The following is a 72,089-nucleotide window of genomic DNA, read 5'->3' as shown; positions in this document are numbered from 1 at the left end:
AAAACAGAAAGAACCTTACCTTTGGTATGGTAAGTGTCTAAATATTTTGGGAATGAAACACTTGCAACATGTTGCTTGTACAGGATAGTATGCCACAAGCAAACACATATATTATACTGTCCCTTGCAGGTGAGTAACCTAACTACCTCGGTAAATGTGAAAAAAGAATCAAGAAATGAAACAACTGCTGAAAAAGTAGAAAATATGGAGGTAAGTTTTGGAGAACCATAGCAAAAGAGATATTTTTTAGAACCCCCTTGAGTTGTCCTCCTGACTTTGAGGGTAAGAGGAGTAAGGTAACCAACTCAAGTGAAATGACAGAACAACTGAGGTTCATAGCCCATATATATTTTTCTCCATTCACATTTTGTAAAAACAAAAATTCCGTGTGAGCTGAAAAGTTGAAAAGAAGGTATTGGTTCAGCCTTGAAAAAATAATAAAAAATTTAAAAAATTAAGGATAAACTATATAGCAGTAAATTTACAGTTTCACATACACCTTTTGTTTCTATATAAATTTCAGTACTGCATTAAAAACAAAATGGAAGCAAGTAAAATGATATTTTAGCTTTTACAGTGGTTGATATTAAATCTGTAATTGCTCCAAAGCTGATGAAACACAATATGTAGCTTTGTTTATTTACCCATGTTGAGTTCTGTTTAACTAAAAAATGTACAAGACTCTTGAAAACATGTTCTTGTGTCTTTTGTATCTGGAGAACAAAGCATTTTTGTTTCAAACATTTCAGAACTTTAATTATATGGTCACCAATTGACTGAAGTGAGTTTGGCTGTTATTTAATGCTGAAAATCAATAAGTTATTCTTTTTAAAAATACTTTAAAATATAATAAAATATTGTTCCATGGGGCATTAGAACATCACTTCAACTTTCCTCTTCGTTCAAAACCTTAGATATAATATCTTGATGGAAAGAAAAACATGCTTTTAAAGGACATACATTCACAAGGCAAAATATATTCAAAAAAACTTTCTCAAAAAAATCAATTGTTCCTAAGGATAATTCTCATGCTGCAAAACTATTCAGGTTATTTTATGTTGTAGCTAATGACTAATTAAAGTCATTAATTCACCAGGGTTTAGTCACATTTCAAGAATATGAGGAATTATAGAGTACCATTACAGCAGAGATTTACACCAGAACTTTAGCTTTAAGATTTGAGGAGAGAATGCTAATTTTACCAATAAAACAGGCTTTACTGTGTATTTATGTCAATCATAAATTGATTAATTCAATATACAGTCATGTAAGAGAAGTACAGCAGAAAATCAATTTAGTTTATTCAACTTATCAATAGAACTATGACTTGGTATAACAATACCTGAAATTAGTTACTGTTGATAGGAATTAAAATAAAATTCCTGCTGGATTTTGACATTGCTAATTCCCTTTTCACGTTGATAGTTTTGAAACCATCAAAATTATAGTATGTGCAGTTACAATATTAGGAAAAAAGGTACATAAATATACTTGCTAGAAATATATAAATGATACAGTGGATTTTGTATTAAGTGCAATCAAAGTAGAACAAACAGGGCTACTTTAGAGTTTTTTTTTAATTGGTAATCTACAGAAAATAGAAAATGGAGAATCTCAGGTATCCAAACTAAGAGAAAAGCTGCAGTTGATTAATGCTCTGTCAAGCAAATCAGATAATGAACGATCTGAAGCACTTAAAGGTAAACATCTCATATACGTGTCATTTTGCATATTTTATTAGAATATCAAGCTAATTTTATTTTATCATGCTTTAATTACTAACTTACTTCAACAAATTGTTATCTGTTTCCAAATGCATACCTGAAGGTATAGAGATTTATTTACTGGCTAGCATTTGAATTCAAGCTTCTGAACTAAATATTTTAATTGTCATATTTCATAGAATTGAACATCATTTTCAGAATTTATATATTTGTCAGTTTCCACTTGGGGGGGCCACCCTTGGAGAACATTTGGAAACTAGTTGTAGTAGAATGCAACTAACTGGTGCTGCCTAGTATAATCATATTTCACATTTCCGCATGATCTGTATTGTTGGCCACTTGGTTTACAGGTGCTTATTACCACCTTTAACATCCTATATGGTTTGGAGTTGGATTTTTAAAAGAGTATCTACTGCAGATGTCAGTATCTAGGTCACCTAAGGTAGACCTGCTGAGAGTCCCCATTTATCATGAGCTACAATGGGATTTGCAGTGGATGTAGAAAATCTACACATCCCTGTTAAAATGCCAAGTTTTTTGAGATGTAAAAAAAAATCGGACCAAGATTAATCACTTCAGATTTTTTTTCCAGCTTTAATTTAACATATAAACTGAAAACAAACTGAAATTGATGATTTGATTAAAAAACAAGCAATAGTTCTTGTTTCTAAATCTCTAGAAGGCAGTCAGTTTATATGCTTATTATTTACTTTAGTATGAGTGAAACTAGAATACATTTGAAATCTGCTAATATTGCTTGTGACTGCTTTATACCATTTTAATGTCCCCTCCCTCCACCTTGATGCATGATATTTGCTGTTATCAAATAAGAAAAATAAATGACTACTGTAAAATTGCTTTGACAGTAGAAAATCCACAGAGCATGACATCAGAGCCTACAAAACTTCCAATAATTTCTTCAAGATCACTTGGCAATAATGTTGAGCAAAGTCGACACCCAAGAAGCTTGTCTTTACCTGGCATATCCAACATAGAAGGTAAAGTTGAAGTTTTTAGACATGGAACAAGAACCCATGTTTTGTGTGCCAAAGATTCTAGAAATTAATAAATTTGGATCTATAGATGTCAAAGAGTTGTCTTTACAAATTTAAATTGGGAGACTACATTTAGAAATGGCAAAATGAATGAATATATTAGGATTTATTTATGATGGTAAATGTTTGATTGTGTATACCTCTTTGAGATGGGATAAATAGCTGCTAGTTTCAGGTGGGATGATCAGAATTGGGATTACAGAGAGATACTTAATCCCCTCATCAGTTCATCTCTTTCTTTGTTAGCCATAATAGCTTTGAAAAATATTCATTTAGATCATGGGTGTCAAACTGAATGCCCACAGACTGGATCCGGCCCATGGCGTGCTTAGATCTGGCCTGCAGGGCTGTCCTGGAAACAGCAAAGAATTGGCCCGTGGTACCTCTGCGGACCTCCCCAGCTCCGTTTTCACTGGCGGAGCTCTTGAACCACCACAGGCACCCCCAACACAAGTGATGTTAAACTGGCTATGCCCACCCTGGTCATGTCCACCCCGGCCCCCTAAGGTCAAACATAACCCTGATGCGGCCCTCAATGAAATCGAGTTTGACACCCATGGTTTAGAATAGACCATGTTAGCAAAAAGGGTGACTCTCTGTTTTTGCAGGATCCCCATGTCCTAATTATCCCTTGATTTTCTTAAATATTTTGTATTGGGGTCTTGCCATAGGTTATCCAATTGAAAATATTAAAGTAACAAAAGAAATATACTGAATCTAGCTAAAATGTATAAAAACAATATAAAATGGGTTGTTATACTACAGTCTACTCTGAATACTTGAATCACATAATCAGCTATATTGAGACAGTTGACATACATTAATATTTAGCCATTATCTCTTTCCAAATGTTTAGTGTTGTTTCTGCTAGTTTAATGCATACGTATCATTATTGTTTTGGGATCAGCTCAGACATAATAATTTTCCGTAGTTTAGTAAATTGAAAACAAGGTTGCAATCTGGTTTCATACCATTTCTTTCTCCATTACAAAGCAATATTGAGTTTTTGTGGTTTTTAATCAACCATAATAGTAATTTTAGACATCCTAGACATAATGAAAATAGCCTTTGTTTAATAAATGTATACCAAATTGCATTTTCTGAATTGCAGATGAATGAACAACTCTAATTAAATAATCCATGATAGAAATATCAGTGCTGACAGTAAGGAGACTGAGTTTGAGGGACATGATGCTATTATTGGCACAATCAAGTTATTTCTTAAGCTAACACCATTGCAACTGACTTGTACATAGAAGTTTGGGGTGATTGAATTCAGGAGAGAGCAATGAATGGTTTTTTATAAACAAATTTTTCCCTTGCAGATCTTCAGAATTTATTCAGGACTTCTAGCCAAGGCATTAATGACAAGTTATCATATGAAGACCTGGAAAATCTGGTTGGATATATAGTGCATGATCCACAGAGTTTTCAGGAATTTGATGAAGATGGAGATGGAAGATATTCTATAACAGAACTGAAAGTAGCATTGGGTCTATAGTATCTTTTCTTATAAACACAGTATTGAAGGACTACAGTAGCTATTGTTTTGTTTTTGTTTTTAAAAAACCAACTGAATAAGTAAAAGCTACTTATAGCACTTTTCCCAGTGATCTACTAGTCTTTGAAGTTAATTTAGTCTATCAGTTGACACCTTTAAAATTTCTGTTATTTGGAAAACAGTGAAAAGCTTTTATATTTTTATCTGCTGTAACATTAGATATGTTGACCCCTGAAAGATTTTCCAACTTTTGAGGCCCTGATCCAGGGGTAAATAGCCATGCCTAAATTTGTTTATGCAAACAAGGCCTATTAATAGCAAATACATTATTGCATTGGTTTGGATTCCCACAGAACTAGGGACATTTTATTTGTCCTGGATCACAGCCCCAGGATTGCATTGCATTGCATTGAATAATTGTAATGAAAATGATAATTGCACCTTATGACTACACGAAGAATTTTATCTCAGAGTTCTTATTTCCCTTATAAGGGAAGCTCGTCTTCAAGTTAAAATATGTGTATATATTGACAAACTTGATTTTATATTTCAAATTTGCCTTAAATTAGCTGCACTTTAGAATAAAATATAAAAATCTGATTTGCAGGATGGGATTCTTCCATTTGTAAATATTTAAACTAGAATAACTTATACATATTTGGGTCTAATTTTCATCAAAAGTAATTAGTGTTCCAGTTTGTATTAAGTAAAAGTCGATAATAGAAAACATTGCTTCTTGCTAGGAATTACACTTGTATGACACTCCTTTCCTATATTGGTTTGTGAATCACTGGTAAGTTTTGTGCTATTCAAGTACTAACTTTTATGCCAGACTCTAAAGGAGACTTCAATTCTTGAAATTGAGATAAAAAGACATTCAGAGAAACAGGTTGTAAGAATAAAAATTTCTTCTGATTTTAACTAAATCACAGATTCATTGCTATTTTCAGTTATAATAATTTTATGAAGAAGGATTCCTGCTGGAAACACTGCAATATTTACTTCAGTTTTTCCCATTGTATTGGTGATACCTAATTCAGTTAACCTTTCCCAATTTAACAGAGGATTAAAAGTGGTGTTAATGGTTAGTAGTTAATATTAACAATAATTAGGATACTCTCAGAGAAAAGTAAGATGATAAGCACCAAATTATATTTTGTACTAAGTACAACTTTGCATTTTCACTCTGTGGTTTGCTGATTTATTTTAACATTAATTCCAATGTGAGGTTCAAATGGATTGAGATTGTGGCATGGACGTGCTACTTTTTTCCAGATAATTAAATCTCCTTTTTCTTAAATTGAAGTTTGAGAAAGATTTCCACTAGGAGTACAGCATCTTCGTATATACTATCAAGATTAGTAAGCTTTTGCCTTATTAAAAAAAAAACAGATGTGTTTGTGAATGTGAAGTCACTTTTGATGATGTAGTGTGAGCTATAAACTTGGAAATTCAAAACATTTTAAGCTGCTGTGTTTTGTTTTGGTTATTGAAAACATCAGGTGTTGTCAGGAAAACAAACAGTAGGATTTCGTTTAATAAATAACCTCAGATAAACATTATTCCCTGTACAAACCAAATGCAGCAAGATTTTCTAATGTGCCACTATTACTGTAAATCTATTTTTAAAGGATATGTTGAGTAGAATGCTGTCATAATTGTTGGCTTTCTTTACAGCTTTTAGTTTAGCAAATTTTAAGTTCTCAGGAATCTTCATTGCCCATAATGGCAGTGGTTTCTATCAAAGTACTGAGCACTGGTATACTAGAATATGATGTAAACAGATGCCTTCCAAAAATTTAATGAACAGGTTTTGGAAAACCAGATTCCCTTATCTAGACAATTATCCAGAATGCAAATTGTTTCCTTAAATTTATATGTTAGCTATACCCATTAAAGCTCAAAATTCATATTGTGTTCATAACTGAACACCAGTATTCTTTTGGATAAAATTAATTTTATATGCTTTGTGTATAAAAACGATTGACCAAATAAAGCAATAACAATTAAATATAACAGTATTTGTATGTGTGTATGTCATATGATTGTATTGCAAAATATTGAAGGTATTTTTTTAAAGGTGGCTTGTTATAATCCATATGCAAAGAATGACTTTTAATCTCAGTATTAAGTTGATTATCATGAGCACTTTTAGGGATTGCTTTCAGGAACATTTTTGTTGTAACAGAAATCTCACTCCAAAATTTCTGATCCAATTTAGAAGCTGAAGTCATAGTCTTCAATAACTCAATACTGTACCGTAAGAGAAATACGTATTTGAAAACTATCCTACATTAAAGGAATGTTTTCATTAGAAAAAAATACCTAAGGTTAATTCATACTTTATGTTATAGAGCAGGAAGGAAGGTAGTATCACTTGGAATGATTGCTGAGGGTCCTTAGCATACCAGCATTTCCCCATTCCTCGTGTGTATGTCATCACTGAGAAAGAAGGCATTCATACTGAGCAAATTTAAGTGATGAAATGTCTAAACTCTGAAGTGCAAAAGCTTATAAATTTTCCCTATTTGCAAGCTTTTCATAAAGCTAACTCTTCATGTAAAATCTTTAAGTAATTCTATCTTGCTGTTTTTGAATGTAATTAGAGCCTTCAATATACATCGTTTGTCTTATGTGTTTCTCCTAATTTGCAATATTTGTGCATTTGAAAGCAAAATAAATATGGCAATCTGAGTATTATAAGTTGGCTCAAATAGCTCACTCTTTGAAATTATTTTACAGTTAATTAACAATATGCAATAGCTGTTCAGCAGAATTGATTTGAAATTGAATATGCAGCATTCACAGAGCTGAGCCTGCCTGTTTAGGGAATGTTATGTAAGAAAGAGTAATGGGAATTAGCTAAACCACTGGTCAAAAACTTAATATTTTCCCCATTTTAGCTTTATCATCCTTAAGATATAATACTCTTCTGAATTGAACTGATGCCACAAGTCATATCATGTCTATCAGCCATGCTGAGCAGGATAGCTGGAAGCTGTAACATATTTTAAAAAAACACAAGATTTTGAAATGTTCGTATGGATATTAAGCTACATGTTTTTTTTCCAGTGTTCATGGGTGCCCATGAAATGGACTCATCTTTTTAGCATGGTAATAACAGAAGGCTTCAAATGAATGTTGAATTTATTGCAATGCTTCCAATGAATATATTATTTTTTAAAAAATTACTGTATTTTTTGGACTATAAGATGCACTCCCCCCCCCCTAAAAAAAAGTGGGTGGAAATGTCTGTACGCCTTTTAGAGCAAATACGGGCCTGTTTTTGGTCTCCCAAACCTTCCGCGCGTCCTATTTTTTGCCCTCCCTGGCATCCAGAAGCACTCTGCAGGCCAAAAAAAGAACCACTTTTGGACTATAAAGTGCTTCTGGTCTCTGGGGAGGGCAAAAACGGGACTCACAAAGGCAAAAAACTAATTTTTTTCTTGTCTTCCTCCTCTAAACCTAGGTGCGTCTTATGATCTGGTGCGTCTTATAGTCTGAAAAATACAGTAGGTTATTCAGGTATTTTACAATAATAGAATCCTCTGATAAAATTAGGGACATTCAGAATAGAAAGAATAGGGACAGGGTAAAGTAACAGTGGAATGTATTGTATCTTTTGTGATTGCACAAAAAATTCTAGTGGTATTTAAAAAGTAAAAATTACTTATCTTTTTGTTCAGATAATCATATGAAAAGAATGAATAAAATTAAGATTTATAGAAAAGGGTAGTTTATTTGTATGGAGAAGCATAACATTGCAAAGGAAATAATTCTTAAGGGTTTTGAAAGATTGAAACCTGTTTTCCTTGTATGGGAGTGTTGGGTATAGTTTAAAAGTGGTACTGCTTTTTATGCTATTAAAAAAAGAGTCTTGATTTTATATCTCCAGAATGAAAATTATGTCCTTTAGAATATGAATTAACTAATCTGATCTTTAAAATGTTAAAAACAATGCTCTGCTGTGAATCATAGTGTTTGTTCTTTAGGATTTGTATTGGAATCCACTGCACTGAAAGTACACTGGTTTTACATTGTATAAAGGTAATTGATTTGCATTGTCCTACTTAAACTAATTGAAATGGTTTATAAAATAGGACCTCAAAAATGTGTAAAAGCTCTAATGGAGTGAATGAAAGCTAGATTTAGCTGTTGCATTTTGCACCTATTATGCATTGTGAATGTCAAATCTAAATAAAATAGTTTGTTTTGGGTCTAATGGTTATTTTATTTCATCTAGAAAAATATGTTATAGAATAAACTGAAGCATTCAGCTTTCTTTTTGATCATGCGGTTCACTTGAAAAAATCCTATTTTGTCTATTAGAATTGTATAACATGATAAACTGATTTGTAAAAACAGTTGCTGTTCCCAGATTACCTCTCACACTGGAAAAAATAAGTTGCTCCAAAATATTCACTGAGTTGGACCATAATTTATACTATATTTTACTTTAAGTTTTAAAAGGCTGCATTATAAGCACCATTTGTTAGCCATAACTAACTTTGCTAACGAAATGTGAGACACTCAGGACTAAACAATGTTTGCTGGTTTTAATTATAAAGTCTTCCATACACTTTGCTTTTTGATATATCTGGATATTACTCATATATTTTAAAATGTAATTTGTTACTGAAGTTAAAATTGAAGTATGGCCATGTAATATTCAGCTCTTTGGACAATTGGGATGAAATGTAGATTTAGAAACCTTGGAAAGAACATATACTTCAGTTTCATGATATATGAACGGATTCTGAATACAATTTAATTTCTAAAGTGATTTCTTTCTACACTAGCTGTCGAAGGCAGATTGTCTTCCCAATATTAAAACAATGCTTGAATGAAAACGGAAATAGTTTGAAACTGATCTTTAATTGAGTTCTAACTGAAACCACTTAAGAATATTCCTATCCGTCACATTTGATCGCTAAGCAGAAATCCTTCTACCCATACTGTATGGATCATATTTCAAGATGGTTGGTTTTAGAGGTGAGCTGAATGGTGAACTTTCTGCTGGAATGGTAGAGCAAGGGTAAGAAGCTGAATGCGCAAGCAGTGGCGGCAAGTGAGAGAGTGCACAAGCACATGGAACTTCTTGAAATACTGGTTTGTATGGAGCCGAATCTAGAAGTGGAGGGGTAGAATTGATGTTGCTCTCCACAATATTCTCACTAGGTAAGACAGTGCTTTGTGGTTCTAGGTCTAGTATGTTATTGGGATTGCAGGTGGCTGTATTTGTTCTAGGCTGGGCTTCCTCATCAGCCCTGTGAGCCAATGCATGTTGAAAATAAGACTCCGCTTTCAACTGTTTCATCCAGACTTTTGCACGGCGCTTCTGAAGGATTTGTTTTCGCCATTGAAGGAGCAGCATACAGGTAAACACCAAGATGTAGCAAAAAGCTAGGCTTCCAAAATACACCGGCAGCAAACCTGTAATTAGGTCATAAAATAAACTTCAGAAGAGAATTTGGTTGTCATCTTGAGTGTTACTACTGTTTGCATGAGGAGGAAGTTGTGAAACTTTCAAACTGTCAAAAAAATCCCCAAAACATCAATAGAATACTGTTTGGGTTAAAGGATTCTCTCATGCTTTTAAGTTGGAAAGTATTAGCATGTTAAAACAATCAAGTTCCCTCTCTGTCTCTTCTATAAACATTTTCATCAAGGGACGAATTTGATGGTCTGGATTACTTGGATTTAAAGGAGTCAAGCTTTGTAATTTGGAAGAATAGCTTAAAGCTGTCTTATACAGTAGCTTTTAGATTTTTTTTAAAGCATGTAGTTGTATATCTCCAATCTTCCAGTTTAGATACAATGGTAAGAACTTTATAATATTTAATAAAAAGTTATCTTCTGATCTAAAGAATCAGAATTATTTTAAAATTAAATTATTTTAAAAATAAATATTCTACCAATTTGAGAAACTGAAGATTTAAAATAGCAGAGTTCTACCAAAATAATAGCCAGCAAAGGTTTAATAACCTAAGCAGAAAAAAAAAGGAAATTTGGATTAGTGCCATGGAAAAGGCCTTGTTCTACATTTCCTTTTCAAACTATCAGCAAGGCTATGCACAAAGATACATGTATAGATACACTGTCCCTTTAAGTGCTGAGGATTTTACGGGTACAAATTGCCTGAATGTCCCAGAAATAAACCAATGTTCCAGGAGTTGTACAAATGAATGCTCATTGGTGCATCCTTGAAAACAATCTGGTTGCCCTGTTTTATATTAACTATGTCCAAACACACATCAAGGCAGCTTCCTGAGATGTTATCTGAGCAAAAGGTAACCAAAAGGAAAAGGGTTATTGGCCGAGCTGCCTTTACATCAGGAAGTGATAGGTTCTTGCACCAGTCAAAGCTGTGAATCAGATCTAAGCCAAAATAGTCACCTCCAAAGGGAGCCATTCCTAAGAAAAATGTCCTTTCCCCACAGCCAGTCCAAAATCAACTTATCTTTTGACCAATGAATCTTGAGTTCATGTATTTTAGTAAAAAATATACCGTATATGTTTTATTTGATTTTGGTGAAGTATGTTCTGCAGACCCAATCGTAATTATAGTTGCAATTTGTAAACTCTGTTTCAAACTCTGTTTGAACCACTGAGCTTTAGTTAAGAGACCAGAATTAAAACAGATCAGGCACAGCACTATATGTATACTGTTTCAATTGCTTGCTGCTGGGTGACTCACCTAGCTTTCCAGTAATAAAAAGGCAAACTTGCTAATGTTTAGTTCAGAAAAGACAATGGGCTACTCACCACTAGGGATAATCATCATTTACTGTAAGTTTGGATTTTACCATGCCTTTATTTGAAGAAGATGAAGCTACTCTCTTTTCAGAAGGAGAAAACCAAATGAGTAGTTGACATTAATTCTAATGGAAAGGAATAGAAGAGAAAGTCACATTCCAAAGCTTATGATGAAACAATGGTCACCAGGAGACCATACTGAGGGCCAAGAATATACATTCTACTCTCACACCCAGTTGAAATCTCTACTTTCCTGGAACATAGGTGAAAGGACTTTTAAGTCAACAAAGCAATACTATGCAGGATAGACTTTCTAGAAACCTTTGCCTTCCTTTTCAAGATAAGGAAAAGCTTGATTGCCCATTCTTTTATGCAATCCAAAAGCTACAGGCTGACTTTTCTCTGTATGTGTTTTATTTTTTCTTTGAGAAAAAGCTGTTTGTGATCTGCCTTTCTCCAGGTCTATAGAAATATTAACTCCTTTAACTGGAAATTCTGGTAGTTGACTATAAGACCTCCCAAACAGGCCAGATGGTTATTTTAGGTCAGGGATCCATAACCTCTTGGTGCTTAGGGCATATCTGGAATTTAGAGAACTGGTTTGAATAGAATAGAATTCTTTATTGGCCAAGTGTAGTTGGACACACAAGGAATTTGTCTTGGTGCAAATACTCTCAGTATACATAAAAGATACATTCACCAAGAGTCAAAAATCATAAGGTACAACACTTAATGATAGTCATAGGGTACAATAAGCAATCAAATCATACTAGGAAACACTTTTACACTTGAAAATCAAGCACCCAATACTGTTTCAAAAATGGACAGCCAATAGAGGCAGTTTGGTATAGTGGTTAAGCTATACAGGCTAGAAAACGGGAGACCATGAGTTCTAATTCTGTCTTAAGATACAAAGCCATCTGGGTGACCTTGGCCAGCCACTTTCTCTCAGCCCTAAAAAGGAAGCAATGGCAGACCACTTCCAAAAAACCTTTCCAAGTAGAGGGATTTAGCCAGGAGTCAAAAAGTGACTTGAACGCATAATAAATTGAACAGAGATCAACAATGTTCAACCGGGGTTTAGCCCTCAACCCCAAATATCGGGTAGACCTAGTATAGCCTCATTGGAGATGTTCTCTTTAATAGACCCGGTCTGCGGTTTGCATTCTCTAACATTTAAATTAAAGTGTGGCCTCCCCCGCTCGCTCCCTTCTTTGCCTGGGCGGAACCTTTGCGCTGGGTGACGTAAACGGGCGGAGGGCGTTCCGCGTTGCTCGCGCCTAAGGCAGAGTAGGGGGGTGGGCAGGGCCGCCATGGCAGCGGGGCATCTGCAGCAGTTCTGGGGGATGGCGGGGCTCAGCCTGTCCCGCGGGGTGCTGATGAGTCGCTACGCTGCTCTTCGGCCTCTTGGCCTTTTGGTCCCTTCGCGGCCTAGGCCGCTAGTCCTCGGGATCCGCGGGCTGGCAGACGAGAGTGGTCTGGGGGAGAGCCCTTTCTTCGAGAAATACCGAACTAAGATCCAAGAGCTTCGCAGGTATAAGGCAGCGCCGAGGAGCCGGACGCTGTGCTTAATCTTTTTTTTTTTTTTGGCGGGGGAAGAAGTGGGAATCTGAGAGTAACCTTGAAGTGGGAGCCCTAGGAACGTCCTTAGCTAGGCTTTGTCTGCCCGTCTTTCCCTGCACGCCTCCCAAAGGCTTTCGAGGCACTTACACGCATTCCAGTAAACAAGTCCAGGGTCGAGCTATAATGTATCCCGCACTCGGGTTTGCCGTGGTTTACAGTAAAGGCTTAGAGGTTTCAAACCTTATTCGTGTGCATGCAAGCTTTACTGGTTTGGGTGCTGCTATAAATACACAGTAGATTTGCTTCCTTCCACCAGTCTTCTCCTGTTGAAGCTGGTCGCTGACGGATATTTAGAGTGAAATATGCCCAGTTTGCTGTCATCCTGCCCTGCTTTTTAATAAGTTACCATGACAAAGTATGATGAGGTCACACACTTTTGGCATATGATAAGGAGTTTTGGGGCGAAAGTATGATCTGTGTGTGGTAGTTATAAACTGTTCTAACTTTGATTCAGATCCAATCCAGATCTTTTTGAATCTCGCATGGAGCAAAAGAATGGTTTGAAAAAGCAGCCAGTGGGATTCTCAAAACAGGCAGAGTTTGTCAGATGCATGGAGGAACAGGCAAGGCTAATGTCAAATATTTCATGTTTAGTATCTAATCCAATAAATATTTTATTAACTATCAGAAGAAATTGGGATTAGAAAACATTTTTTGCTATATGAAAAAAAAAAATCCTGACTGTTGTTTCCACTCGTGTGTGCCTGCGTATTTATTTATGGTTATGCATGTATTTTGACTTTACAGAGATAGATTAAACTTTTTTCTGTTCGTACTAAATGTTGAATAGAGGCCTTTATAGTCACAGCTGGATCCTTTATCCCATTTTTTTTTGTAAAAGTGAGGCTTCAAAAGGAAGGCCTTCTTTTGCAAAAATAACAAAAACATTAAGATCTATCTTCTCCTTTAGCTTTTTGTATGCATGTTTGATATGTACATATAAACATACATACATACACACACCTTTTATGTTTTCAGATTTATTGTCGTATACACAGGAAGGATACATTGAGTTTGAGAAGGATACATTAATATCAGCAGCATAACCTCTCCCCCATGCTTTCTGATTGAATGGAATACATGTTATTCCAAGATTTGGGACAGCCTTATATTATATGGTAGTTTAAAAGTATCTTCCAGAAATAACTATGTCAACCCATAGTCTTCATCTCAAAATTAACTCATGTCTTCTACTGATACAAAACTAACTTCTAATTTAAAAACAATTGCATTTTACCCAATCCCTTGGCTTTGCACTTCAGCCAGTTATGTGTTATATGTGCCTCCTTGAATTGTTTAGAGGTCTAAGACAAATTGCTTAACACTGAAGATTATAACCATTTTCATGGTGCTGATTCTAAAGTAGTCTTAATATTTAATTCTAGACTGCAAAAGCAGGACAAACAAAACCAGGATTCACAAAAAATAAGGTAAAATTATATTTTCATTAAACCTATTTTCTACTCTTATTTATAGTACCTATTTTGCTAATGGTGATTGGATTAGGGAGCTAGATCTATCTGAGAGATTTTTCATAAAGATTTTTTATAGAAAATTCTGTAATTGGCATAGTTCAGCTGCTTTTGATAAGCTACCATGGATATGCTTTCTTTCATCCTGAGAACAGGCCACTGGATTTGATGGTTATGTTATATAGTTATTTGCTATTGAGCTAGCATAGTAGAGTGACTAAGGTCTTGGATATTTCATATTGGGAAATTAGAAATGTGATAATATTCCAAATATTACCAGTAAAAATAATTGTAGCTCAGGGTTTGACTGAGTAGTCTTTGGTGCTCTCTAAACTTGTTTCTTTTTTTTTCCAGACATTTCATTACTCAAACTAGCTAACAGCACTGATGATGTTACCTAGCTTGAGTAATGAAATGTCTGCAAGAAAACAAGCTCAGAGAGCGCCAAGGACCCCTCATTTCGTATATTAAGAAATGATGGTTGGAAGCAGAGGTGGTATTCAGCAGGTTCTGACCGGTTCTGGAGAACTGGTAGCGGAAATTTTGAGTAGTTCAGAGAACCGGCAAATACCACCTCTGACTGGAGATTTTACAGTATCCTTCCGCTGCCACGTCACCAAGCCACGCCCACAGAACCAGTGGTTAAAAAAAAAATTGAATCCCACCACTGGTTGGAAGTGAATCTATCAGTCTAGCAAAAGGCAATATTTTCTACTATCAAAGGATGCAAGGATATATATTACTGTGATAGAGATTTTGTTATATTTTACAATTTTGTACAGATTATATTATAGTAATATATTTATTAGTAACATCAGAGCTATTGGTAACTATAAAATAGAGGGTTTTTTCTCTTTTTAAAAATCTTTTGGAGCTGTCTTATTCCTATTTTTTCTTTTGCTTTGTTTTTTATTATTTTTTAAAGTTAAGTTTAAATATTGTTTTACTAATTATTTATTTTAAGAATGTAAAATAAAATTTTACAAATAAGTTGGATCTAGATTGGTATGTGACCTAGTGTTAGGTCCCTTCCCATTCATCGATCCAATGATTGATTTTGAGCAGAATTCTTTATTGGCCAAATGTGATTAGACACACAAGGAATTTGTCTTGGTGCATATGCTTTCAATGTACATAAAAAAGATACATTAATCAAGAATCATAAGGTACAACATTTAATAATTAGTCAGGGTACAATAAGCAGTCAATAAAAAATTGTAAGGATACAAGCAACGAAGTTACAGTCATACAGTCATAAATGGGAGGAGATGGGTGAATGGAAGGATGGGAAGAGTAATAGTAATAGTAATGTAGACTTAGTAAATAGTTTGACAGTGTTGAGGGAATTATTTGTTTAGCAAAGTGATGGCATTCGGGAAGAAACTGTTCTTGTGTATAGTTGTTCTGGTGTGCAGTGCTCTATAGCGCCATTTTGAGGGTAGGAGTTGAAATCGTTTATGTCCAGGATGTGAGGGGTCTGTAAATATCCTCACAGCCCTCTTTTTGACTCGTGCAGTGTACAGGCATACTACACTGAACTATCTGATGAAAGGTAGGATATAAATTCTATAAATTAGATAAGTGTTATTAGAAGTAGTTCTTCCCAGTTACATTGTATGCATGTTAGCCTACAAGGAATCAATGTTTTGTTTTGTTTCTTACATTGATGACTTAGCATGCAAACTTTATTGTTTATAATTTGTTACAGACACTTGATTCTATACTTAATGTTGAGATGATGAAACAGAAGAAGCCTGAAGAAATAAAGCAGGTGACAAAAATGGGAATCCTTAAAAAGTACATTTTGTGTAACTTTTAACACTTTTAAGTTAATGGAACCTGTTGTTCTCTGGTAACTTTTGAAGAGCAAAAACTTAACATTAAAGTCCTATATTCAGTGCTGTTGCTCAGTTTCCTGAATGGAGATACTTGCTTTGACAATTTAACAATGTTATCATTTGTCTTATGTGTGAATTGTCTTTTTATATTAAAAGTCTAGATTAGTCTACAGTCTTATATAATCTTAAAAAGACATATATATGCACAGTCTCTCTTGTATGGCATAGTAAAGTCCTTCGATTGTAGCAAGATAGAAACATGAACAATGAATTAAGTAAATAAATAAATATTGGTGTTTTTTAAGCCCAGAGTTTATGGGCAGAAATCAATTCCCATATATTTTTCCCTCGAAATCTTTAAAGAATTTTTGGGTTCCAGTGCATGGTGAAATAAGATGATGATGAAGTTTTAAAATGTGCACCCACACCACAGGAGGTGTTTGTCCAAGCCAGTTTTCATCCTTATGTCTTTTTAGGACTGAGTAAGTATCTTTTTAGAAGAATGAAAATCCCATTGAAATCAACTTGCGGTTATCCTACCAAGCTCTTTAATTTGTTTTGCTATGTGTTTCATTTAGTAAGTTTTGGTTATTTTTATTACTAGTTTGACTGTCTGAACCTTAAATAGGAACATGGGTAAAAAAACCTGGACAACTTTCAAGTTTGGCTATTAGACTGGAAACAGTACTAGTAAAGACCAACATCAAATATTTCAATTGACTGATTATTTTGGTAATACAGTTATTTCACTGAATCGAGTTTCTTTTGATTTCCATTCACTGTCTTTGAAATAATTGGCACAATCTCTTTTATCCAGATATGGAAGCAATACTTTTCTGGAGAAGACACAGTTTATGCTGTTATTCCTGTAAGTACAACAATAATTTGATCTCACCCCAACATCCCTCCTGTTTAACCTAGTGGAGCATTCAGAAATTCAATTAAAAATTTATTGCTGACTGTGCCGAAACACTTTTACAAGAGTATGATCACTTGCTATTATTAGAAACCACCTCAAGTGGTGGGATGGTGGGATGTAAGAAAATAAATCATGTTCTTTGTTGTTTCTTTTTCACTGATGAGAACCACATAAGCATGTTTTCCCATTTCTTTCCAAAGGGAAAAACTTTTGATGTCATGTGGAAACGAATTCAAAATTGTCCATCTGTAAGTACAATGTGTGTGTTTGGGAAGGCTCTTTATGGCCAGAGTCTTTCTTTCACTCTTCTCAATATAAAATTTTGTTACTGATAGTCTGATTTTCCAATTGTGATGGAATTTAGATAATCTTAATAGATTACAGCCCTGATAATCTACAGCTGCTTTATTCATTTGTCAATTCTTATCATTCTTATAATTCTCTAAGGAGAAATTTCCTGATAGAACAATTAATCAGTGAAATGGCTCACCTCCAGAAGTTGTTGGTGCTCCATCACTGTTCCATTTTAAGATGAGATTGGAGAGCCATTTGTCTGGAATGGTATAAGCTGCTTGAGAAGAGGACTGGACTAGAATCCGTCCAACGTCCCTTCCAACTCTGTTATTCTGTTTATAAAAGAAAGGTAAAGTTCCCCTCACACATACATGCTAGTTGTGCTAGTCGTTTCCAGCTCTAGGGGGCAGTGCTCATCATTGTTACAAAGCCGAAGAGCCAGCACTGTCCAAAGACGTCTCCGTGGTCATGTGGCCGGTATGACTAAACGCCAAAGGCGCACGGAACACTGTTACCTTCCCACCAAAGTGGTCCCTATTTTTCTATTTGCATTTTTACCTGCTTTCGAACTGCTAGTTTGGCAGAAACTGGGACAAGTAGTGGGAGCTCACTCCGTTACACGGTGCTAGGGATTCGAAGCACCGAACTGCCGACCTTTCTAATTGACAAGCTCAGCATCTTGCCGCTGCGTTTATAAATGTACTTCAGTCCAAAAACTGCAACATACTGAATTATTGCAAAGAACATTCTGGAGGAACATCACAGGCATATAAAAAGTTTCTCAGGCTCAGCAGGAAATGAGGAAATGAACATTTAAGAAGTGTCATTTTCCAGGACTAGTCTAAAATGACTGCTCATTTGTCTTCCTGAGTCTCGTGTTTTACTCAATTTGACTTGGATTTCAATAGACCAATTTTAATTCCCATCCATCTTCAATCCAGTTTCTTTATGCGCTGCCAAGGAAGGAAGGGTATGAATTTTTTGTTGGACTGTGGTCAGGAAGAGAACTTCACTTCACTTCTCTGATAAACATTCAGGTAGGTGGAGGTTTTTTTCTAAAAAAATATTTCTAGGGACAGTCTGGGGAATTCAGAAAGGAGGAAAAATTCCTCTCCCTCCCCTCCGCCCCAAATTCTGTGTATGTCACTGCCTTTTAAAACCAATCCTTAAAACAAGAATTATTTCATGTGGGCACTGATAGAGATGTCTGGAGAAATTGTTTCTTTTAAATTGTTTTTGAGCTCTCTGCTACATATCTCTTGTGCAGGATTCTTAAATTGCAGAAGATGAATTTTATTCAAGACTTAGGTCATTTATTTGGCCTTACTGTAAGATGCATAAAACAGACAATTCTCCAGTGCTTGATTCAAAAGGGCATAGTGCTCCAAATCAATTAAGCCTTGACACTTCTTTTTATAGCAAAATTATTTAGTGGAAGCTGGTGTGTTAATCATCCCAGACACTGAACCTACGCAAGTCAAAATTGGCTGGTTAGGTGGTGATTATGTCTAGACAATTAATAAGCTGGGATATGAGCAGATGTTTTTCAGGACACATCATAGTAGCAAATAAATTAAATCTTCACTTTACTATAGCACCTGGAATCTAGGATACTATACTATAGCTTGAAGCTGGTTGATATTTTTTGCTTGTTTTGAGAGGTAACATGGAAACTGCATAGCCTAGAAACTTGATTGCTGTTGCCTTAAAGCAAAAGCAAAATGGCTTCTTGAATTGTCAGTAGTTCCTTCATAACTTAGCTTAAGGTAACATGTGTTTGTTTGGACTCTTCCAGTGGCGGTATCTCAGAGCTTCAGTTGAATAATGAGTATTTTTCATAACACTTACACAGTCCCATGTGCCCACGTGTCAAAATGAAGGTTTACCAGACCAATCCTGCTCTCTAGATCAGTCTTTCTCAACCAATTGCTTAGACTAGTTGATGAACATTCTAGATGAGAACTAAGAGAGCTGTAATTGAACTTTGTGCTTGGAATGACATCTCAATCTAGCCAAAAATCAAAATGTATATAGTTTTCCTGAAACCATTTATATTTTTCTGTTGACTTCCTAGTATTAGAGTATTGGAGGGTTTTAGACACACATACTTATACAAACATTTCTGTGCAGATACCATACATGAAACATCAGAGAAGGAAAGGATTTTGAATAGAAAGAGCTCAACCGTGCAATATTTTCTTGCATCTTGTAGATGCCTGTGAATCTCTTTCCTGATTGAAGTCTTAAAATGATTTGGTAATTAAAGTGCTTGTTGAATACCCCTGTGTTTATATAATAGTAAACATTGTATTTGCTGCAGAGTCAAGGTGATGCTTCTTCCAGCCAGTTGATTTTGTATCATTTTCCTGAGCTTCAGAAGGAAAAAGGAATTGTACTGATGACTGCAGAAATGGATTCTAAATTCTTGGTAAATGAAACTTAGCAATGATCAGGTTTTCATGACAGAAAGATAGTTCCTTGCTTTATTAAAACAAAGAGCATAAAAGTGGAATTCTTGTATCATTTTGTCAGTCTTGCTTATTGAAAGCACAGAATGGATGAGCATTTCTAAGTATGGTAGGCAAATATTTTTATACATATTCCACCCTCATGTTGATACCAATAGAAGAGGCTTCCAGATGGCCAGCTAACAGTTTACAAAACAAACATGTAAACGTGTGAATATTCAGTAATAGCTTGCATATTTTAGTAATGTGGACTATATTAGGACTGGTTCATTTTTCTTTTTCTGCATTCCAATTGGCACTTTTCTCTCTCTCTTGACTAGTATTGTGATAGTTGAAGCTGTACCAACTGTTGCTCTTATACATTTGTGTTCCACTTCAAAGACTTAAGACAGTTGGACAATATTCAGGACTGGCTTAGAAATGCCTCAGAATTCATAAAAGAGCCACTGACCTCATCACCATTATGTTCTTTTCCCTTTCATAATCAGTTCTTAATGATTTGAAATGCCTCCAAATACTAAAACACTGTGCCACTTTTATAGCAGCTTTGTCATGTCTGTTTCTATATAATTGTCCTGGCATTAGAGCACAGTAATAAAATGAAATTAAAATTTTGGTACAAGGTATAAAGCTTAATGCTCCTTCTTTTTCCATTGATGAAGCCCCATAACTCTTCTAACAGCATACATTGTTTATTTTCACAGACTGTACAGGAAGCTCAGTGCCTAGCCAGCCAGGTTCAGCTTTTCTATGCCACAGACCGTCAAGAGACCTACTGGTTGGTGGAATCATTTAACCATCAGCCAAATGAATTTAAATATATGTCTGTAATAAGTGAGCTTGAACAGAACAGAATTGGGCAAGAACTGAGACCTCAGGAAGATGTGCCCTCACCAACTGCTTGAGAGGTATAGCGGCTTTATCCCAAGGTCGCTGGCATGGCAAGAGATACCACCATGGGACAGAGTTGCTGTTTTTTTTCCCAGAAAGTGTCATTATAAGCAATGCCCTTGGGACTCTGTGGGGAAAAGAATCACTTATAAAGGGGACTACTCAATACTGTGATGATGTAGAGGCCCTTGTCCATTTTATATCTGAATGCTAGAAGAATAGATAAGCATTTATGATCACTATATGAAACTATTTGAAATTTCCTCTTCCCAGTTGCATACGGCTTGTTGGGTTTTAGCATGTTTGAAGTTTCCATATATCTGTTCTTCAGCAAAAAATGAAACTGAAAAAAAAAGAAAAGCCAAGAGGGGCTTTTTTCAATGAGTATGACAATTTCCTGGATCTGGTTAAAAGTATTTTACTGTGAGTGACATGCTATCATTTTAGCCTGAATGAGTTCCCATCTTGTGAAGCAGAAATTCAGAACAAGACTAGCACAAGAGTCACTTTGAAGGTTCTTAAGCATATCCAAAAATATATCAACTTAAAAACGTGAGATAATTTTTTAAAAATGTAATGAAGTGGATCCATTTGAAATGAAAGACTATTGGGTATTTACAGAACTGTTAATCTCTGTAATTTTAAGCAGTAGGATAATATTGAGATAATGTTGTGGGAGAAAAAATATCGAGGCCTTTAATTGCAAAAGTGGGAATTATCCATTTTTTTCATCTTAGAAATAACCCAACATATGCCTAAACTAGATCTAATGTCACCTTTGCTCTTCATTCATGAAAATAGAGTATACTTTCTATTGCCTTACTTTCTCTGATTTCTCCTGCTTTTGTAATGAATCAGTTCACTGATAATGGGAACAGGAAAAAGCACATATCGGAATAGGAGTCAGATGGAGTCCTTTTCTTGAGCTTGCTTCAAAAATAAATATCGGTAAAATAACACTGCCAAATATTTTAATTAAATAAGATCAGTAAAAGCATTTGGAGGTTATGAGAATATTTCCTAAAGATTTTTCTCTGCATTTTAATTATGCACTCCAGCTTCTGTTCACGTGTAGAACTGTACATGCTGTCAAGAAAATCATAAATTGATTTCTCAGGCAAATTGTTCAGGACATGTTATGTGATTCTCATTCTCTAAAAACCAAAGCATTGTAAAGACATAAATGAAAATGTGTATTGATTAATTTATGAAATCTCTATATTTTTGCTTTGGAATTAAAACAGTATTCTGCAGAAAAATGGTGTATTGTTTTCTTTGTGCTCAGTTGGTAAGCCTTCAGGTTGTAACAGGCACAATATAGAGATGCCCCCTTCTAAGTGGTGAGGAGAAGATGTTTTTTCTCACTAGCAAATTGAAACAAACATTTAGGTATTACCTTTTAATTTAAACTCGGGGACCCTTCATATACTGAAAAAAAATTAAACTAAATGATATTATAGTTCTAGAGACAAGTGTTGGATTCAAAGGGTCTTGGATTTAATGCCTGGATGCATGATACTTCATTTTATTGTGCCTACTGTTGAACAGAAAGGTTAAATTTTCTACAGCCTCACGGAGTAACTTATGCCCATGCTTTCCAGAGAAGAATCATCATATTTTGGGGTGCCAGAAGTGTTGTGGAAAAGGGAAATTAACAAAAATATCCCCTTTCTTCAGTAGAAACCTTCCAGTAGGAAGAGGGTTTCACCATAGGAAGTGAAGACTCAAGGGAAGGTCCTAAGGCATCTTGTTTTTAAATCTCCATCAGCACAGCATATACTTTTAGTACTCAGATTACAAGACTTGAAATACCTTACATCAGGCAGACATAGAAGTCAAATCTCATGGTTCTGTGGATTCTGTATAATGTCTATATAAGACATTGGGCTGTCCTCATTTAGCATTCGAGACACATGGAACAGAATGTGTTTCTATTTCTTTCTTGGTTTTAATTTTATTGGGGGAGTGATCAGGGACTTGTGAGGACTAGTAATGAAACTTATGTTTTTGATATACACTTTCCCCTTCGGGTTGATTTACTTATTGTAGTAGCAGTGAACTGAAATGTTTCACAGATAGAGGATCAGTGTTATGGTAGATTATGGGTCAATAATTATTCACAAACAGTTGTGTTCCATAAATTTCCTGACAGAACCATCAGTGGAAGAGCATGCTTTCAGAAGTTGTGGGTGCTCCATCACGGGAGGCTTCTAAGAAGAGATTGGACATCCATTTGTCCGGAATGGTACAGGATCCTCTGCTAAAGCAGATGTTGGATTAGAAGACTTCCAAGTCCCTTCCAACTCTGTTCTTCTGTTAAATAATTTTTAATATGGTAAATATAATCATTATTAATTATTAATAAATTTTAAATTTAAAGCAGCCTTTATATAATTTGTAGAAACTCATCAATGATAACCCTACTTTGATTTCCATCTTTTAAATATCACCATATTTAGGCTATTACCGGTAAAAGTTATTTGCATGTGCTGATTAGGATTCAGTCAACTTTAGATTCAATCCTACATAGTGGGCATATAGCTCAACTAAAAACTGGATTTGTGTTCATGACTGATTTGAAAAAGATCATGCTGTTTGCCACTATTATAGTAGTATTTTTCACATTTCTACTCCTAAATTGTTTTCCGAATTATGGTCTCCCAAATTGGCCTAGCAATTATATTGATATCTTCTATGAATATTCCCTGTCTCTTATTACTTTCAAAGGTGAGATGAGTGATGAACAAGGAAAACACCTGCCTGGTTTTAGAATTTTCAAGAAGTTCATCCCAGTCTGACACCTCTTCTGTACCAGTTGAAAATTCCTATATAAACTTTATGGTACTCACTCTGTTTTAGTAGTTTGCGCTCTTAATTTAAAGTACTGTATAAATAACAAAATATACAAAATATAAGCTGTTTTGAGAAGTCTGTTCCAGTGAACAGCAACTACTAACTACTAAAGTGAGAAATAAAAATACATTTTCTTCTTGTTAACTAGTTATTCTAGTCATAAAATCTCCAAAACCAAGCAACTAAGATTAGATGGCTTGCTCTCTGTTTAATATCTAAAATTATTTAAAGCATGATATGAATAAATAGTGTAGCACAATATTTTGTCCTGATCAATTTCAAAATACATTCCTGAGGGACAAAATGTTAGAAGATAAGGGACAGGATCCCCAATTTAATGATTTACACTGCATTTACCACTTGTTCATAAAGTCCAAGGTCAACCTTTTTTTTTTCACATTAGGGTCCTTAGTTAAAAAAGAAATGAATTCATCTTCTCAAACACTTGTTCAGCTTTTGTTAGGTTGCAAAAGATACTGTATGCGCTACTGGACTCTGCAAAAAATAATAATAAAGGCATATCCTAGAAACAGCCGCTAGAGGTCAGTCTTGCCCATACCATCTCATTTTATTCTATTGCTGTTGGTTTTACTCTGAAAATGTACAAGTGACAACATTAATGAAGAGAGGCATGAAATGAAGGATGCAGCATGTAGAATTTTCCCCACACACCCACAGCCTAAGACCCTGAAAAGATACAGCCTACTACCTGTTTCCACAAGAAACACTTTGGAGCAATGAATGCCTTTCTTCAAAGGGATATTTTTGCTTTTTTCAGAGTTGTGCTTACTAAGCAACCATGTGGAAAACACACATCCCAGGATAGGAGAATGTGCTTAAAACTTGTGGGGATGGTCCATTATGTAATCAGTTTATTCAGTAACATCATCTTTTTTCCCAAAGGATGAATATTTTCTCCCATTTTTTGGTCCAATGGTGCAATTACAGCCTTTCCATAATTCTTGCAGCTGTCCCTATGAAAACAGATCTTCAGTTTGCCCAAGTTGGGAAGTTAAACTGTTTTTCCCCCCACTTCTTCTTTGGGACATGACAATTACAGGAAAGAAAGAAAGAAAGACTGAATGGGGTTTGGTCAGCCACAGGAAGAGCCGGAGTCAGAAATGAGACTCCAAATAAAGACAATAAATTCAGACTCACCCATTTAATCCTTTGGGAGCAAGAACAAACCCTCTTGTACGCCATAGACACCACTTCAATATACACTTATTCTACCCAGCTTAACAATGGCAATAGTTTTCATTGTGATATTGCACTAAATAACAACAGTAAGTTCAGCTTAAGAAATATCCCTTTTCAGAAAAAAAAAAAGTCTCAAAATTCTTCTCATTCATTTGGCATGAGCACTCTGTTCTCCTAAGCCCTTTATTTGCCTTTTCTATTGCATTTAGCAAATGGATATTCGTTACAGTATTGATTCTACAGGCTACTTGGGACAAGATATATGAAGTATAATTAGCTGCCCATTTCTATTATACTTTATTGAAACAAACAAAATCTCATAATTGGGGAGAAATCCAGAGAGGTGATAGTGTATTTTCCCCTTAATGATGAAAATGTCTTTGGTGGATCTCACACATGCCTTCTTCAATATCCTCTTGCACGTTTTCAGAGTGCTCCAGAAAACAGTGACAATCCAGAAGAAGAAACAGTATAAACCTATAGTTCCAATACACTATCAGACTTGATGTTCCATTTCCTCTACTGTCTCTCGTGATAAGAAATATAAGATATACATTTGCTTCTTGAAAAATATTTTAATAGCATTTTGCTCCTGTTATTTTATTTATTTGTTTGTTGTGAAGCTACTCTAGGCAGCTTACAATAATAAAAAGGAAGAAAAATGAAAGGTGGGTAAACAGAACAGAAGTAAAATAATGGAACAATAAAGTAAACAATGACAAAATAATTTGTCGTTTCAGCCTATTTTAGCCCTTGAAAAGCTGGGCTACTTTTCTCAATTTTTGCCAGCTTGCTATGCCTTGTTTCATACTACTGCTCAAATGTTATATTTTGGGGTGCAGACTTAAGGAACTATAGTAATGACTATAGTTTATAATCATTAATTAAGTAGTTAATAATAATTTCCAAGGATGCTTGCTGTTCAACAATTATTGAACTCAGTATCTCCCAGTGTTCTAGCCTGATACATTTAGCACTATACCAAATGGGCTCCTAATAATGTTTTTTTTAAGGTGGTGCAAAACTCTTTGATTAATTGGTTAATTCATTCATTTATTTTTTCCTTTGCTGAGACCAAATACAATAAATGCTGCTTCAAACTTACAATCTTATTATCTTCTCTTAATAGTAAAGTTTGTTATGGAAGCAACAGATCTATTCAACAGCTTTCTTGTAAGATTTTATTGTTATACATATATAATCATTTGTAGCGTCTACATTACTTGCAATATTGTCTTTTTGAAAGGTAAATAAAAACAGGATGGGATAGAGATGAGCTAATTGTCTTGCTCAAGTTTCTAAAGCTTTTAACAAATATTGGGAGAGGTTAGGGGAGATATACTAACTCCATCCTTGGAGCATTGTAACACTTGGTTGAAAATACTTTTAATTGCTTGATTTTGTAATAAGAATTGCATCAGGATTAAAAAAAAGTTATGGTGCCAATTATGTAATAACCCCAAAACCCCTAGGGAGAAGTCTATAATCTTGTGGTTTTGAGGAGCAGGAGGAAGAAGAAAAACTCTTCCCTGAACTTGATATTTCCAGGAAATCATCCAAACATTGCATTTGGTCCTCTTATTGATGTGGTAAATTCTGAGGTCCTAGCCCTCTTGTGACCATAGTTTTTATGAATTGACAAGGAAGTCTCTGGTTATTCTTCACAGTGTTAAGTCTTGCATCACCAGCTTCTGCTTAAGACTGGATTTTTGAAAAAAATTCTGGTTTTTGTTCTCATAAGGAGACAATGGCTCTCTTCAAATTCCAAGCCTAAGCAGGTAGTAGAAATTCAATAAATAATCACTTCAACGTAATGGAGGACAATTTGCAAGGAAAGCCAATGCCTTTCACAACAGGATGCAGCTATCTCCATATTCAGCGGTTCCTGCAAGGTGATTGCCATGACCTCTTACCCAGCTCTCGACTTGATTTTGTAAAATTACACTGTCTCTTGGCACTGTGCAAAATTGGGTAGACAAGTTGTTCTATCTCTAAGAGAACCTACTTGTTCCCAAATAAATCTCATTCTTTACATAGATGGAATATTCAGTATAGCCTTGGCACATTTTAGAGCACTGGAGTGGCACGCTGGTTTGATAACTCCCATTTCTTTTTCTAGGCATCCGTAGGAAGGAATAACTAGCAGTGCTGAAGTGGCCCAGGGAAAAGAACGCATAGTTCTTAATTCAAGTGCTATTTTTCATTACAAGCTTCCCATTGGATATGTTCACAGGATCAATTTAGCTGGTTTCACAAGACATAGTGAACTTCAAACTAAGCCCCTAAGATAAACTAGGGTTAGTTACTTTGCTACTCTCTTATAAAATTCCACAGTGATGGAATTAAGGTGCACTTGAGTCTAGAGCAGGGGTGTCACACTCAAGGCCTGGGGGCTGGATTCGGCCCACAGGGTGCTTAGATCTGGTCTGTGGGCCCACTCTGGAAACATCAAAGGACCAGCCCACAGCAGAAGGGGTATTCAGCAGGTTCAGACCAATTCTGGAGAACCAGTAGTGGAAATTTTGAGTAGTTCAGGGAACCAGCAAATACCACCTCTGACTGGAGATTTTACAGTATTCTTCCCCTGCCACGCCCACAGAACCGGCAGTAAAAAATTTGAATCCCACCACGCGGTACCTCTGCCAGCGAAAATAGAGCTCAGGGAAGCCATGCGTGGCCCTCCTGAGCTCTGTTTTTGCTGGCAGAGGGCTGCAGGAGGCTGTTGCGGCCAAAAACAGAGTCTGGGAGGGCCATTGTGGCCAATAACAGAACCCCAATGAGTGACATCGAACTGGCTGTGTCCCCTGGCCACGCCCCCAGGCCCCCAAGGTCAGGCACAACCTTGATACGGCCCTCAATGAAATCCAGTTTGACACCCCTGGTCTAGAGGTTTCAGAACTGTAGAGATGGCTGTGGAAGAATTATTTTAAAGGGCTCCTTTAAAAGCTTGGAAGCCTAATATATAACGAACATGTGGCAGGGAAACGGCTATTGTAGTAACATTATGTATAGCTGAATTGGAGCACTGTAACACTGACTAATGGAGTGTAGTAATAGAGGTTTCCCCAAAGGTGCTTTTTCAAAAGGCAGTTAGACTTTTTTTGATTTTCCTTGAAAACATTTTGCTTCTCACCCAAGAAGCTTCATCAGTTCTGACTGAAGGGATTAAGAGGGATTTATTTTTTCCCCTTTCAGCCCATATTACTTCTGCCTCATTGTTTTCTTACTTTTTATGTTCATGCTTCCCCACCCCAAAAGACAATTCCAAACGAAAGATTCCTCAGACGAACAAACAGGTTTTGGGGTTTGAGGTTTTATAAATAAGAAAAAGTTGAATTCTAGCTGCCTCAGAACTAACTAAATACACCCATCACTTCTTGTAGCTGTAGAAAAACAGTCCCTTTCTAAATTCACTTACAAGATCAGCCCTTCCCAAAATACATCATAATAACCCCAGAATTTACAAAGTTATGGATACCATCATTAAAAAGAAACTGCATAATGTATTTTATGCATTGTACAATTTGTTTTCAATGATGGTACCCATAACTTTGTAATTTTATGTCTGCGTGTCCCAAAAACTAGAAACTGCTCAACTAGTGCTGCTTTAGAGTCAAGTATTAAATCTAGCTAAACATGGACTTTGCTGCAGATCTTGTTTGCATTTTATCAATTCCCTTTGTGCTATATGTCTACAAATGCTATCTTGTTAGCAGACTTGTTTCATCCTTGTTAAATTTGGGATTAAAATAAGTAACTAGTTTCAGCGATTCCCTAATCTTGGTCCTTGAAACTGGCATAGTAAATGCTGTGTGCAGAAATCTTATGGATAAAGTTCTGTTTCATTGACCTTCCACCTCTGCCCAAGCTAAAGTTGAATCTTGTAGTGCAGGATTATTAGTGTATGTGTGGGTGAGAAAAATTGATCAATCAGAGCACGAATCCTTCACTGAAGCGGGATACAATTCGGTTTTATTAAAGTGTTCAGTAATGTTCCCCACTGATAATTACATATGATCACTCAGAGTAGTTGGGTAGACTTCTTCAGATCTTTGATGGCACTTATAACCTCTGAAGTCTTTCTTATATTGACCAAGATATTCTCTTGGGTTTGTTTCGCTTGGGGCTTATATTAATGTCTTTTAAAACTTTTCTTTTGCTTATAAACAACCAGCCATTCTTCCGGAAGTCACTGTGTTCTCCTTATCACTATCTCCTAACATCTCTCGGCCTTCCTATCAATTTCCAGCTGACCTCATTAGTGCCTTCCTTTACAACTTTATAACAACTTTTGCTGATTCCCACACATTTTCCATTCATAATCTAAAATTGCATTGCATTGCATTGCGTTAAAGTTGTTTTAGAAATATTGTACTGTATAATTCAGTAATATGGATGTTATGTTAATAAGAAACAATGCACATCTGCATCTATGGGAATTAGAATAAATCATATAGCTAAAAATGCCATATGGTTGATTCTTCACATAAGCAGAAAAGGTGTCAGAGACTTTTAATGCAGGTTGTTACTAATCCCAACAATTGTCTTGGAGTTTGAGTGACTGGAGCCTTCCTGTTGAGGTCTTCGGTGGACATGTCTGAGCATCTGGTAGAAGCAGAACTGTTTTGATTCCAGAGAAGTAGCAGCTCAGTTCCAAGAAACAGAAATCTATGTATCAGTTCTGCCTTTGACCATTATGCCTCCCCATTAGCATTCCAAGTTCCCACACTGCAGGAAATATGTGATTGCTGGATGACAACTCATGTCAGCTTAAGTTGGGGCAGAATCAAATTTTGGAAAGCTGCTGGAGAATATGAATTGGCAAAGTCTAATAGGACTCAGAATTAATGTTTGGTAGTATAAGTATTCTTTGTGAACTCCACTAACGTGTGTTAATTAAGGATATTTCACTCAAAAAGAGACTTTTTGGATTGAAGGAACAAGTCAATGGAGAAACAATAGAAAAGCAAGAAGCCAGTCACTGTCTAAAGACTAGTGGTGGGATTCAAATAATTTAACAACCGGTTCTCTGCCCTAATGATTTCTTCCAACAATCAGTTAGCTCACCAAACTGCTCAGAAATTTAACAACCGGTTCTCCTGAAGTGGTGTGAACTGGTTGAATCCACCACTGCTAAAGACCATAAACTGATACTTTAATTCTCCTTTCTCCTAAATTGTTTGGCCTGCAGATCAGCAATTGGAGGCTGTCAGCCTTTATCTCTTGCAACATAAGGGGAATTTTATCTCGGAGTTCTCTGAAAACAGTCTCTTCTGTTTTGGTTGTTTTGTTTTTAATGGGGTACTTGGTTTTCTTTTTTTTTTAATCTCGTTTTAATCTTGTTAATCTTTTTCAGTCCAGTGCAGTTTTGTCAATCACAAGAAGGGGGAAAAGATCACCTCTTCTCTTTTGGATTGCTTCTGTGATCCCTTGGCCAAAATCAATGTCCTTGTATGACTAACAATAAAGCAAATTCTTCTTTCCAGTTGTCCAAATGTTTATTTTCCTGCATAAAAGGCCTTGCCTCATCCTCAGGGTGCTTTCTCATTTCTCATTTCTGTGAGTGGGGTTAGTTTGCTGGGTGCTTTTGGTTGGATTTTTCTTTTTCTTTTTTGGCTGTTGTGAGATTCTAGATGCTGTTTTTCTGCCTATTAAATTTTCCTCCACCATTCTGCTCCCTCCCTTATCATTCTCCTTCCTGATCTGTATTGCCTTGAAATTTATTTGAAGCAGAGGAAACCAGTGCTACAAAGGACCAAAGAAACTCTCATTTTATAATGAGAAACTACGCCCTTACTTCCTTCAACTTCAAAACTCAGGAAAGTAATATCAGGATGGGAATGTTTTAAAAACTTGTTCTCTCTCTCTCTCTCCCTCCCTCCCTCCCTATCTATCCCTCCCCCCCAAGTTTAAGCTCTATGCTGCAGTTCTCAAATCTTGTGGTTCTGCAACTTCCCATTATACATTGCACACATGAAGTGAAGGATGGGAGCTCAATCCTGCTCCATGGCAACACGTGGGTCTCAAATGCGGCTTGCCGTCCTATCCAGCACCCTAACCTTGGGCACTACCGTGCTCCTACCTGTTACATTACATTAAACAAGAGTGCTCAAACTATGCATTAAGACCATAGGGTCAGTAGGGTAACTTTTTTTTGAAAACTTTGAAAACCTTGCACAGGGAGAGTGGGAGCATTGTGAGCCATTGTTCTGGACTTGCTCCTCACATGAAAGAAACCCCCAGTTGGGTGTTCCCCAGGCAATGGTGATGTCACCGGCTAATCCTTTCAACAGCAATAGCAATAGCACTTAGGTTTATATACTGCTTTTCGGTGCTTTCCAGCACTCTCTAAGAATCACCATATTGCCCCCACCAACAATCTGGGTTCTCATTTTATCAACCTCGGAAGGAGGGAAGACTAAGTCAGTCTTGAGTTGGTCAGGATGACTATGTTGTAGTAATCACAAGTTAAACCTTTGTGAACCAGGATATGATTTTAGAGTAATATTTTTTTGTTTCCCCACAAAAAAGGCTGTAACTTAGTGACAGAACAGGTTTTACATGAATGTTCACTATATAGTACTAACTCTATATCTACGCTTCACTTTGAAACTATGTGATCGGGCTTAATTTTGGGGGAGGAAAATAAGGGAAAAAAATGTGCCTCGCCTACCAGCATCCATCGGTATTCATCTGGCTAGTGTCCTGTCAGTGTATGAGAGAGTTTAAGGCTGTTTGGAAACTGAAAGAGTATTTGCTGTGTGAGCAAGAAGGAGACAGCAAGGAGCCTGGGCATGGCTTAGCTCAACTGTTCTGTACTAGAGCTGCTTGGTGCTGTGAAACTGAAATGCCTTTCTTCTGCTTGTGCTTTGCATTTGGAACAGATTTCTTTTCAGGTGGGGAGAGGGAGTAGAACTCCTTAGCACCAGAGTGTGTTAATAATAATATACGAAATACTAACGCTATGATGGTCATTTCGAAAAATCCTTTCTTAGTGAGCACCTAGAAGCCAGGAGGAACTTATGTGCCAAATTTCAAAGTTTGTAGGCTTTACGGTTCTGGAGATTTTGTGATGATGCATAAGTGGTATTTTGCTTTTATATATATAGATTTCCTGGTCACTATTCTGTCTTAGAATCTGGATAGATGGTTACCAAATTATTCCGATTCTAGATCTAGACCCTAGTATGACTAGTATACATTCTAGTATGGGGAATGTGTGCTAGTTTATTCTTGGGTGGGCTGCACCAAGGGAGGCTCATTCAATTTCATTGTACACATGTTGTGCATTGACAATAAAGGTTTGAATTTTGAACTGGACCCATCCTGGTATCCTTCAGATTTAGTAAGTAACCTTTGTCTTTCACAGGCAGCATGGCATGCTTCTTAGGGGTGGGGTGGGATTCTACAGGTTCTCGCCTATTCGCTAGAACCGCTTGTTAACTTTCCAAGCAGTTCAGAGAACCGTTTGTTGGAAGAAATATCCTTTTGTTTTTTTCCACCCTTCTTACATTTTTGGCAGTATGCCTAGATTTACTTTGTCTGAAGGAGGTTTTTTTTCTTTTTTTCTTTGCTTTACTTTCTTAAAGGGGAAGGGTTGTTTTAAGCTTTTTACGCTGCTGTTGGGAGGAAATACTCCCCTGTTGGAGTTAGCACTTTGAAGAAATAATTGAAGCAGAGCTGCCAGAAAGAAGCTTTTAATGACAAGGAACCAAGATGAGTGATATTCAGCAAGGCTTCTTGGCTAGCTAGAAAGATTGACATTCAAATGTGAGTTTACATACCCTTTTTGAGTTTTGGTCTAAAACTGGTGACTATTCAAAGTTACAATGGCACTGAAAAAAGTGACTTATGACCATTTTTTACACTGTTGCAGCATCCCCACTGTCATGAGAGGCCAGGTGAGGAAAAGCGTCCCTTGATGTGAGTGACGTTGAGTTGGCCATGCCCACCCAGTCACATGACCAATAAGCCATGCCTACCAACTAAGCCACGCCCACAGAACCGGTTGTTAAAAAAATCGAATCCCACCCCTGCTTAGGGATGATAACAGCCGCTCAATTTATTGAATAAGGACTACCATAGATTGAGGAACCCTTACGTACACAATATTGACACATACCCCAAATCTTATTGCTCTTTGGGTCCATTTTGGATGTTTCTTAGTAACAACATATGCATGTATGTAGAACCTGAAAAAAACAGTAAGATAATTTTAGGAAGCAGACTTAATAGCAATTTCCACTGAACTCCTATTAAACTCATTGATGCTTTTTTTTTTTTTTTAGAAGATAGCTCTATGACTGCCATATGGATTAAAATAACTTAAATTCACCCAGAACCTTCCATTTTTAAAAGTTCTCAGGAATGGTGTCAACGTTGACATCACTGGATACTTTCGAAAGCCATCACAGGGGACCTGCTATTTAACAAACCATGATGATCCACTAATGTCTTTGTCAACTGATCTGCTCTGCCCTACTTTGCCCATGTGTATGTAGTCTTTGTGTTTGAGATCAGCCAAGTAACCAAGGAGTGCACAAAGATTGTTAGCCTGCAAAATAAAGACTTGCCAATTATTGTATTTTCTGCCTCTTCTCTTACATGCATTTCCTACCTGTTCTTGCACTCTTTAGGCAAACCTCTTCTCTCTCAACCTTGCAATAAAAGTTGGGAGCATGAGCTCTCTTATTACCTGGTTTTGTTTGCTTAGTGGAGAAAACTTCCTCCTGGCTCTTTGCAGCTGAAAAGCTATCTCTTTATCTACAACTTATGAAGAGTGGGAAGTGGTGTGGTGCCGTGCAGCAGAATTTCAGTTTCCTTGCTGATCTTCATAATAATGTGCCCTTAAACTTCCTTTTAATCTGGAGCCAAGAAAAACAGAATGGAACAAAAGCTGAGACTGGGTGTTGAGAATGGTGTGTGTGTGTGTGTGTGTGTAAGAGAAAGGGGAGGGGGAGAGCACTTCCCAAGGATCTTTCTAGCATGGGGGTTTCTGCACAAGACTGTAAGAGGCGTAGCTGGGGGAGGGTGAAAGAACTGATGTGTTGCAGCAAGGACAGCTGTAGTCCTCTAGACACAATCAGGATATGACATCAGCTAGGGGGAGGCAAAAAAAAAAAAAAAAAGGAAAGCAGAGTGTATTTAATGAAAAGCCCAACAAGGATTTCGTAAATGAAAAACTTAAATGTCTGAGCTCTGAACACACCAGTAATTTTACAAGAATTTCAGGAATTTCTTTTGGACGTTTCTGGAATAACATACAGAAGGAGGACATTTTCCTTGGGTCATCTTGAAGTTGTGGGTGAGTGTTTTCTGTAAACAGTTGGTTTTACAAAGAACTTTGATCAAAGCAGGACAAGCTAACTCCTACATTGGATCTTTCTCTTGAATTGATGTTGTTTATTATAGCTTAGCCATGGCATATTTGCAGTTTTGCAGTCCATCTTAAAATATACACCAGGGTAGATTTCTTAACTTTTCAATTCTTAGTACTGTATAAGCTAACTGCTATGGATCTGGGCAAGTTCTACTTTGGGATAGAGGAAAACTCTTGTACTAAAATCTAGCCAAATCTTTACAGTGCCCAAATCCTAATTCTCTCCTATGGTCAGATTAGCAATTTTGAACGGAGCTGTTTTGGAGCACAAAATAACAACTGTTTTTCAGATCAGTTTGGTGCTCCGGGGTTGCCCCTTGGCAAAGGCAAAATAGCTACAAGCACCATATCTAATAAACTTTTTAAACAGAACGAATCATTACAGAACTGAGCAAACTGAAAATGAGCATCTGTGTGTCTGATACAGAGAATAACTTAACTAGAATAACACCATGTGTGTTTCTGAGTATGTAAAGGGAACATGCCAGGCAGTTGAGGAAATCTTTCAATTTGCTGATATTGTTATCAAATCTGTCAGCCTAAAGATTTAGAGTGTTTCCAGTCAGGCTTTTACTGTGCAATTATACTTAGCAGTGGTCCAAGGCAGCCAGTGCATTCTTTCATTTTGATCATCTCATCTTTCTCCTTCCCTTCTTTCAATATTTCCCTTTCTGGAGAAAATCCAGAAAGGAAGAAAAGTAGAATCCCTTGACTGCTAGCATTAAAAACTAGTGGTTTCAGTACCACTACAGTCAAACTCTGCTTATTTGGAAATAAACCCTTATTGCTATAAGGGGATTTTCTGCTGAACCTGTATGCAGAGACTATATTGCCAAAGAATTTGTATTCTCTACAGAATACATATTCTGTACTCTATGCCTCTGCTCCCCCCACATTGTGAGATACACAATGCCCATGGTAGCTCAACCACAATTACATACATACATGTGTAAAAAACAAGATAATAGGTATAAGTAAAAACATAGTTATAAATACATGGATACATACAAGAAAAATAAAAAATAAAAGAAACAATAGGACAGGGACGGTAGGCACATTGGTGCGCTTATGCATGCCCCCTACAGACCTCTTAGGAAAGGGGTGAGGTCAATAATAGACAGTCTAAGGTTAAAGTTTTGGGGGTTTGGGGAAGAAACCACATACATATATAGAAAATTAAGGGGAAAAGTCCTTAAGAGTAACAACTTTCAGGTTTTATGGAACAAAGTGATATAAAACTTTGGCACAGGTTTTGAGTGAATCTGATAGCACCAATATATTCCCATTATCCATTTTGGGATAAGCAGTGTTATGCTAAGTGTAGAAAATTGGTAAGAAATAGCAACTCAATGATAATTAAAGTTATGAAATAACAAAAAGATAAGAAAATACAAACGTGCAAAAACTAGTTTATGTCAATATTAGTCCTTATACTGTTCTAACAAAGAGCTGTGGTGGCTCAGTGGTTAGAATGCAGTATTGCAGGCTGACTCTGCTCACTGCCAGCAGTTCAATCCTAACTGGTTCAAGGTTGACTCAGCCTTCCATCCTTCTGAGATTGATGAAATGAAGACCCAGATTGTTGGAGGCAATGTGCTGACTCTGTTAACACTTAGAGAGGCTGTAAAGCACTATGAAGAGGTCTATAAGTCTAAGTGCTGTTACTACTGCTAATAATCCTGGTTTCTAACATGTCTGTATAGTACTCCATGAACTGCCTTTTGATCTTTAAACTTAAATGTCCTTTTTGAGAACCTTATTAGCTCCATCCAGCTTTTGGGTATTGTACTTTAAGCTCAGCTAGAACTGAAACTCAGAACTCAGCTAGGTTGTGAAATATTAATATCCATAATAATACAAGTGTAAACTTTGGGACATGACTTTGAATGGACATCTGATTTAGAGTAATAGGGTTACTGAGTTCTTCCGTTCAGAAAGCTGCTTCATGGTGGTGCAGTGGTCAGAATGCAGTACTGCAGCTACTTCTGCTGACTGTTAGATGCCTGCAGTTTGGCAGTTGAAATCTCACCAGGCTGAAGGTTGTCTGAACATTCCATCCATCCAAGGTCGGTAAATTGAGGATCCAGATTGTTGGGGGCAATTTGCTGACTCTGCAAACTGCTTATAAAGGGCTGTAAAGCACTGTGAAGTGGTATAAAAGTCTAAGTGCTATTGCTATTGCCATTGCTACTAGAATTAAGATTGAGTATATTTAAGCTGACAGTGATTTCATGTGATAATTTTCTAAAGGGCAGACCCTTTAATAGGTAATAAGCTTAGCTCAAGGAGGGTGATTGAAAAAATTCTATGAGCTACAAAGTTATAGGTGCTTAAAGTTCCACTGTCTTCCAAATCAGTGTACACTTGATTATGTTTAACCTAACTTTCATGTAAAACTGACTGTATAGTCTGACTATCTGAAAGAACTTGCTTTAGAATTATATCACATGAACAATGGATTAGCAGACATTGGACACAAATATGGAATCTGTTTCTCCTAGAGATAATTTTTTTGTCTATGTCTGCTCTTGTGCTACCTTGTTTAAAATTAAGCCCTACCTAAAGCCCTTTAAAATGGACATGCACTTGTTCAACCCCACCTTTGGGCAAAGAAATTTGTGCTACTGAATCATGGGACCATAACTATGGGTAGGAGCAGTATTTTCAAAGAACTGTTCCTTCAGGGTCATTTCACATCACATGGGAACATCTATGATGAACCTATTAGACATTGTTAGTCATTTCCACAGTATTTGTTCAGATAGAAAATTTACTACTCGATTCCTTCTTCTCTACAATCATCCTAATGAGGCACAACATGTCAGACTGTACATTTTTTATTGTCTATTATAAGTGTTCACCAACTTGTTACCAGTGGTGGGATTCAATTTATTTTTTACTACTGGTTCTGTGGGTGTGGCTTGGTGGATATGGCAGGGGAAGGATATTGTAAAATCTCCTGTCAGAGGTGGGATTTTCCAGTTCTCCAAACTACTCAAAATTTCCACTACCGGTTCTCCAGAACTGGTCAGAACCTGGTGAATACCACCTCTGCTTGTTGCCCATTGTTATGAAATATGTAGCACAATCTTCTCCGTGCCTTTTGTACATTTAATCAAAAGTTAAACTAATTAAATTATATCATTTTTACTCCTAATAAGAATTCGGTTTGAAACTTTCATCTCCAGGTGCATCTGGATGATAACTGTTCTGGAGAATGATCAGTTCATATCTAGCACCTTCATACATTTTCCACATGAAAAGATCTCTTGGATAGAATCAGTAGGGCTATGCTATTTAAGTAAGCAAGATTCCAGACTCAACTGAAAGATCATAGACTTCTAAATGGATATATTCATGCTGAGTTTGAGGATCTTAAGGGATAGAAGTAATAGCAATAGCTATTATATACCATTTCATAGTGCTTTGCAGCCTTCTCTAAGCAGTTTACAGAGTCAGCATATTGCCCCCAACAATCTGTGTCCTCATTTTACTGAGCCTGGTGAGATTCGAACTGCCGAACTGCTGGCAATCAGCAGGCAGCAGAATTAGCCTGTAATACTGCATTCAAACCACTGCACCACCATAGCACTATTACCATAATCCACCTAATTTTTTTCACTTGCAGAAAGCATAACAGGCCCACATTGTCTTTTGTCCATTTAAAAGCAGTTTGTTCAGTCTGCTATGGTCACAAATGCGTCAATCAGGCATTACAGGTGTAAAGTAGAACACACATAAAAGGAGCTGTAGGGCCTTATCAGCTGTTCTCATTGTGCAATGTTGATAGATTAACTGAGCAAGCCCTCATTGTTTGTTTATGCAGCAATGTGCTAACCTAACTGCAAATAGTGCCTCAACATGATGGCAATTCGAGACCAACCATAATTCCTTTACCACCAGAGATATCCAGGGAGATATTACTAGACATCAACTTTAATCATTCGTATGGTATTGTTCGATCATATATCTTGTCCTCTACCCAATAATGAAAGCTGTAGTCCAATGATTTCAAGATGATTAGATTAGGTACTCTCAGTCTTCTGTACCAAGCATTTCAACAATAAATAAGGACACAATGCAATGATAATAGTTAAAAATGTACAATTAAAAAAAAATATACAGAGCTATTAATTGAGTTTAAAACATATGTCAAACTTCTTTAGCTAATAAGTCCTATTCTGTGAAAAGCAAAAACAAAAGACCAAATCAAAAACATTGATATGATATGATATGGATGTCAACCGAATTGTTAGCTAATATCCAAGAAATAAATATTGAAACAAGTACTTGGATAGATCATAATCCAATGACAATTAAATGGAAAGGAAAAACAATAAGATCTAGATGGACGTTAAATAATACTATACTAAAAGAAAAAGACTTCATACAGAGGATGGAGAAAGAACTGCCTTTTTTCTTTAAAGAAAATAAAAAAGAAGACACATCAATGCAGAACGTATGGGATATAATGAAGGCATATGCCAGAGGCTTGATAATAGACTGTACAGGAAAAGAAATACCATGGAAAAGAAATACCATGAAAAGTCTAGCCTTTAAGACATTAGAGGATGAGTATAAAGGACTTGCAAAAGTGTTACAGAAAATGCCACAGAAAAAGGATATTAAGTTAAAAATGGATATAATTAAACATAAAATGGGACTAATGGAAAAAGAAGAATGAGCACAGAAAATCAGAGGTGTGAATCAGAACTATTTTGAAGATGCAAATAAACCAGGTAGATGGTTAGCATATAAACTGAGAAAGGAGAAAGAATCAAGGAAAATATTGCAATTAATAGATGATCAAGGCCAAGTTTGCTATGGAAGTAAAGAGAAGAAGGAAATTATATGAGACTATTATGGGAAATTATACACGCAAGAGAATATTGATGATGAAAGAGTTAAACAGTACTTACAGAATGCTAATTTACCCCAGATACCTAAAGAGATTGAAATAATGTTAGAAAGCAATATAATGATGATGGATTTAACTGAAGCACTTAAGAAGCAAAACAATGGAAAGGCACCAGGCCCAGATGGACTTCCAGAGGAATTTTACAAGGCACTACAAGAATCGTTGAATCTTCCATTGTTAGAAGTTATGAATGAAGTTATGTTAAAGAAGAAGATACCTAAATCATGGTCAGAAGCTTATATTACACTTGTCCCAAAAGAGGAGGTTGACCCATTACAAATCAAGAACTATAGACCTATTTCCCTACTAAACGCAGATTATAAATTTTTTGCTTCAATATTGTCAGAAAGACTTAAAAAATACCGAAATAATTTTATTCATCCTGATCAAAATGGATTTCTGCCAAAGAGACAAATTAAAGACAATATGAGAGTAATTGACAAAGAATATGTTATCAAGACAAAAGGAAGAATTGGCGGATGTATTGAAAATCCAGGTCATAAATAAGATCAAGTACTTGGGGATACATTTGACAGCAAGATGTAGTACATTAAAAGAGAATAACTATATTAAACTTAAGCAGCAGATAGCGCTAGATTTGGCGAAATGGGAAAATTTACAACTGTCATTAATAGGGAGAATATCAACAATCAAGATAAATATATTTCCCAGAATTCTATATTTATTCCAAACAATTCCAATTAGACTTGGAAAAGACTATTTTGAAGATTTAAATAAAATTGTGTTGAAATATATATGGCAAGGTAAGAAAGCAAGAATAAAATTAAAACTTTTGCAAGATGCTAGAACGAGAGAAGGATTTGGTTTGCCTAATTAGGAGTTGTACTACCAAGCTACAAATTTGATGTGAGTTAAGGAATGAATAACATTAAGAAATACTAGATTGTTGACATTAGAAGGACATGATCTGTTGTTGGTGTGGCATGCTTTTTTATGGTATAAAGGAACTAAAACACAGGGGTATTTTAGAAGACATTATATATGGAAGTCTCTGTGGTTAAACTGGGAGAAGACTAAAAGGCAATGTTATTTGAAAATTCTGGTCTGGATATCGACTATTGAAGCATTTTCTTATCCTATAATATATAAAAAGGAACAAACAGTTAGATATGGTGAAATATTGAATGAAAAGGGTGAACTTAAATCTATGCAAAAACTAGAGGAACAAGGTATAAAGATGAATTGGTTTTCATATGCGAAAATACATTCAAGGTATGATAAAGATTCTAAAACAGAAGGTTTCTATGATAAATCAACTGATTTAGATAAGATTTTGACAGGTACTGATGAAAAGGTGATTAAAAATTGTATGGATATTTATTAGAAATTAAACTAGAAGAAGAACAAGTCAAAGAAACAATGATTGCTTGGGGGAAGAATTTTGGATATGAGATTGATCTAGAGAAATGGCAAAAATTGTGGTCTCAAAATTATAAAATGACAATGTCAACAGCATATAAAGAAAATTTGTATAAGATGTTTTACAGGTGGCATTTTCCCCCAACAAGAATAGCAAGAATGTTCAAGAACAAATCTGAAAAATGTTGGAAATGTCATCAAGTACCTAGCTCACATTACCATATGTGGTGGACATGTGCAGATGCCAAAAAATATTGGACTAAAATCTACACATGGTTGGAAAAAGTGACAAAAAAGCATATAGACTTGAAACCAGATATATTTTTATTGGGAATTTTACCTGAAATATATAGTAAAGAATTGAAATAGCTGAATGTAAATGTATTAACAGCGGCTATGAATGTATTTGCTAAAAACTGGAAAAATGAGAAAATACCAACACAGGAGGAAGCTATTAAGAAAATAATGGAATATGCTAAAATGAGTAGATTGTCATTTGAAATCAGAGAACAAGAAGATAAACAATTTTATAAAATTTGGTATCTATTCTATCAATAGTTAGACAATAAAACATGGTAATGAAATATGTAGACTTTTAGAACATAATGAATATATAAAGATGTATTTTTTTAATCATATCTACAAAATGATTATAGGATAGATTTGAGATGGAAATATGAACTGTCATAAAACAAATTAAGTAAAATATGGATTATCTTGTATAACATGAATGAATAATAGTACAGTCAAATGATTGATTAACAATGATATTAATGTATTTAGGAATATTTGATTGACAATATGAGAACATATACAATGTAATTGTAATTGAAGACTTCGAAGTGGAAGCACAAAACAATTTGCAAACCAACCGACACACTGTATGCACATACATGGAAGATGGTGTGATGTTTTTATGTTGTGTTTGTTTATGTTTGTCTTAAAAAAACAATAAAAACTTTTTTAATAAAAAAAAACCATTGCAGCCTGGGCAGATAGGGCAGAGATTCTGTTCAATCAATGGCAATGCACTTATTCCAGCAATGCTCCAGTGAGAGGAGCTAAGGAAAACCTTCCAAAAAGATGTAGATTTAGATGCCAATCTATTGAAATCATGAGTTCTTCTCCAAGTATGACTAAGTTTGGAGAGTCAGACAGTACAGAATTAACCTTATATTCCAATATTGCTTTAGGCTTGTATTGGCTTGTGTAATAGTCCTTGGGTTCAGGACTGGCAAGACTTTCAAAATAGTTTGTACTAACAAAAACAACTTTTTGGATTTTTTCTTTTTCTTTTGCCTTTAGTGTTTAATCCTTTTTTGGCTTTTATTTATCAGAATTCATTTCCTGCCAGGCAAATGTAACTGGCTTTCTTTCTTCTCCAATTTTTCTCTCTCCCTTTTTCTTTCCCTCTCTCTTTCAGTCTCACACACAGAGAAGCTAATGACCTCTTCTCTAACAGCCATTTTCTTAGAGGAAGTTGTGGAATTTTCCACGGTATTTAGAGCTGAATAAGTGATCTCTGGAAAGCAAATGCATCAAAGCAAATTCTATATTCAAACCGCAGCATGGTCAAAAGGGTAACAGCTTAGCAAGCACTTTCAGGGGAAAAAAAGAATTGTAAATGGATACAATTAACAGACAAAAGATTTGTTTCAGCATTGTGATAAGTTCCAGGTGTAGGCTGCAAAACTCCAGATAGCAACAAGTTAACAGCAAAAAGTTATGAGGGTGACAGGATTTTTTGTAGTCCATATCTGTTAAATGTATGCTTTTTTTTTTTTTTGAGCCTTTGAGTCAGCGTTGACTAATGGTGACTGCCTAGACTAGTCCCTACAGATTTCTTGGCAAAATTATTTTGGAAGTGATTTGCCATTGCCTCCTTCTTAGGGCTGAAAACCAGTGACTGGCCCAAAGTTAGAGATTGTGGCATCCTAGTAACCTGATGCTTTCACACTACACCATGCATGCACCCGACACTCATGAGAAGGGAGCTTTGCATGCGAGCTCAATACATCTGCTGTTCACACGAGAGAATCTTCAAGTATGAGGGCAAAATGGCCACCGCCCATGTGAGGGGAGCTTCATGCATGTGCATGCACTCAGCCACCGCATGCGCGACCCAGTTCTAAAACAGCCGTGGCCTGGTAGTGGGCTACAGCCTGTGGGGGGGAACGGGACCCTTGTTCTACTTCATTATGAAACTCTACACCAGAACTGGAGAGGTGGTGAATAAATGCCTTGTTCCTCACCAGCAGAAGTGGTATTCAGCAGGTTCTGACCAGTTCTGGAAAACTGGTAGTAGAAATTTTGAGTAGTTCGGAGAACCAGCAAATACCACCTCTGACTGGAGATTTTACAGTATCCTTCCTCTGCCATGCCCACCAAGCTCCGCCCACAGAACCGGTAGTAAAAAAAATTTGAATCCCACCATTGATCACCAGGGTCTATTTTTTCAGTATAGACATGGCAATGAATTCTATATTCAGAAAGGAGGGATTATTAGTGACAACTAAGCTCTGATCCTTTGATATATGTATAAATCTTTTTTCCTAACTTTTAAAAAGGAAGATGTGAATATAAGAAAAACTCCTCCCACCCATTTGTTTGAATCTTTTTGTCTGGGTTGGTCACATGGCAAATTCTATAAATTTATAGAGATGCATAATTATATCCTCCACATCCTGTCTTGGTCCATGGATGTCCATAGCATTTGGGCATTTATGAAATTAGGTAGGTCCAAAACAATAGCGCAGGTAGGGATGAAACAACCTAACAATTCCACAACCTAAATAAATGAAATATCTATTAATACATTAGATTCCCATCTGTCAAATTCAAATTACATTTCAATGGCAAATTCTGAATGGTGTCTGAAGGGGAGTCCCTGGGGGAGGTTTAGGGTGAGATGCATTTGTTTAATTTTTACAACTAAGGCCATGTAGGCTTCAGGGTAGCTTTGTATCTCCACCAACAACCTAAACTGGGACCACAACAGGAAGGGTCATTCATATTGCACAGCAAAAAACACAATTAAGCTAGACAAAAGTCCAGCTGCTACTTCCTGCTTTACATCTGTTGGCATTAGGCAGTTGTCAAGCTGGCCTTCATGGTCTGGAGTACAGAAAAGCTGAGTAAAACCAGAAAGAAATTTTGGGAAACTGGGAGCCTTTATTTTCATCACAGACTCCATTCCACACTATACAAAAATGTTTGCTTAACAAACATTTTGTGCCTGAGTTGGGGAGGAAAATCTGCAGAGTACTAACGTCTACTCATAAGCCTTCAGTGTTTGCCTAATACTTCTACGCACAGTTGTAAAATGTTGCTAGAAAAAGAGATCAGCTGTAAGATATTTTGACAAGTAATGCTAGAACTTTTCTCTCTCCAGAAGATCCCCAAATGTGACTTTCTCATGGCCTTTAGAAGGCAGGGAAAATTTCCAGCCAAAAAGCAGCTAAGATATCTCAGTAGGCCTTCAAATATCCAGGCGGTGGTTGGCTCCTGATCAACATACTCACCCAGTCAAGTAAAACAGTTTGAATTTGGACCTAGATAATTGCCTTATATGCATCTAGAGTAATGTCAGATTTGTTATAAAAGCAGTATATATCAGCTAGTGCAAAATTAGCCAGAGGAAGGAGGAGAACAGATAATTTCCAGAGACTCTTCCATCTTTTTTTAGGAAGCCAATTATCTGCAAGGGGTCTATTAGAAGAGGGAAAGTGTTATTGCCATTTTATGGTTGGACATTTGCCCATTTCTGAGTTGAACTGTTTTTACCCATCTGGGACTGAGAATAGCAGCCCAATGGCATGAAATTTATTACCCATCCCAGGCCTGCTCTTTTGTTTGTTCTCAAGTTACTGTAGTCATCCAACTCCCTTCCAAGAAATAAATGAGAAAGCCTAACAAATTTTACAGACTTTGAAGCTACAGCGGGAAAGGGACAGAATAAAATACCACTCATTTCCTTACTAGCAACATCCAGCATCGCCTAGAGTCATACAAACATGTTGTAATGCCAAAATAATATGGATGAGGAGTTGATTTCTATTACTTCTGTGATGGCTGGTGGGGCTGTGAACACCATGTATTGTAAATCAATAGTAAAGAAATGGTCTAGCATGCTTATGCTTATTATAGCTGAGGCAATAGCTTAAATTAATGACTTAAGCCTCTATCACTCTGAGGATGGCAATGAGATGAAGGTAACATACTGGCAACATAGTAGAAAAAAGATATTGCCAAAGCATGTTTACACAATGGTTAGGTGCAAACAAGGAAAGACCCTATAGCTGTAACTGTACTTATAAAGGTAATCTTGAAAATCATCAGTATTATTTGTCAGCAATTACTCACAGGATTATGCTTCATCCCAAATTACAGATTTGGGGAGTTTTGTGTCACTCAGAATCTGATGATTGGAGCGTTTGAAAGCCATGTAACTCAAATAAAATATAAGTGAACACCACACTTGTTACTTATTATAAAATCTGGAATTGAATTTATGTAATCAACTGAAAATATGAATTAATAGCACAGCCAAAGAAGCAGATATTTGTCATATCAAGAAACTACCGTAGGGATAAATACTATGGAAAGGAAATGAATCAGACCTTTTTTTATTCTCAATCTAACGTGCAGCCGGGGAGATGACTCGCTGCTCTGTGCTCCTTAAAAAAGAGAAAGAAAAGAACAGTGAATGAGGATCACTCACCTCAAATCAAAATGCAATTGTGGGGGCAACTTTTGGAGGGCTACAGAGGTTATTTTTTTAAAAGGACTAAATTAAAAGCATTAAAAAAAAATCTCATGAACCGCGGTCTCTGTACACACGAATCCAGACTAATTTCCCCCCTTCTAGGGTTTTCAGTATTACATATTAACCACTGAAAATTATAACAGCACTGGAAAAAGTGACTTATGGCCACTCTTCACACTTGTCATAGCATCCCACCCCCATGGGCACATGATCAGAATTTGGCCACTTTGCAATAAGCATGTATTTAGGGTAGTAAATGGGATGTTGGTTGGGCTGCTTGCTTGTGAATAGTTATTTTTAAAATAAACAAACAGATGACACCATTGAAGGAAGTGGAGGAGACCCCAGGTTGAACTGGCTTTGCTACCTGCCCTTTCCTTCCCTGTTCTGTAGTTGTTGAAATTTTATCTTTCCGTACTTACTTGCACAATGGCTGTATATGCATATTGTCTTGAATTTGCTCTATGCCTAAGGGATAATCACGGAATCATGTTGAGCACACTCGCTGGCTGTCACATACAAGCAACTTGTCACCGGAAAAATTGCCAATGGGGATGTTCCCAGGGACACCACAGAGTGTGCCCATGATTTGATATCATTCTGATAATTTCTGCCAGTAGGTGTTTTCCTCTCTTATCTTTGATTCATTTTAATTTACTTCATTACAGTGTTTTCATTTAAAATGCTGATTTAATTGATGTTTATCAAACTTCTGTTATTTCAATCTGTGTTGAAGATCCTTTCAGAGACTAATCATTGGCTTATTCTAAAAAAGAAGCTGCCTGATATAGTCCTACCCACAGTGGAAGTATTTCCTACTAGTTTTATGCACAGCTTGTAGCCTAAATGTTCAGAAACAATCTCCCCCACCCCCGGAATTCTATTTAAATAAAGGATGTAATAATGGAGCAACCTCTCTAACAGGAAATAACCAAATAATAAAACTTTGCTCCAACATGCAGAAATGTCAGATTCAGCAGTGTCTGAAAACTACCACTTCCTCATGATTCCCCTTGCTTCCTCTTGTTGATAACCAAATGGAGTGAGATGCAGTAATGAGTAATGTAATTGCTGTATGGTGTGGTAAACTGAATTGTAGTATAGATTCAGGATAATTTCTCTACATTTGTCTGTCTGTCTCATCTGCCATCTCCTGAAACCATACACATAGTCCTCAGTTCAGGACTATTTGTTTTGTGACCATTCCAATTACAACATTGAAAAAAGTTGTAATTTTAAAAAGACTGTCCAAATTATATACTGAAAAAAGGAACTTATGACCTCTTTCACGTACAACTGTTGCAGCATCTCCATGGTACTCCATGATAAAAATCCAAGCACTTAGCAACTGACTCATATTTATGACAATTGCAGTGTCTCAGGGTCATGCAATCACCTTTTGTGCTCTATTGACAAGCAAAGTCAACAGAGAAACCAGATTTACTTAATAACAGGGTTTACTAACTTAAGAACTGCAGTGATTCACTTAACAACTGCAGCAAGAAAGGTTGCGAAACAGGGCAAAACTCACCCAACTGTCTTGCTTAGCAGCAGAAATGTTGGGCACAGTTGTGGTCATGTCGAAGTATGCCTGTATCAGAACTCAGTTGAATAAAATTAATGACTTATTAAAGTTGTATGCCATCCGACGCTCAATGACTCTGGGCAACTTACAAAACAATCAAAGAAATTACAATCATACTAATAAAACCACTTGTTAGGTAATATATAAAAATAAAAGTTATATCAAAATTTTAATTTTAGTATGATAAAATGGTATGATGCAGGGGTGGGCTTCAAAAATTTTAGCAACAGGTTCTCTGCCTGGTTGCTGCATGGGCGTGGCCATGGTCGACGTGGCCTAGTCAGCCTCCTGCACCATGGTGTTGAGGGCGTTTTTGCCCTCCATGGGTGCCAGAGGCTTTCCTCGAGTCTCTGGGAGGGCAAAAACAGCCTCCCCGGGCTCTGAAGTCTCTCTGGAAGCTAGAAACAGGCCCATTTCCAGCCTTCCTGAACTTCCGGGAGGCTCATTTTTCACCCACCCTAAGCCTCTGTGCCCTGCACTTACCTGCATCCAAAATGGGTGGCGTGGGGATTCCTGGGAGGGAGTGGGTGGGGCTAGTCAGGAGTGGGATTCGGAAGTTCTCCGAACTGTGCAGAATCTTAGCTAGAAGATCTCCCAAACCCATGCAAACCCCCAGCATCCCACCCTGGTATGATGACCAAATTGTTCTCAGTTTTAATTCTCAATTCTGTCAAATGCTAATGCTAATAATATCATCTGCCCTTTGAGAGGTTAGATAAGATTGCTTTATATTTCAGTGCAGCTAGTGATTCATATCACTTTGTATCAGCTATTTGTGGTAGCAGCAGTTCTTACTAATCACTTGGGGCCAGACCTTTTCCACAGTGATTTCAAAGAATATAACACTTTCAAGACTTCAAACCAAATAAATATATGTAAGAGAAAAGAATCCTATTGCAGCTATCAGGCTTCCTGGGAGGAAGAATGGCACAACAATAACTAACAACTGGGAGGTGAATAGGTTTCATATATAAAAAGGAAAGTCTTTTTCAATTTGAATGTGACTCCTAGTGAGTTTCATGGATATCCCATGAATAATTTCCAGCTGGGTTTTGCCCACCAAAATCCCAGACAATACCTGTATCCTTTTCAGATCAGAGCAAACACACATGCCTCTCAGTATAGCTATCAAAAATATCGCTTGATGTTTATTTATCAACTGTTAGCAAAGATCAAAGACAGTTAACAGGACAAAAGACAGGCACAATCAGAGAGAGAAAGAGACACACAGAAAGGAAAAGAGATGAACAAGAGGCAAGAAGTAAAAAAAACCAAAACCCAGAGAACTTAATAACAACAATCTATAATCTCAATATCTATATATCTAGAGGGACATAATTTTCCAGTGCAACTGGGAACAATATTACAAATACCGTAATTAGCATGGATAATAGACTTTGGCTATTTCGTATTCAACCTTTTATGTATCTAACAATTGCAGAATAAAGAAGGAAAGCATGGGCCCAGCTGACCCTTCTTCTGTTCTATACCATTAAAGAAACAATTTGGTGGACAGTGATAATGTACCCAACATGGAAGTGGTTGGTCATTATCTTCTTGTCAGAGTTCGTTAGTTTCGGCATACTGTCAGAGTTCCAAAAATTATCCATTCCAATTAGTAACTCCGAGACAACCATCACCTCAAAGTGCTTTATTAAAACAGAAACTTGGCATGTCTGTGGAATTCCAAAACTAAACTTTCTTCCCAGACTTCCCACAAGACTCAACCTATACCCACCTCTTTTCTTTCACATCATAAATCACGTGAACCAATCACCTTTCAGCTACAATTCTTGTTGCGCCATAGAGAATAACCTTGGAATTTTTTAATATCTATTTTGTCTACTGAAAGCTACTCAAACAACAGCAGCCCTCTTCCGCAGGTGTGTCGCAGCTTTTAATAAGGATTCCAAATCTGACACTTCTCATACTAGGACCTACAGTCTCATACCAGGACCTACAGTCTCATTCCAGGACTACCGTCCTGGACTTTCTAGATGCAATCCTCTATCCATAGACTAACCAGAGCCAATCTTGCTTAGCTTTCTGGATTAGTCAAGGTTGTACAGATGTTCCACCTGCCGAGACTGGTAGGTTCATGTGTAAAGGGGAAAAGGTCTGTAGACTGATCTGTAGTATTGATATAAGTAAATGCCACCCTTGATCTTAACGGAAAAAAAAACTGAACAGTGAAGTAGACAGATATTTTGCAGTGGTCTCACAATTTGGATGTAGATTTCTTGTTCAAAATGCATCACATCTTCCTCTTTCAACTCCCTGTTAAGTTAAAAAAAATGGCATTTGGGAAAGAGCAGCGCTTGGCACTTCTGCCTTAAGACTGATAGTTAAATATATACCACTTTTCTCCATAGGGACATTGCTGAATTACAGCTGGAAGCCCAAGAGGCTTGTAAATGTGATTTGATTCACAAAAGTATGTGAACTGCCAAACATCTGCATTCCCAGGAGATGTCCAGGGAATGGACAAAGCAACAAAATGTTTTCTTCTTGGGTTAAAATTACTACAGCTGTTGAGGAAACTTCTCTGCTTCCCACCAGAAATGTACGCTTATTTTTAGAAATGCCTTGAGTACTACTTTGATCTGACCTTCTGTTTCAAAACAACTTCTGTGCAATGCTGAATAGATGCAAGTGTTTTCTGTTTGCATTTTGTCCTCATCTTTAGAGTAATGATGAGATGCAACGAACAAATTGCTTTGCTATTGGGGGTGGGGAGGTGGGGAAGGACTCTCTGGTTTCCGTGAGCAGTTCTGGGGACTGTGGAAAATAACTAAAAGGAGCAGGAGAAGCGTTTGAATCGGGGCTTCATCCAAGTGTTTCTTGGTGCCATGCTTGCACTGAGCTCACATTTCCACTGAAATAAAGCAATGGGATCCAGCCAAAAGTTCCACTGGAACACTTTTTCTCTCGATCTTCATCAGCCTCCGTCTGCCTTGCCAGAAGTCGTTTTGTGGAGGTGTTTGAAAAAGTAGGTTTCACTGAAACAACGCAACCCTTCATATTCTTTAAGTTCCAGTAACAGAAGCTTGTAGGCTTAGTTTTCTGGGAAACATGAACAGAAGAATATAGTCAGTTTCCAGACTAAGCTTGGCTCCTGGTGAGTCGTGAATATGTACGGCTTGTTTTCTAGGGAACAACATGGACTTGTTTTGCCATTGCTTTCTTTGGTGTTTCCCCTCCCCCCCAAACCTCGATTCAGTATAAGTACAGAGGTTTTCTGGTGGTTATTCATACAGATGTCCTTCTCCAGGCACCTTCTTGGCCACCGTGGCAACAAAATATTTGACAAAATGGTCCTGTAGTCTAATACAGTGGTGCTTTAAAAAAATCTTTCTTATATACATGTCCATTGCTTTTCACAAGTTACCATACTGAATCCTTCTTTCTTACTTATTTTTTGGGGTTTCATTTCAGGTTAGACCATTGCTGTCTACTACTTTCTCCACATTGATGAGAACCAGGAAAGAAAAAAAGTTCAGCTCCCTGTTAAATGTATACATGGATACTACACTTCACTTTAAATCTTGCTGATGTTTGTTCCCTCTGCTGGACAGTTAAGCTAATCAAAGGAACTTTTAAAAAGATTGAAGAACTGCCTGTTAAAACTCTATAATTTATTTTCCAAAAACTATATTATTTTTTTCTACTTGAAAGGTTTTTCCCTTTGAAAAATATAATTGCCACCCTGGCTAATCCTAAATCAGAATGGCTCTATGCCTTAAGCAAGTTTTTAACAAAGACAAAACATTTCGTCCTCGTAAGAAATTTGAGCCGGGGACACAGCGGTTTGAGCTGTACAAGAAAGCCCAGGCTTCCCTCAAATCAGGACTAGACTTAAAGACAGTGGTCCAGTTGCCCGCAGGGGAGAACATCAATGATTGGATTGCAGTGCACCTGGTGGACTTTTTCAACAGGATAAATCTCATTTACGGGACCATATCTGAATTCTGCACTGAAAAGAGCTGCCCCATTATGTCTGGTGGTCTGAAGTATGAATACCGATGGCAGGATGACTATCGATTCAAGAGGCCTACCAAGCTTTCAGCACCTCATTACATGTGCATGCTAATGGACTGGATTGAGACACTAATTAATAATGAAAACATCTTTCCTACTAGAATAGGTAAGTAAACTTTGATTGCTCCCTGGAAAGTTGATTCTTCTAGATCAAACTCTTTCTCCTTGTAGCATAGAGTTTATTTTGGCTTCAGTGATCCTCCAAGTTCTCTTAACAGTACTCTGAAGTGAGTATTCCTTCTACCCACTTCAGGGGCAACCTGGCATCAATTCCCGGGAGAGATGGGCAGTTCCTTTCCCTATGCTGGTCCTTCCATAAAGCACGACCATCTATCAACAATGCCAAAACTGACTAACTCAACCACAGATCTTGACTTTGTGGCACTTCATTTGTTTTGCTTCCTATTTAATTTCCTTCTTAAAATGGCCAGCCATTCACTGTCAGGGGATACCTTGGAGGATCATTCCAACAGGTTTTGATTTCTAGCAATCTGCACCGCCCTTACCCCTGCCCACCAGGACACATTAACACAAGCCTAGTGCCTCTCGTAACTGTCAGAAGATTCACTACTCTTCCTTAAGGGAGCTGGATGGCCCAGGTACCACAGAAGATGGGTGTTGGTAATGCTGTCAGGTGCCTTAATCGATTATCCTTCACTAAAGAAACAGAAGTATTTGAAACACTCGACTAGCTGACAGGTAATATCCTCTCCCAAAGACCTAGTAAACCACGAGTACCTCAGAGAAAGCTATGAGTTGAGACCCTCTGCCTTTGACTCCACCGCTACGCCAGGAGAAAGAGGAAGAGACAGAAATCTCATTGTGCTGCCCCTGACTGGAAAAACCTCATAGGACGAGGCATAGAGGAAGTGGTGGGATTCAAATTTTTTTACTACCGGTTCTGTGGGCATGGCTTGGTGGGCGTGGCAGGGGAAGGATACTGTAAAATATCCAGTCAAATGTGGTATTTGCCGGTTCTCCGAACTACTCAAAATTTCTGCTACTGGTTCTCCAGAACTGGTCAGAACTTGGTGAATACTGCCTCTGAGGTTCACCTTTATCCTTCTCCTCTGCAGAAGAGAATCCCTCTCCTAACCCCCTTGCAGGGAGCAAAGAGGATCACCTTAAACCACATCTCTTTTTATATCCTGTCAGAAAAGAGAAAAGGGAAGATTGCTCTAGATAGACAAGCCTGTAGCCAATCTCTGAATCCACCTGATTGCTTCACTGCTACTCCCCCCACCCTCCAAAAAAAACAGATTCAATTTCTTAATGTGGATAATTAGCCATCCCTCTCACAGGAATGAGTATGAGGAATTGTTGGTTTAACCTATAAAAGAACCTCTTCAATGCATTCAAGGCCTTAGGCCTTATTTTAATGAGCCGACTCACATAAGTAAAGCAGCTCTCTGCTGATTATTAAAGCAGCTGCATCTTTTTTTCTAGGCTTCCAGGCAATATCCCTCTTTTAATAAGTTGAATCATTGCAACAGTGCATCTTTAATATTACACTTAATGCAGCAGGGTCTCTTCTCAAGTTGGCACTAACTGCAGTGAGCCAGTTCTGCTTTTTTAAAAAAATGCAAACAACACTTTCACAAATACAAAAGGAGTGAGTGAGGGATAAGTATTGAATTTCTCTTCTATTGTGAAGGAATACCATTTTGACACAGCATGTTCCTTCTTGTTTTCACAGCTGGTCAGCTTCATAAATGCTTAGTTGTGTCATTTCTATCTCTTCCCCTCCCATCACCTTTCAAAAGTAATATTGTGTAAAACTTAGCGGCTGTTTTTGTGCCTTTCTCATCATACATTGGTTTAAAGCACAGATTGAGGTTCATTTATGGGAAGAGGCAAATAATACTTTTTGTCTAGAGGGATTTAAAACTCCATGACAATATACTATTGTTCTGAACAAATCATTCTTCCCAGATTTAACAATATAATAGCTGAAACTAAAAAAATCCAACTGACAGGTCTCTCTTGACTGCATCAGAGAAATGTTATCTTGGAGAAACAAATCACTTTAACATTCTCTTATGTAACATACCTGTGCTTATTATTTCTCATTTATAATGCATTAATATATCAATCAACACCATACTGGAATGAACAGCACTTTGAACTTATCTATTCATTACCATGATAACATCAAAATGACAAAATGTGCATTGTGACTCCTAATGTAAGCTTTCCCCTTTCCTATTTGTGACACACAGTGTTGTATATAAATATGTAAGGGGCAGACTTTGCATTGTGATGCCATAATAGGAATTTAATTCCTTCCCCCCTTCCTCCATCAATACTCTTGGATACTGGACAAGGTTGTGATCAGAATTTAGAAATTCTACAAGGTGCCATTCTACCATTTTCCCCTCTATATTCATAGGATTGTAGTCGGACAACAGAATCTCTTTGAGGATGATAAAATTGAACCCCATTTATATGTCTACTTGTCCAATTATAATATTTGTTCACAGATAATCTTTGCAGATATTTCTAGTCTGCAAAACAAAACCATTTGTAAATGAAACAAAAAATGTCATATGACATTCAACTCACTTCAAAATGATTGACCCTTGGCTCTTGATAGCAAGAATCGAATGTTCCCTGCATTTTAGCAACTTGGTCATAAAACTAGACTCAAAAATTACCTTTTTTAGTATTGTTTCAGATAGTGCCTTATACAATAATGCAGCATGCCTTTATCTGATATGTATTATTCTCTGTGAATATTCTGCCACTTAGCAAAGCTGGAGAGATATTGTGGCAAGTCATTTCCATGTTCCAAAGATTGTAAGAACTTAAAAGCTCAGGATTCTTACTGAAGAACAAAACAAAACAAAAATTCAATAAAAATATCCTGCTTATAGTCTTGGAGGTCAAGAATACTGTACATGAACTGCAATTCACTTTTAATATTGCAGGTAAAATTAGCTGTGGAAAAAGAACTTCAGGAGAAAATTGTGAGCGATAAATCCAAGGAGGATTTGACACACTTCTCGTCATTATACTTTTGTTCTACAGATCAAATTGCCACTCTTGGTTTTTAAAGATGATTAGGGGAAGAAACACATTTTTAAAAAAAGCACCAGGAGAGGAGAGAATTGCCATTATTAGGGTTAATTTGTCATTCAAGGACTTTCACAGCTAGAAACTGGGAAATAATGACCATTTTTCCATCAATGACAAAAATGTCTTCACAGTATCATCCAGTCATTCTTGAAATAATATAAAGCCACTCCCCATTACTGTTATTTTGAAACACCAATGGCAGGATGACTCTAAAAGTCACTAGTAGGAAAATGACTAATATCAGTTACATGGTATTGAGCTTCAGTAAAACTTTATTTGGATGCCAGTGAATAGATATTGCAATTTCCTAGGATCCAGAAATAACACCACCATCAATTATGTTTTGTTTATCATTGCCTTCTCAGCAGTGTGTGCTTGGTTAAATTGCTACACACTTGAACAACTGCTAGCTAGTTAGCTCCAAGCACTTCTGTTTAAAATGCATTGCGAACTCTGTGGCATTGGAGAAATATTGGACTGAGGCTATGCCTCTTAAAACTTTTCCAGTTTTTCACTTTTCTAGTCATCATGGTACCATACAAAGCTTAGAGAAAAGTTTAATGAGATCAGTAGCATAACATTTTCCTTTATATTTTTTCTCAGTGAAAACTGCTCAGAAAAGCATCTTACCAAACACATGGGAAGATCATGAAAATAGATGGTCTCCATATTGAGACTGGAGCTACAATGCAACATTTGTTTAATAAATTTTCCTGGACAACTAGCTTGAAACAGTTCAAAAGTTTAATGTGATTTTCCTAGTTTCAATTGCAATATATTAGAAGTTTCGTGTTTGTGTAAGCTGACCTTAGATAACGTAGTGTTACATGAAGAAAACATTATCTTATCAGATTTCTACCATGCTTCCTTGTTCTGTCTCACCTTTCTTCTTTCTCAAAAGATGAAAGAGTACAAATTCACACAAACACAGGCAGGCAAGCTGGCTCGGACTTCACAGAGTTAATTCTTTGGAACTGATAACGTCCTTGGTATTCCAACAGGCTCTGCCTGCCTAGTCCAAACTGATAACAAGTAAAAAGCTACTTACAGAAAATTACAAGGCAGACCACAAAAATCATTCACAAAGAAAAACCTTTACAAAGATCAAACTTTATCCCGTACAAAGTTCCAGCCGACAACACACCCACTTTTATCCCCTGTGGGGTGTGGCTCAATGACTCAGCTCGCTCTCCGACCCTCCCACGCCTCCTATGTTGCTGCTCATGTTTCTCCCTATGACTCTGCTTAGGATCAAGCCAACATTCTTTCTCTTGGCTCCCTATCAGGGGCTGCTCTGATATGCCTTCCTCCTGATTAATCTCAGGCTGTTCCTCTCGGTTGTCTGACAAAACCTGAGGCATTATCAGGGAGGAAGGCATTTCCAGTTCTTCCTCCTCATCTTCCAAGTCCTCTTCCTCTAACAGCACAGGCTCGGGAATTGGAGCCACAACACTTCCTGATTGAGAGAAGATTGCGATCTGCCTTCGGGCAATCAGAGAATGCTATTCTTGTTTGTGAATGTTCTAATGAAAGCTAAGTTTGTTGCTTTTACTGTATATAGCAATATTGCTTTTCAGATTTCCATGCATAACCCAGTAGGAAAAATAATAGCTAAAAATAATGTTTCCTTTAATAAAATTGACTAACTATGCATGTTTTTGGGTTGCAGCTGTGGAAAAAAATTCAGAACGCAGCAGGATATTATTAATTTAATATTTTTCGGCTTACAAAGTGTTGTTCCATGTTTTTTAGTATTCTAATTTTAATAAATGATGTAAAGAAGCTCAGAACACTACCTATCCATCAGGACAAATTTCCAAAAATTCAATTGAATTGAATACTTTATTTGGCCAATGTGATTGTGTGACAATGTTTTTCTTTGGTGCAGAAGTTCTCAGTGTACATGCAAAGCAACAGTACAATGATAATCATCTTTATAATAATACCAATAAGAGGGGTGAGTAAAGAAGGATTAATACTATAGCCATACTACATGGGTAAATACACATTCGGCAGAGCTGTGAGAATTAGGTTTTCAGCAGAGTGATGGTCTGAAGGGAAAAAACTATCCTTGTATCTAGTTATTTTTGCAGTGCCCTACAGTGCCATCTCAAGAGGCAGGAGTTTATATCCGGGATGTGAGGGGTCTGGATTGAAGTTTATATCCAGGATGTGAGGGGTGTGCAGATACCTTCTCAGTCCTCCTTTTGCCCCCAGCAATATACAGGTTCTGTGGAAGGTAGGCTGGTTGAACAGCATGAAGTGAGTTTGGTATGGAAAGCTAAGCTGGCAAGTAAAAGACTGAGTTTCAAAACAGTCCTGCCTTGAGGCTATAGAGCACAGGTGTCAAAAGCGATCATGTCATGTGACATATTATGGTGTATATTGCAACGGTTTTTTTTCCTTTGTGGAGCCAGGGTGGCCGTGGCCTACGTGTGATAAATCCGGCCTGTGGGCCACAAGTTTGACAGGCCTGCTATAGAAAAGAAAAAATATCCGCAACACATCCTTCTATGAGAGGTAGTTCCGCAGTGTTTGTGACTGCTCCATTCTAAGCATTCCCTATTTCTTTCAGGCATATGACCTAGAGTTGTGCAGAGCATGTGCAGAAACACACACATACACACATACACACCAGTGTGCATATAATACAAAGACAGTACTGTGCTTCTCTGCACAGAATACAGATGAATTTTATGACTAGTGCTGGTAAAGAGGTGGGAAGAATTTCAGAAGCCACACTAGTCTGCATGCTTTCCTCACTTCATTTCATCTTTTAGCTGAGAGAATATTTAGACAGAAAGCTGTGCTTTAATCTTTAATCATCATGTTAGGGTTTTAAAAAGAGGGGCGGAGGGTTTTCATTAGAAGAGTAACATGTAAGAAGCAATGATTTTCACTTTTTTCTTCAGTTGCCTTGACACCAAAAAAACCCAAGCCTCACTTATGGTAGCTATAAGGCAAGCTAATGGGAGAGCTCATTTTAAGGTTCTGGCAGCTGTTAAGAAAGGGGGGGGGGAACACCTGTATTGTTTTCCTAAAGAACCCATCCCCACGCTTGCTTTGAATTAATAACCTGAACATTCATGCTTGAATTAACTGCCAAAACCTTAAAGCACTGTATCTAAAATAAACCATGTCAATTTGGTATTGCATAGTGTTAACTTTTTAATCCCATGGCCTCTTTGTCTTTGCTTCATTGGTTACTTTATTATAATAATATATCCTGTAAATCCAAGCAGATACTATGGGCAAACGTAAAGTAGATATGCCAAAAGCTTGGTAGAACTTGTAAGTATATGGCATATGTAGCTTATGTTTAAAAAAGGATATTTCTCAATTACAAACCCAGGAGTGGAGATATGATGAGGAAAAGTCTTTCAAAAGTTGCACAAATCACAACTTTATACCCAAGACAGTACACGGCAGCATCTATACAGGCTTTTTATGTAAGCTAAAATTTGCTGGAAGGCTACATAGTTTTGACTTTTCCCAAGATAACAACACATGGCTGAGTTGTTTGTATAAACAATGCTTCACAACAAATACTTAACAACTCTCCCGTGCCATTTTAGCACTTTTAACTTTCTAGCTGTGCTACATTTCATTGTTTAGAAAGCAGCGTGTACTTTCAAAAGAAAGAGAGAGAAAAACTATTTTTGGCACTGTTTTCATAAACCAGAAAATGTAGGATTTGTCTTTACAAGCTATTTGTAATCTGAAAATCCTTTTTGACTGGACTCACCGGACCTACAGAATCCCAAACTAGCCAACATATTTTAACCTAGGTTGTGGTGAAAACAGCATTGGTATATGGTTAACATATGGTTATATATCATGAAAATTAGAAAATTGGATTAATTAGTTAATCATCATTTACTAGAAGTGTGCAATATAGCTGTCTGTACAACAATTTTCATATCTCCATCCAAACAGACAGCAATTAAACTCCAAATAACCTGGCAATAACATTTGAGAATTTCTTGTAAGTTACACAACTGAGCCTCCTGAGTTCTGTTATACAGCATCCTCTGCCAGCACAGCTGGCTGCCAGGAAGCAAGTTAGTAAGCCTTGAATCTGCCACAGGCCAGAGATAAGGAAATTCAGTGTTTTACTACAATTAGCTGGAATAAAACAGCTCTTGAAAAGTGTTTTTGCAGTACCTTTGAGAATAGACTGTACTCATGGTCAAACAGACACTGAAACCGGTAAGCTACCAATAAGGTCAAAATAAATCTAAGATTAAAAAAAACACAGCAATGCAGGATATTCACAGGGAAGAGCTAAATTTCTGATGTTGTTCTCAACACAGTCTGAAGGGACAGTATGGTTAACTAAGCCACACCGAACCTTCCCCTCATGAAATAGTAGCTGCAGAGTCTGTTCTTCTGTTAGCATTCACCTGATTAGCCTCCCAGATTTGCAAAGTTCAGCTTAGGACTAAGTGACTAGGCTTCTGGATCTAAGGCAGTGATGGCTAACCTTTTCAGCTTGGTTGTCGAAAATCGGGAAAAAGTGTAGCCTTCCTCGGGTCGTGTGTCACTTCAAGAAATATCAATAATTTGGTTTATGACGGACTGGGCTGGGGTGATCACACAGGGCTGTGAAACTCGTCTCCCTGGTCTCTTGGCTGCAGGTGCAGGATGTGGGGATCGGAAGGCCACCTTACAGGGCTGTGAACCTCATGGATCTCCTTTCCTCCTGTAGCATTCCTGAGGTAATGAAACTGACAAACCTCAGTTTATGGCGGTTAAAACTGGTTCTCTGCTGCAAAGATCTTGCGGCAGCGGTGACACCACACCTCCACGCAACAAGCAGGGAGCAGGGATTGGAGCAGAGCACAGGCAGCCTCTAAATGTGCAGGTTTTCCCCACACCAACAGGCGTGTCAGTCAAAGTGCCTCGGTGTGTCACGAGTGACGCGCGTGTCATAGGTTAGCCATCACTGATCTAAGGGATTATCAATGTATGGGTGAGTGGTCCTGTGGACTTGCTGGCTCTGTTAAAATCAGAGTGAGATCACTGGCTCTGTATTGCTGGAATCTACAGTGACAGGATTGCTACCACTTGATGCTTCTGACTCCACTTTCTTCCTAAGTTAGATGTATTCTAATAATGCAAGAAGGCAGGATTAGAACTCATGGTCTCCCACTTTCTAGTCTGATGCCTTCACTATTACACCAGACTGTCTCTCAACTGTGTGTATAGTCTTCATTTAAGAGGGCGTGTCAACTAACAAGGCAGTTAACAAGTTCTGTGTTAATGCAGGGGTTGCCAACCTTTTGGACCTCAGGGACCACCAAATTCATAATTTTAAATGCCGTGGACTGGAAAATCCCCCCAAAAAGTCTGCAGGAAAGTTCCCCACCCCATTTTCCTACTGATCGATCATTCTTTATTTGGGATCGCAGGATACTGTCTCCAGCTCCGTTCTCAGCTTCATACAAGGAAAGTAGCAGAAGTCTTTCTTTCTCTCCCCCAAACTCCACCAGAATGGCACAGCCTTTTGGAGCAAGATGCCTTGCAGGGTCCCAAAGACTCATTTCTGGCAGAGTTTGGGGGAGAGAAAGGAAGACTTTTGCTGCTTTCCTTGCGTGCAGCCAAAAGCAGAAGGAGAAAGAAGCGAAAGAAGCAGCCCGGTGGCCAGGCCAGGTGCATTGGGCAAGTTCCCCCCCTCTGCCCTTTCCACCCTCCCTTCACTATCTTGTGTTGTTCACAATGCAAGTGACACAAGCTTTGTGTTCCCATGGACCATGTGGGCGGCGCAGCCTTGTTTTTGCGCGTACTGGATTAATTGCTTTGGGGGTGACATTTCTCTGCAGAATTTTCTCACTGACCACCAGTGGTCCCCGGCCCACTGGTTGGCGACCACTGTGTTAATGTATTCAGAAACAGGATTATCAGATATGAGTCAGTTGCTTAGTGACTGAATTCTGATCCTTGTGACTGTGCGGATGCTGCAAGTCGTAAGTATGAAAAAGGGTCATAAGTAACTTTTTCAGTGCTGTTGTAACTTTGAATGGTCACTAAACGACCTGTTGTAAGTCGAGGATTACCTGTATACATTCAGAACAGCACTAGATGGCAGTAGAGATACAGAAAGTTCTAACTGTTCTGTCACCTGATAGGCATCTTATGCTTCATAGCTCTGTTTTGAAAGAATGTGTTTAACTATTTGATTAATTCTATCGCCAAAGCCCTAAAATCATAATGGTATCTCCTGCAGGTATAAAAATGTGCTCTGTGCTATAAAACACTCCCCTGTACCCCACTGTCCTCAAAATATTTCTCTAGTGCTAGATGAATCACTCTAATGATTTTTAAACCCTACCACTCATCCCACTTTAAAATTACAGTGAAAGACATAAACAAACTGATGCTTGAAGTGTAAGCTCCAATCCCTGCAATCGCCAGGTAATATTAAGTCTAGATGGGCAAAATCCTTCGGCATGACACCATTACCACTATTGATCATCATGAGGCTTTATGGGCCAAAGTTTTGATTCCATAAAAGGACAGCTTCATTTATTCTTGAAATATGTCCAATGTGTCCAATTCAATCACTATGTTGTGTCCAACTTTTCACAACCCCATGGACCATTGTACACCAGGCCCTCCTGTCCTCCACTGTCTCCTGGAGTTTGCTCCAAAGTTCACTGCACACTAATCTATATATCAACTTCATATTCTTACACAGCTGCAATATGACTGTCATGCCCCTGTTGGAATCTGATTCTGAGGGAGAGGTGGAACAGCTGGCAGGGAGTGGGAATGTGACTCTGGTGGCTGTGGAGGAAACTGTAGAAGGGCACAGTCTGGCTGGGCATTCAGAGGAAGACCCAGGCCCATTCCCTCTTCATCCTAGGGCACACAGGGAGGAATGAATAAGGGAGCAATGTGGGTTATGGGGGAGAAAAAGGTCCTGATTCCCTTAATTAGCTGCAGTTGGGAAAACAGGATAAATGTTAGTGCATAGCTCCTCGCTGGAAGCAAAGCATGAATTAATTTGCTTTGTCAAGTCTTATCTGAGTTCTGGCATCCTCCCAATTGTGTGTTTTGTTATCTTTTGAAGTCTTCAATTCCTTATCCTGCCCTGTCTCATTAATTGCTGCAGCATGGTTTGTGTTGGTTTTTATTTATAATTTATATGTACTTTGTGTTCGGAAGGAATTTCTTCTCTTTAAAAACTGTTCTTGGGAGATTTTTTTTTCTAGATGATAACCGGACATTGGGGGCCAAGTTGGAGGTATTAAAGGGTCTTTACCTATTTTTGTGACTTTGTTGCTTTTGTGCTATGCCCCGGGTCATCACAGTGACAGACTTTATGATGTCAAGGTACATGTGGAACAGATATATTCTGGTAATCCAAACAATTGCTACAATAGAAGCAGACCTTTCTCAAGGCATCCACTTTGTCACTGATGATACTGAAATTTTAGCGCTTTGTGAAGGAGGTAGAAATAGAACGCCATAACTAATAGTTCACCAAAGCATTTCCTTGGCCACATTTGATTTTGAGATGCTAGGAGACTGTTGTTTGTTTGTTTTGCAGGTGTACCTTTCCCCAAGAATTTCCAGCAGGTTTGCACCAAGATCCTCACGCGCCTCTTCAGGGTTTTCGTCCATGTTTATATCCATCACTTTGATAGCATCATCGGTATTGGTGCTGAAGCTCATGTCAATACTTGCTACAAGCACTTTTACTACTTCATCAATGAATTCAGTTTGGTTGATCAAAGGGAATTAGAACCACTGGTAAGAACCATCCTATCTTCCTTCTTGCTTCTAAACTATGGCGTCATCATGTGACATATCACGATTCTCCCCCCTTCGCTAAACTGGGCGTGGCCAGCGTGTGATACATTTGGCCTGTGGGCCGCAAATTTGACAGCCCTGTTCTAAACAGGAAAGTTTTTTTTGGATGAAAGAATGCTGGAGAAAGCAGTTGTGTAGAAATAACAAAGGGATCCTTTAGCTTATTGCTTTTCAAGTTCACTAGTGATTAAGTCATGCACAATTAATCTGCATTGGCACATAGTTTTTATGTTGCAAAGACAGGGAAGTAAATTAGGGAGACATTTGGGATGATGGTGGATAAGAACATACTTTTGGAATGAGACAAACTGATCCAGAATAGAACAAAGAGACCACCAAAGCAGAAATTTCATCTACGCAACAACCCTGCAATTCTAATTGAGTAGCACCAAGGCATCTCTATTCCTTTTTTTTTTGAGAATCTTAATAAATGTTTTTTTTTTTTGCTTTAGAAGAACATAGGTAATTCAAGAGCTGCACTAAAATTTCTCAGCTGTGTACTTCCTAGGTGCCTTAAGTAATGCATGTGTGATAAGACACTGGAGTAAAAAAAAATTAATGCCATCAAAGTTCCAGCACAGTACAGCTTCGTTTTTTATTTATTATTAGATTTATATGGTGTTTTTCACTTTAATTTTATCCCCACAACAGCAACCCTGTGTAATAGATTTAAAGGGAGTGACGTCCCTCAATTTAGAGGTAACCCAGCAATTTCCCATGCTATGCTTAACCATGCATTTTAAAACATTGTTTGTTGACTAAACCAAATTTGGTTAGCTTTATGTAGTGCATAAGCCAAAAACCATATCTTATGAACATTGCTGGGTTCATCTATTGCACTAAGTTGTAATAAGATTTTTTTTAAGGTTTTCAATTTAGCAAGATGTATGAGCCTCGCTGCGTGAAAAGGGATTGCTCCACTTGAAATCTATTTTTTTCTGATGAGGTGTTTGTCTTTTGGGAGCAGTTTTGTAGATGAGGATATCTATGCAGTGTTTCACAGACATCAGAATAGCTGCTGATCCTAAAAGGCAATTAAAACACAGGAAATCAATGAAGGTGGGAAGAAGGAAAAAAAACTTTGTAATAAGTTCCCTCCTTCCTGCTGTTTCCCTTAAGGCATAATAAGAGGAAGTTTCTCCACAAATATCCTTGTAAAATGGTAGTAATGTGCTCAGTATTGTTGGCTGGCCAAATAGGAATTGTTTTTTTGTTCTTTGTACCATATTGTTCAAGCAATTGATTTTAAACAATTCTTTAAACATATGAATTTGTCTTTTTGGTGTTAAGATATGCACAGCTACATCATGGCTTTTATTCCTCCTGCTTGTTCCCAGATTAAAAGTGAAATGTGATTAACAACATATCCATCGGCATCCATTCCTAAGCTCAGGAAGGCCGACATGATGAAATGTGTGTCCTGACATCATTGCACATGCTCAGCCCTTTTTGTAGTTGTGGTGTGATTACACACGAGAATGCAAGGAACACAGTTTGCCTCACGACATTGTGATGCACATTGTATTGATTGTTGTAGAGCAGGGGTGTCAAACTAACATTGTCATGGTGGTGTCACATGATATATTGGGAGTTTTTCCCCCTTCGCGAAATCAGGCATGGGCGTGGCCAGCATGTGATGCATCTGGTCCATGGGCCAGAAGTTTGACAGTCCTGTTGTAAGTAAAGGTAAAGGTTCCCCTCAAACATACGTGCTAGTCGTTTTTGACTCTAGGGGGTGGTGCTCATCTCCGTTACAAAGCTGAAGAACCAGCACTGTCTGAAGACATCTCTGTGGTCATGTGGCTGGCATGACTAAATGCTGAAGGCGCACGGAATGCTGTTATCTTCCCACCAAAGTGGTCCCTATTTTTTTACTTGCATTTTTACATGCTTTCGAACTGCTGGTTGGCAGAAGCTGGGACAAGTAATGGGAGCTCACTCCGTTATGTGGTGCTAGGGATTCAAACTGCCGACCTTTCTGATTGACAAGCTCAGTGTCTTAGCCATTGAGCCACCCTGACCCTAAGCGGTGTTATAGAGGAACGCTTAAATAATCTTGGAATAGGCAACAGTGAAATAAAAGATAACAGCCCTGGGGAAGGGAAGGTGTGAGAAAGAAACTCAAAACAATCCTGCCTTGAATTTGATTGGTGTCAAGACTAGGCACAGAGAAAGTCTGTCAGGCTTTCAATTAGTATAAAGGTAAAAGTAAAGGTTTCCTGTCTAGTCATTTCTGACTCTAGGGGGCAATGCTCATCTCCATTTCTTAGCCAAGGATATTAGTGTTGTCTGAAGACATTTCCGTGGTCATATGACCAAGGCGCATGGAACGCTGTTACCCTCCCACTGAAGTGGTACTTATTTATCCACCGGCACTTGCAATTTGCATGTTTTCAAACTGCTAGATGGGCAGGAGCTGGGGCAAATAACAGTTCACAAGTCACTCAGGTCTTGAACCCAGGCAGTCAAACTCAGCGTCTTTAACCACTGAGCCACTGTGGGCCCCTTCACTTAGTATGCCCTGCTTGAATCTGTAGTGTTCATGTAGTCTTTGAACCTGTTTCTAGCCTGCCTTATCTCAACGGGGGACATTTGCCCCCACCCCAAAAATCTTATGAGCATACCTGCTGTAATACCGACAATGGCACAACTTCCATATCTCAGTTGCAAAGCTCATTCCTTCTTTAAGATTATGGGGTGCAAGTTCACTGAAATACCCATTGCTAACATTAGCTTAAATGCTTTGACAAGAATCCTTCTACAAAGATAAGCAAAAAGAAAAAAAAGCAAATTCAGATATTGCCACCAAATTAATTCTGTTCCCTGAGAGAAGTCGCTAATATTGGGAAGAATCTATGACCTCCATTCAAACTCTGTACATGTTCCTATTCTGTTGGCAAAGAGAAAATAGTGGATTGGGGGAAAAAAAAAGTCACATTCTGGTAGAGAGAGAGAGAGAAGTTCCCTGTGGATGGGCTTCTGCATGAATCTGAAAGCTCGGAAGACTAAACTTCTGGTCCGATGACCGACTCAGATTGGATCCTGGGGGAAAAAAAAGGTTCCTAAGTAGAATTCCTGCTTTACATGTTTGAAAGTTGCCTTGTGGTGAGATGGCAGCAAACAAAATTAAAAATAAAAATAAAGAGCAGGGAAAAAAAAAACCCATTCCTGTGTTAAGTAAAGAAGGAGGCAGGGAAGAAAAATCAATTTTGTATAATGGGCACAGCTAAGGTGTAATTATTCTATTACATAGGCATTAAAGCTATTTGGATAAGCCCATTCTTTCTCTAATCATCCCTTCTTGACCTCTTTTCTTGCACCAGTAATTGGAAGAATTATGTGGCAGTCCTGATTTTGTACTAAATTACTTCTTAGGAAGGAAACGTGTTGAATACACTGGACTTCCTTCCAAGTAAATGTAGAATTGTGCTGTAAAATGTTTCTTTTGGGAATTGGTTTCAGGTTTGAATAGTAATTTAGAAACAAGAGTAGACCCTTCTTTTCTGATTATTTTACAAATATGTACATATATGTACATATATTTATATATGGAGCTTTATGTAGAATAAAGAGCATCACGTTGTGGCTGGTATTGTAGCGCTTCTAGGAAGGTATGAAGATCCAGTGATGACCTCTCTTTTCACGTCACATAATGCTGTAGCTGGAGGCTTATGAACATGAGGAATGCTAATTTTCCCCTCTATTTTTTATCGATTGGGGAAGGGGTGTCCACTGCAGTGAAAACAATTTCTGAAATAGCTTGGTTTCATTTTCTTGTGCTTCAAGGGAAAAAAAAATCCAAATTCCTTACTTATCTTCTAGTCACCCTCTCAAGCTCATGGGGCTACAATGGATGATAGAACCAACACACATTCGTTCTGGGATCTTATCAGTAGACTTCCAGAGAATGGAAACACTGAGAATTGAAATTGAAGTAATAGCGCACCTGTATTTTTTTTACCTCTTTAAAAGGGAGTTTTGATGCAAATTTTTGCAGGCGTAAAGTGGGGACAATAAGTTACTGGTTGGAAATAGAATTTGATGGCTGCTAACCAAATCAAAGCAACACAGGTAGAAGTATGGCTGGGATTCTAGAGTAAATGTCTACAACTTTTGAGCATTCTTTCCGAGAAGCCCTCTGGGTTTATACAGCCTGGCCTACCTGATAAGGGATAATTACTGCTGTCACCAATTATCTTCCATGGGACACCTCAACTACTGTCCTTCATCTATCCAATCTGTGAAAGATAAGATGCCCACAATTTGTTTTGCCCTTCAGTTTAGAATAGAATAGACCAGAATTCTTTCTTGGCCAAGTGTGATTGGATACACAAGGAATTTGTCTTCAGTGTATAAACTCTTAGTGTACATACAAACAACAGAGTGATAAATCATAAAATACAATCATAAATCGTAAGATACAAACAATTGATAAATCATAATATACCAATAGAAGGTAGTAGGAAAGATGGAAGATGACAAGGATAATAGCAATATACCCTTTTACATGGGTAAAAATCTTTAGGCATAAGATAGTTCTGTGGGAATTTGGTGTTTAGCAGAGTGATGGCCTTGGGGAAAGAAATTATCTTTGTGTCTAGTAGTTTTGGCAATGCAATGCCTGTAGCAGCATCTTGAGGGGAGAAGTTGAAACAGTTTATGTCCAGGATGTGAGGGGCCTGTAGATATTTATTTATTTGTTTGTTGAAGATAAACTGAAGATACATTCATTTCATAGGAGATAAATAAAATCTTTTTTTTAAAAAAGGAACCCAAAATATAGCTCATAAAACAGTGATTGTCTGCTATAATTAAGGATGTTGATTGTAAGTTCATAGAAAGAAGAGAAATCTTAGGGAAACAGTCTTAAATTATACAGAATGTCCTACTTGCTCGGAAAAATAGGGCTAAGAGAAAAGGAAGCTTAAAACAAAGCCTCATTCAACATTTTTCTAACGTTTTTACCTATTACTTAGAGACAACTTAATCCCAAAACAAAGTCTTTTTTTTTTATTCTGGATCTCTTCTCATTTATTAGTGTAATGCTAGTCATTTATCAGAGGTGCTGAGGGCATCAGGTACAGGAACTTATTTTTCCCTGGAGATTTCCAATCTCTCTTGAAAAGATTGAAATCTAAAAATAGCAAATAAAAATGCAAATGAAGTCCAGTCTTTAGACTGGCAGGGATATTATAGTATTATGAATGCAGGCTGGCTATTTGTAACAACACATGTATCCTTCCTTCCTTCCTGCCTTCCTTTACAAATAAAACAGATGGAACTCGGTAATTTAATAAAGTAGGCAACCACTCTATTTTTTAAATGGGAAAAGGGCTGAGACACAGAAACCGCCTCAAACATCCGCAGATACGCTAAATATGCTTTTTCCATATCTGAAACAAGATGTGGCATTTTATCCACTTTAGCCAATATGCATGCAAAAGTTCATATCTTTGCAGAAGTGCTTGTTTTTCCTTACTCTTTTCATGTGCAGTTTTGGGGTGATTTACTGAATTCTTACAGAAATTTCTCTCTTTTTCACTTGGTAGTATAAAACGAATCACTGAATTCTTTCCATCTAGGACTAACTTTACAGATGCATCTCTCAGGAAAGCAATAATTTGTTTTACAGTTTTTTGTTACAAAAATAATGCCAAGAAATACAGCAATCCTGGAAATACACAGGTTGCTATGGGGATTGTTCCCCTCCATTATCAAAGTTGTCTGACAAGAAACATTGAAGAAAATAACCCAGTGTGGTTTTACAGGGAGGGAGGGAGGGAGAGAGAGAGAGAGAGAGAATTCTTAATTGGGTCATTTTAGACCTGTTAATGGAGATGAATACTGTATCTAGCTCTCTGTGTTTCCTCACTACTGAGCATCAAAATACTACATTTTTAGATAACCCTTTTTCCTTTGCTGGCAAGGTCCTCTTGCTGTTATTATGGTATTGCACAATATATGATAAAGAATTCAGGGCTGACCTTTTATTTAGATAGATATTATAAGCTGCTTAAACATAGGCTATTATAATTGCAAGCATAATGGCAACTCCCAAACTTTTTATTTATTTGAAATAATTTCACGCGACTTGTTTGCATGTCAGTTATTAGATCAGAGAAGTTCAGCCTTGGCAACGACTTCAACTCCCAGAATTCTCCAGCCAGAAAAAGTTGCCAAGGTTGGATACCTTGTAGATTAGATAATACAGGTCATTATATGAGCTTCCCTCTTCAGTTTCTAAATTCTTTATGCTATTAGAATGTCATGAAAAGGCTTCTGCCATCCTCATTCATCTGTGATGGAAACTTTACTTGCGACAGCTACGTCCTTTCTTATTGTCATGGTGAAATTAGATAGAATGTAGATTTTATCCTCCTTTTTCCTTATATATATTTCCCTCTTATATCTTCGTTTCTTTGTGGTAGCAAAAGGAAAATAGTAAAAAAGTAGAAATTGATTTTTTAAACACAACACAAGCTTTTATCAGCTTTGTCTTTGAGCTTTTGGGTTGTCACCATGGCAACTCAAAGAGTCATTGCCAATTTTTCCTCTTTTTACGGCCCATGTCTCATTTCAGCATTTTAGTCCTTTCATCTGAAAGGTCTTTAGTTAAAGATGAAATCAATCTAAAAGTTAATGATATTTATTAGGGAAATAATTGGTTCAAATGACTTGCAAATGACAGCAATTTATCTACAAATCTAATTTTTTAAAGTAACAATATGGTTACCAATAGCCTCGGATAATTTTTTTAATTAGATATTCATTTATATATTCAGCTGAATTTTGGTCAAGCTGATCTTAATTGGCAGAAGAAGTTTTGGGAGCCAGTTATTTTTGGCTCAAATCTCACAACAGTGCTGAACTTGACTGAAGACAGCCTCCCACCTTCCATACGATAATCAAAGTACTTCAACATTTTGGTTTGGAGCAGGAAGGAGACAGGAAATTTTCTATCAGCAAAAGAAACTTTCCTTGGAGAAAGACTATTAGAAGAAGGGGATCTACTCTTGAACTCTAACGTAATTTGTCTGGTAACATTGATAATATTGGTATGCTCTGAATAGTCCAAAATACTAGAATACCTCTGGTAAAAAACAAACAAACCATAATACCTGTGAATGTTGAAAAAATATAAATCAGCAGGTGTTAATGACATAACAAAGATGTTAACATTTGGATTTGCTTTGTTTAAGGAATGGCTGTGCAACTATTTAATGTAAGGAAGACTTCATCCATAATTAACAACTGAAAACCTGCATTATTGTTCCTTTATATTACCTAACCACTATGTATTATTTGCATATATGGGACTATTTTTCTAAAAGTCGACTCAGTTTCTTTCAAATAAATATAATGTAGTCATCTATCCATTCATTCATTCTTCATTTTCTTCCAGAAGGAAATGACAGAAAGGATTTGCCATTAAAGATAACTTAGACAATGTTGCAAGATCAACATTTATATGGACAAGATGTTCTGATGATGCTCCAATGGACAACTCCCTAAGAATCTGAGGAACTTTCCGTCTTGGAGTAAGCTTCCAATACAATTTAAATTAATTTCTGTGGACGTCAGTAAATATAATTTTCCTTTCTCTCACTCTGTGGCCTTCTGATTCTTGCCACCTATATTGTTCTATTTTGCATTCATCCTCCGGAAGCTGCAGATAATCCACCTACACTGGCCGAGACAAAGAAGATATTCCAAGTGGACGAATATCACCATCCTGCATTGCCTGTCAAAGAAAAAAAGTTTTTTTCTGTAATTCTATCTTGTACTTTAAGGATGCACAGATGATCCTTCAAAAATGTGAATGCATCTTTCTAATAAATTACTAAAAATAGTTTAATTTAGAAAGGCAGAGATACGGCCCAGAGGGATGCAAGTGTGATGGATGGTAAAGAAATCTGATAGATAAATAAATGAATAATAAAATATTTTGAAAAATATAATACTACTGAGATTATTTGATTGGAAAAATATTCTTTTCCTGTAAGGCACAAGTGAATAAGGAAATAAGAGTATTTCTTGGAACAAGGAAGCATTAAGCAGCTGTTTGGTTCAGATTTCTCCTAATTTCATTTATCCTAATTGACATTAGGAGATATATATTGAAAAAAGCATAGATGCATTCCACTAAAATAACCAGCATAGCATTTGCGTTTAGATCACTTGCGTCTGTGAGTCAAAGAACTCTGGGGAAATACAACTACCACACCATGTTGAAACCAAGTTCAGCAACATAATCAATGTCAGAAAACTATCAAGTAATTTCTTAACAGAATATAGCTATGGGCCATGAAACACGTACACTTTGCTTAATGAATTTTAGTGTATTTATTTTGTATAAATCATTAAAGATTCTATTAAAAATTGAGCTGGGAAGTGAGATTAATGGTCCATGTAGCTCAGTCCTCTCAAGGCTGGCAAACTGTAGATTGTAACCGAAACAAAATTTCAAGTTCTGAAATACCTGAGATTGAATTGGAAACAGGATCTTTCCATAGTTTTAAACTCCTGGGTTATTTTGGGGAGAGGGGAGTATCCTTTTGCTTTCTCTTCTCTTTTCTTCTACTACTCTCTTTCACTTTCTACATCAGTATTTACAATTTGTGTTGCCTTCTCATATTTTTTCCTATGAAAGTTTAATCACAATTATCTGTGGCACAAAAAAGATGCAGGTTCATATTGTCTTCAAGCAAACAAGTTAAAAGAAAGATCACAGAGAAAACTTCTACAAATGAATAAAATGCTAAGCGGCTTGTTTTTTTCATTCCCTTTTCTGGTTTACATTTGTACACAAATATGCTGTACATTCTTTCTTCCACCCGGCCCTTTTGTCAATTGAATATATTCAAGTACAATTTTAATTCCTATTCTTCAGTGCCAATTTTATGCTGTTTTAAAATACTTGGGAGAACCAGTTTAATGTAGTGCTTAAGGCATCAGGCTAGAAACCAGAATATCTCATTCTGCCTTAGGCACAAAGCCAACTGCATGACTTTGGGCCAGCCACTCTCTCAACTCTACAACCCAGGCAATGGCAAACCAGTGTTAAAAGCTTGCCAAAAATACTGCAGGGACTAGTACAGGCAGTCAACATGAGACAACCTTGATTTGAAGTTGTGAGCACACACACACACACACACAAGTACAGGTTTACTATACCATGTCTATTACCATGGTATGAATTTCAGGCAATCATTTTTATTTATTTGGCCTTCAAGTGGCAAACAAAATAAAAAGGTAAAAAGGTAAAAATGGATAAACTTGAATAAAGACATCTAACAATCTGAAAATCCTATCTTAAATGTTATTATGGATCCCCTGCCGAAGTCTTAAAGCTAGGTAACAAAACTTTCTGAGGTGTGTTGTTTATCTGTTAGCTGTTTATCTAACATGCAATTACTACACCATCTTCTAACCCAGGGTTTTTCAAACTCTGTTTTGCAAGGACCCTAGGGTTCCATGAGAAATTGATGAGGTCCATAAAAGACTGCGGTTTGGTTGAATGCAGCTTAATTTTTGTCCCGGGAATGTTGGATTCTGGCAATTTGATTGTTTTTTTAGAACCAGCAGGTTCCACAGCCTGAAAAAAAAAATCTGCTACTCCTTGCTCTAATTGACATATTTGTTTGTCCACTGATCTGTGTCATACTGGGTGATAAATTACAGTATGTGAATGTCCACATCCAAACACTGCACCAATCTGAAAGCAGTGCAGGGTTTATGTGATCCCACGGTGTCAACTTTATTCCGAAGCTGAGCTGGTTTATTTCTGTCTTCGGGGAAGTACATTTGAAGCTATTATAGAACTACAAGCAAGCCATTCTCTGTCTCCAGGAATTCTAGCCTCATTGTGCCTCCTGATCTTTGATCTTCCCAGGATTTGGGAGCAAAACATCGGGTGGCTTTTCTGTTCTCCTAGTAGGAACTGTCATTCAACTTAACAAAAGAAATTTTGGGCTCAATTGTGATCGTGAGTCGAGGTCTACCTGTAAATAAAGTAAAGATCTGGACTGTCTGAAAAGTTATGTATCCTTTCCCCCTTTTTACAGGAAGAAAAACTATATAATGTCTTGTTAGTAACCAACATCACAATATACTAATGAAAATGGAAAGAATAGAGCTTTAATGCTGCCTACAGGTCTTATTTGAGAGTCATTCTTATTTTTTTTAACCGTAAATGGATTTAGCAGCCCATTATTTCTCTTCCTGGTGGTTAGTGAGCTCATTAAATATGTAGACAAAAGACTTCAGGGATATGAGGTCTAATTAGATAAGCATTTAGAAAGCACAGAAATCTTCCCATAATAACTAGGACATAGTATCATAAAATGAGGTACCTAAATTAGAGTTACTAGTCTTCCACACTGCGACATAGTTCTTCCTCGAAAATTATTTTGTTTTCTATGCCAATTAGATTGTTTATTGGATTAAAGACTTCGGGCTTGGCTTAGATATTTTTCTCTCTCCTAATGACATGATAGTTGTTCATATTTAGGTGGACTTGAATGATTAAGACGACTGAACT

The 72,089-nt window shown here is 37.2% G+C and overlaps 4 protein-coding genes across 11 annotated transcripts in view; 3 read left to right on the top strand and 1 right to left on the bottom strand.

The window, feature by feature from the left end:
- EFCAB14 (EF-hand calcium binding domain 14) overlaps nt 1-6,296 on the top strand; it is a 16,617-nt gene extending 10,321 nt beyond the window's left edge. For 2 of the 7 annotated variants that reach the window (XM_087929865.1, XM_026707032.2), the window contains exons 7-11: nt 1-29; nt 130-210; nt 1,595-1,700; nt 2,594-2,722; nt 4,105-6,296. The exon at nt 1-29 is cut by the window's left edge and continues 163 nt beyond it. In XM_087929865.1, coding sequence (XP_087785991.1) covers nt 1-29; nt 130-210; nt 1,595-1,700; nt 2,594-2,722; nt 4,105-4,280 — 521 coding nt within the window. In that variant the 3' untranslated portion in view covers nt 4,281-6,296. Of the gene's footprint in view, nt 30-129; nt 211-1,594; nt 1,701-2,590; nt 2,723-4,104 lie in introns of all 7 variants that reach the window. The other 5 variants (XM_026707033.2, XM_026707031.2, XM_087929868.1 and 2 more) reach the window with 3 other exon arrangements.
- Nucleotides 6,297-9,137: 2,841 nt separating this feature from the next.
- TEX38 (testis expressed 38) lies at nt 9,138-11,183 on the bottom strand. The gene is made up of 2 exons (XM_087929872.1): nt 11,046-11,183; nt 9,138-9,713 (listed from the first exon to the last, which is right to left on the bottom strand). Exons 1-2 carry the CDS (start codon nt 11,062-11,064, stop codon nt 9,211-9,213), a joined length of 522 nt encoding a protein of 173 aa, XP_087785998.1. The 5' UTR covers nt 11,065-11,183; the 3' UTR covers nt 9,138-9,210.
- A 1,125-nt stretch (nt 11,184-12,308) lies between these two features.
- Nucleotides 12,309-21,800, top strand: ATPAF1 (ATP synthase mitochondrial F1 complex assembly factor 1). 2 transcript variants are annotated; one of them, XM_026706971.2, is made up of 9 exons: nt 12,309-12,570; nt 13,114-13,222; nt 14,045-14,089; nt 15,840-15,902; nt 16,787-16,837; nt 17,089-17,136; nt 18,124-18,219; nt 19,503-19,610; nt 20,355-21,800. In XM_026706971.2, the coding sequence occupies exons 1-9, from the start codon at nt 12,350-12,352 to the stop codon at nt 20,553-20,555; spliced, it is 942 nt and encodes a 313-aa protein (XP_026562756.2). In that variant the 5' UTR covers nt 12,309-12,349; the 3' UTR covers nt 20,556-21,800. The 2 variants fall into 2 exon arrangements, with proteins under 2 accessions (XP_026562756.2, XP_087785997.1); XM_087929871.1 differs by lacking the exon at nt 13,114-13,222.
- Nucleotides 21,801-33,550: 11,750 nt separating this feature from the next.
- Nucleotides 33,551-69,507, top strand: MOB3C (MOB kinase activator 3C). The gene is made up of 4 exons (XM_026707307.2): nt 33,551-33,898; nt 50,057-50,765; nt 61,287-61,489; nt 68,952-69,507. The coding sequence occupies exons 2-4, from the start codon at nt 50,348-50,350 to the stop codon at nt 68,979-68,981; spliced, it is 651 nt and encodes a 216-aa protein (XP_026563092.1). The 5' UTR covers nt 33,551-33,898; nt 50,057-50,347; the 3' UTR covers nt 68,982-69,507.
- Nucleotides 69,508-72,089: the final 2,582 nt, after the last annotated feature.

This window comes from Pseudonaja textilis, chromosome 3 (genome assembly GCF_049901715.1).
Source record: "Pseudonaja textilis isolate UNSWEBS1 chromosome 3, rPseTex1.2, whole genome shotgun sequence".
Taxonomy (NCBI): domain Eukaryota; kingdom Metazoa; phylum Chordata; class Lepidosauria; order Squamata; family Elapidae; genus Pseudonaja; species Pseudonaja textilis.
Note: the sequence above shows the minus strand (reverse complement) of the source record. Positions and strands in the feature narration are given on the sequence as shown.

What these genes read in the sequence shown, in the direction of transcription:
- ATPAF1 (XM_026706971.2), top strand. Translation starts at nt 12,350, where the DNA reads ATGGCAGCGGGGCATCTGCAGCAGTTCTGGGGGATGGCGGGGCTCAGC. An exon ending in AAGATCCAAGAGCTTCGCAG is followed by an intron (nt 12,571 to 13,113) that starts GTATAAGGCAGC and finishes ACTTTGATTCAG; the next exon opens with ATCCAATCCAGATCTTTTTG. An exon ending in CAGGATTCACAAAAAATAAG is followed by an intron (nt 14,090 to 15,839) that starts GTAAAATTATAT and finishes AATTTGTTACAG; the next exon opens with ACACTTGATTCTATACTTAA.
- MOB3C (XM_026707307.2), top strand. Translation starts at nt 50,348, where the DNA reads ATGGCTCTATGCCTTAAGCAAGTTTTTAACAAAGACAAAACATTTCGT. An exon ending in CATCTTTCCTACTAGAATAG is followed by an intron (nt 50,766 to 61,286) that starts GTAAGTAAACTT and finishes TTTGTTTTGCAG; the next exon opens with GTGTACCTTTCCCCAAGAAT. An exon ending in AAAGGGAATTAGAACCACTG is followed by an intron (nt 61,490 to 68,951) that starts GTAAGAACCATC and finishes ATTTTCTTCCAG; the next exon opens with AAGGAAATGACAGAAAGGAT.